We start from the raw sequence: 61,690 nt of genomic DNA, 5'->3' as shown, positions 1-61,690 counted from the left end.
CATGCCGCCAGTTTAAGAGGGACAGGGTGTGTCAAACAGACCAGTTCAACCCAGGTAGTAAAACACAAAAGTGTTGGAGCAACTCAGCGGGTCAGGCAGCTTCTGGGGTGGGAATAGGCAGGCGATGTGTCAGGTCAGGACACTTCTTCAGACCGAGTCTGAAAAAAGGATCCCGATCCAAAGAAGGGTCTCGACCCGAAACGTCACCCATTCCTTCTCTCCCGAGATGCTGCCTGACCTGCTGAGTTGCTCCAGCATTTTGTGAATAAATCGATTTGTACCAGCATCTGCAGTTATTTTCTTATATCATTCTCTGTCCATTCCCTCCCCAGATGCTGCCTGAACACCCGAGTTCCTCCAGCACGTTTTTGTTTTGTTCAAGTTTCCAGAATTTGCTGTCTATCGACTAGACAGTAGATGGGCTTAATAAATATGGCATTCCTATTGGAATAAGTCATTTCCATTGCCTGAGACAGGGAGGCAGTCAAGTTGCTAGCTCTTAATGAAGAACTTGTATCATCTCTCTGGATGTGAACACCAACATCTGTTGAAGCTTGATTGATTACCGTAGATCAGGAATTTTCCAGATATTTTCCACGCTGGTTATAATTTTTTTCTTCTCCCACAACATCAAATCTAAATATTCTAAACTAGTCCCACATCAAACATTAGCGGATTGGGATGTGTTTGAAGTCCACAATTGCCTCTTTCTCATGTTTTCATATTACAACTGACTGCAAAGCCGATAACAGTACTGAGATAATACTCAAAACTCTTAGAATCAAATTATTTATTAAAAGGATATTGTAACCATCGTTTAGAAATGACAGACTGCAGATGCTGGTTAATACACAAAAGGACACCAAGGACTGGAGTACATCAGTAGGTCTGAAGCAGGAGTCTGTAGAAGGGTCTCGACCCGAAATGTCACCTATCCATTTTCTCCAGAGATGCTGCCTGACCCGCTGAGTTACTCCAGCACTGTGTCCTTTTGTATCCATTGTCTAATTGTTTGTTGATTTGAAAAGGATTGAAAGGCATAAAACCCATGCAGCAAAATTAATATAAGTATGGTCCTGATTCTAGTCCCAAGTTCCTACATTTCTTATTAGTTCAATCTATTCAATGGGGAAATGGATATGGTCACAAATATAGGCACTTCTTTATTTTGCTAACTCTAGCCAAAAAAAAAGAGAACATTTCCTTTTAAAGCACGAGGAGTATACCACTTCACACGGCATTTTGGAAATTAAAGACGGGAGATTCATCGCAACCAACTGGTCCACAGAATGAGCTTTATCACCTGTTTTTTTTTTAAAAAAGCTTTCCATTTAATGGCACGAATTGAAGACACAAGTCATTTTTAAATGAAGTTACATTCATTTAGTGAAATCCCTAGTTCAATGTCATTTGGTTACAAATAAGTATATCAGTAAATGTCCAAGTTTATTAGCATCCTTACAGATTTCCTTACCTCTTATCTTCCAAGTTACAAAACTTGAGTTCTGCAGGAATATAAAAGACACTGCATTGAAACAGGTCACATATTTTCACATCTATACTTAAATAAATTGGCCGCAGTATTTAATTCAGGACAATAATGGTGATGTCAAGTGGAAAGATGCAATCTATTTACATTTCATTGGGTGCAAATGTCAATTTTAACAATGTTTATGCATAAATAACATGGGAATTTACATTCAACATATAAATATATATTCCAAAATACAATCCTCTCCATCCAGAGGATAGAATCTTGGACATCATGGAACAACCACAATTTTTTTCAGTCGAGAAACATACATTCAAGGTTGGGCACTGATATTGATGGATCTTAGGACTTCAGTCAGATGAAAGGTGACATAAATCCTGAGTTAGTGTAGATAGCAAGATCCTCCGCAACCTCCAATAATTTAGAGATCCAAGTCAACTTCTTACACGAAATTCTAAGACCTAATCCTTAGTTTATAATAAATGTGCAACTCACAACTGAATTAGAAATAATGATTTATTGCCAAATTCACCTTAAATAAAAAATTGCATTGTTAAAAAAATCAAGCAATTTATCAGATAATTCAAATTGTCTAGATCCACACTTAAAATTTTAAGTATTGCAGGAAAATTGGCTCATATCTACTCATTAGCAACTATCAATTACAAAGAATAATTTATTTTAATTTCCAATGATATATTTTTTAACTACCGTCTAAATATCACAACATTTAGTTACTGATTAAATCCAGATAGTTTGAAGCAAAATATTCATTTGTATCTAATTAGGGAGCTCTTCTAATGCTCCAGCCGAAATTTGCCCCAAGCTAAAATCAGATGCTGTCTCTTTTGTTCATTTGCTTAAAGTGAAACTATAAGTGCAATGTGTATGTATACACATACATACATTAGATTTCACAAATAATTCACTGATTGTGAAGCTTTTTTGGCCCATCTCCGGGAGAAAGTAAAATCCCTTATATTTACACCTTCTATTTAAATTCATGTTGAAATTGCAATGTATTCTTTCCACAAGAGGGAGATAAGGAGTAGTTCCCCCACCAAGTTTAATTTCATAAAATTGTTCCATCAAGCCAATTTGTATTTTTGACGATAACATTACAAAAATTTACTGTCAAACCTAACCCGCTGGCTCTGAAGGCTTTAGGACAAGAAATATGTCATAAATTTGTTCTTTTCTGATTCATTTGGCTCTGCAGTGCAAAGATTTTCTTTTTGAAAAATCAATTTACCAGATGATTTTTTTCATGCAATCGGCATTTCAAGCAAGAAAAGATAGATCTGATGAAGGGAGTTATGCAGATTGCAAGGAAAATTGCATGGATGGCAGCTGAAACTGAGAAAACAGCATCATCTAAGTAGCCAGAACACAATGTGCAGAACTGAGGCAATGCACTTTAAATTCAAGGTAAATCAGAATACAGGTCCACCACCAATTTTCCAGCACTGGTGGTCCCTCACCTCCTTTAATCCGGACAAAATTATGAGAGCACGCTCGATATCCCCCCTGGAGGCGGCCAATCTCGACCTCATCAGGACTTTCATGGCCGATTGGCGGGTTGAATTTGCCCCCCCCCCCGCGTCGGGATTATGGAGCTCTGGCCTAACAAGAGCTGGCAGATCCTTTCTCATAGCCGACTTCCGAGGCTGACTGTGCGGGCTGGCCGGTATCTCGACCCCCCTGGTAGCCTAGGCGAACTGTTCCAACTGTTTGACTCCTCTTAAGAGGCAGTGACCTCTGTTTGTCCAACGGATCTGGCGAAGCTCTGAAAATCAGTGGTGGGCCTGTATTTTCTTAATAGCACACCTAAGGAGTTGGGAGGATTGAAGAAATTCTAGTTATCACTGAAAGTACTGAAGTAATTTTTTGGAAATGTATTTACTAGTACTTGTATCCCATGGAGTGGATACTTTTTACAATGCTTTCGAACACTCCATATACAAATTACTATATAAATATACTATGAACATTGTCCCCGAGAAAAATAAAGTAGCGTGCCTTAATGACCACCTGACTTTCTCCATCATGAAATGCTTCGAGAGGCTGGTCATAGCACGCATCAACTCCAGCCTCTCAGACAGCCTTGATCCAATGCAATTCACCTACCTTTGCAACAAGTTCACCATCTCCATGCCCTACACGCATCTCAGGAACATCAGGATTACAAGGACACCTATGTCCAACTCAATATAATTCTGCCTTCAAAGCCATAATCCCAACCATCTTATCTCCAAACTCCTGGACCTAAGACTCAGCACCCTCCTCTGCAATTGGATCCTTGACTTCCTGACCCACAGGCCACAATCAGCAAGGATAGGTGACAAAACATCCTCCACAATAATTCTCAATGTCTTGTAAGGGTGTGTCTTCAGCCCCCTACTGTATTCCCTAAAAACTCTCAAATGTGCGGCCAAAATCTGCTCTAACTCCACTGATTACTTTGCAACACTGACTTAGTGAATCGGACCTCGAACAACGATAAGACGGTGCTGGAAGGAGATAGGGAGCTTAGCAGCATGGTGTTAGGACACCAAACTCTCCCTTAATATTAGTAAAAGGTAGCTAGTCATCAACTTCAGGAAACAGATTGAAGCTCACACCCAGTCTGCATCAATGGTCTGGAAGTGGAGATTGTCGAGAACACACGTCTACAGGTCAGGCATGTGAGTGAGGTAAAAAATACAAAAGAGGTAAAGAACTGAGCGCTTGCGCGAGGCGTACAGTGGGGGTAAAAAAAACGGAATTTTAAAGAAAATTTACCAGTTTCAAGTCTCTTTTAGTGCATTTCAAAGTAAAAACGGACATTACAAAATAATGTGAATGTCATTGTATACTAAAAACACTTAGAAGTAAATTCGCACATTAATTGATAATCAGCCCAAAAAAGGTGGTAATTGGCTTTCCTGCTGTGTTTTATATTTTAACCCGGTCTTATTTAATTTAGTTATATAATCTTGCACTTAAATTTAATATTCACTCATTACATTTCCACTACTGATTTTCTGGCAGCTTTGCTGGTTTATCCAGCCAGCCAAGGAAGTCGGCTATGGGGATAGATTTGCTGGATCCAGCTGGGCTGGAGTTCCAGAGCCCCGGCCACAGGTTGCAAATTCAATCCACCGATCAGCCGTGGAAGTCCCAATGAGGTAGAGATTGGCTGCCTTGCCCAGTCTAGGTGCCACTGTTTCGGGGAGACTTCCAGGGCGGGGGGGGATTTCTCGCAGAACCCCAAGTGACCTCTGGCGGAACCCCAGTGTTCATTACAAATTTATACATCGTTTATTTTTTTCCGATCCAATTTCTCCATTGGTAAACGCGATGTTGGCAAAGTGAAAGATGCGGAAATCACGCAAAAAGCGCGGAAAATTGATTTTAAAAACGCGGAAATCCGCGGAAAATTCACATGCCTGACAGGTAAATAACACCAACAATTTGACCCGTTCCAACCACACTGACATTGCAGCCAAGAAAGCACACTAACGCTTCTACTTCCTCATAAAATTAAGGAAATTCGGCATGCCTCCAAAGACTCTTAACAAATTACGAAGATGCACCATAGAAAGCATCCTCTCCAGGTGCATCACAACTTGGTATGGCAACCTTTCTGTACAAGATACAAAAGTGTGAAAACAGGCTTCAAGCTTCAAGAACTGCTTCTTCCCCACTGCAATGGGATTTTTGAACGTAACTTATATGCTTAAGGTGCATTGCCGTTCTTCCTTGTTGCAGCCCGTGCACCTTTTTCTAATATGCACTTTCTCTGTAGCTGTAACATTATATTCTGCACTGTTTCCTTTCACTTTTTGCACTACTCATGTATAGTACGATTGCAGTTACTGGATATTCCTGGATAGCACAAAGTTTTCACTGTATCTGGATACACATGACAGTAATAATCCAATACTAGTGAACAATTTCATAATCTACAGGGGACACAAAGGTGCAGAATAATGAGGTTCTTCTCACCCAAGGTATCACAAAATGCTGGAGTAACTCAGCGGGTCAGGCAGCATCTCAGGAGTGAAGGAATGGCTGTCGTTTTGGGTCGAGACCCTTCTTCGGACTGATGTCAGGGGAGCTGGACAAAGGATATAGGTGGAGACAGGAAGACAGTGGGAGAACTGGGAAGGGGAGGGGAAGAGAGGGACAGAGGAACTATCTAAAGTTGGAGAAGTCAATGTTCATACCACTGGGCTGTAAGCTGCCCAAGCGAAATACGAGGTGCTGTTCCTCCAATTTGCGGTGGGCCTCACTATGACACTGGAGGAGGCCCATGACAGAAAGGTCAGACTGGGAGTGGGAATTGAAGTGCTCAGCCACCGGGAGATCAGGTTGGTTAAGGCAGACTGAGTGAAGGTGTTGAGCGAAACGATCGCTGAGCCTGCGTTTGGTCTCGATGTAGAGAAGTTGGCATCTTCTGTTGGCAAAAAAGCACAACCCAACTATAGAGCTGGTGCTAATTTAATATTTAATATTTAGCAGCACTTACTACTCATCACCTCCTCCAGTCTGTTTCTCTTCCTAGCTATCTGTGCTCCATCAATATTGACCTCTTGAACTTCTGAATTGTAATCACCCCCATCTTTGGCAGTCGTGCTTTCACACACCATGGCAACAAGGTATGAAAGTCTCTTCATAAACCTCTCATCTATTCCTTTTGCAAAATGTTCCAATAAAATCTGCTCTTTAACTAAGCATTTAGTCATCTGCTGTAACTACTTTGTGGCTCAGATGCAGTATTTGTTTAGTTTAGAGATACAGCATGGAAAAAGGCCCTTCAGCCCACTGAGTCCACGCTGACCATCGATCACCCATATGCTAGTTCTATTTTATCCCAGTTTTGCATTCACTACCTACACACGATTAAGATTTACAGAAGCCATTAACCTACAAACCTGCACGTCTTTGGAACGCGAGAGGAAACCGGAGGAAACCCACACGGTCACTGGGAGAACATACAAACTCCACACAGCACCTGTATTCAGGATCGAACCTGAGTCTCCGGCACTGTGAGGCAGCAGCTCTACCGGCTGTGCTGCCCTTAATGTTTGATAATATTCCCATGAAGAGCCATTTTGCAAAATTGCATTGATGTATAAATGGAAGTATAATGTTATTAAATGACTAAATGACTAAAAGCAACCAAGGCCACAGCCAGCTTCTCACCTTCCTTCTCCTATATTCCCATCCTCACCAAGATAATCCAACAGAATCAAATAAAATGTTCTATTAAACTGAAATTCCAGTTTCCATGTTGGCTTGTGATTTCCTCAAATGCTTAAATTCATAAACATTTTTTGAAACTTCCTCCCTTTCTCTATTTTTCCATATCAGTTGTCATTTTTCAAACCTATCCCTTGGAACACTTAAATCAGCATTTCCCCCTATCCTCAATGGGCTTGCTTTCATTTATTCTTCCTTCGTTTTCGCACACCTTTCACACAGTTAAATGCAGTCACATAGGCAATACAAGTTTTGTTAAAACCACAAAAGACAAGTAATTCCATTATTTTCTTGTTTACGTATTAGGTTTATAACCACTGGGATCCAATGATTCCACACAACTGAGATCTTGCAATGAAGATGTACAATGAAGTAGTACTGGCACCCATGCATATGACAATTAATTTAAATCTTTCCCTCAGTAATCCATCAACCGGGTTTCATCAACATATCACAATGACAACCTAACCTCGCCTGTCACACAATATTGCCCGGACCATCTCTTCCCCAATCGCTTTGCAATTTATTATTAACTTGTTTTCTCATCCGCCTGTTCTGACAAAGCGTATTCAACCTAAAATGATAACTGCATCTCTTTGTTGAGCTTCTCCATCATCTTCTGGTTTTATTTCAGACATACATTACTGGTAGACTTTTGACTTACAATTTAAATCTTAAATGATTCCAGCTGATGATATGGCCATTGAAATAAAACAAGATCCCTCATGATCTTGTATACTTCAATAAGGGGCGGCACGGTAGCGCAGCGGTAGAGTTGCTGCTTTACAGCGAATGCAGCGCCGGAGACTCAGGTTCGATCCTGACTACGGGTGCTGCACTGTAAGGAGTTTGTACGTTCTCCCCGTGACCTGCGTGGGTTTTCTCCGAGATCTTCGGTTTCCTCCCACACTCCAAAGACGTACAGGTATGTAGGTTAATTGGCTGGGTAAATGTAAATATTGTCCCTAGTGGGTGTAGGATAGTGTTAATGTACGGGGATCGCTGGGCGGCACGGACTTGGTGGGCCGAAAAGGCCTGTTTCCGGCTGTATATATATGATGAATAAGTTCACCCTCAGCCTCCTTGCGCTTCAAAGAAAAATTCCCAGCTTATCCAACCTCTCCCTATAACAAGCCCACAAGCCTAGGTATCATCCGGGTGAATCTCTTCCTCAGCCTTTCCAATTTAATTACATCCTTCCTATAGCTGGGCAACCAGAACCTTATACAGTACTCATGTATGGTCTCGACATCGACTTGTGCAGCTGCATCATGATGTCCGAACCTTTGTACTCTATACCCTTCCCAATGAAGGCAAGCACGCCAAATGCCTTCTTTTAGGCTTTACTCTAGACTTGAGATACAGCGCGGAAACAGGCCCTCCAGCCCACGCCAACCAACAATCACCCTGTACACTAGCACTATCCTCTACACTAGGGACAATTTACAATTTTACCAAAGCCAATTAACCTATAAACCTGCACGTCTTTGGAGTGTGGGCGGAAACCGGAGCACCCAGAGAAAACCCAAGCGGTCACAGGGAGAACGTACAAGCTTCGTACAGACAGGCGAAGTCAGGATCAAACGCAGGACATTGGTGCTGTGAGGTAACTCCACCGCTGTGCCATCCCTTCTTCATGACACTATTGCCATTTTCAAGGAACTACGCACCTTTACTCCCACATCTGTTCCACAGTACAGTCCAGGCCTCTAGCCTGATCCAATTGGCCAGCCACAATTCTCTAATTTCATTCATTTAGGTTATATACAAAATTGGAAATCAGTGTTTAGTCTTTTTGCCAAACCAAGAGAATGTTTCTTTTAAAATAAATATAACTGATCACAAAGGGGACATCATCAGTCGTACAACAATTGATCTCAACACTTTTGGGCTTAAAGGAGGGGATAGAACAGTGGGAAGAGTGAATAAGGGAGGATTCCCACTTAACTCTACCAGCATAAAATAGTCTGCTGATGCACATGTTCAGCCAGTTCATTGGCTATATTTAAGAGGGAGTTAGATGTGGCCCTTGTGGCTAAAGGGATCAGGGGGTATGGAGAGAAGGCAGGTACGGGATACTGAGTTGGATGATCAGCCATGATCATATTGAATGGCGGTGCAGGCTCGAAGGGCCGAATGGCCTACTCCTGCACCTATTTTCTATGTTTCTATGATATAGCTTTATATGCAATGTACTAAAGGAGGCCCGAGACCTGTTGAACCATAAGCACAGAGAACACAATTTCAATCAATCAGTACATCTGCTGTTGTGCTTGCAATAAAGCAATGGCCTTTGAAATGCTGTAGGGTTTTCTCACTGGACAGTGCTAAATTAGTCAGTCCCAGCAGCTCAGATGGAGGGGGAGTGGGAAGGTACGAATGCTCATTGGGCCAGTGTGATTTCCATGCTGGAAATTTAGCGGGTGCAGAGATTGGTAAAGAACAGGATGCTGGCCCTTCCTATCCAATGCAGTCAACCTGGCTACAGATACTCACACTGAATGGCTGGAAAGTTGCCAAAGGGCTGTTGGTACCTATGGATCCAAACCCCAAGAATAAACACCTTAAGCACCATCTGTAAAGAAGGGAGAGAACAGGGAAAATAGTACACACTCAGCATAAGCATTGCAAATAGAAATCCACAAATTTAATTTGTTGTTATTATTTTTTTACATTTCCTAGATCTACAGCAAAGGAAATAGACCTTTTAATCTATTTTTCTAATTCACCCAAATAAGCCTACTATTCTCAAATTTCTCAAAGCTCTTAGTAAGTGCGTGCGTTGCCTCGGTGACAAGAAACAACGCCAGCCTTCCATTGCTTTCTTCTTTCTCTTTTGGTTTCCAAGCTGAATGAATTCAGAGATTTAATTAACATTGGCAAACAGTTAACCACCAGATACACAAGGAGCAACGCATTGTTAGTCCACTATTTCTGAGCAAGACTTCATTAAAAAATATTTTATTCTGTTCAAAGGGAAACATAAAATCAGGACATTCTGCATACCTGTTTTAGTACACCAAAAAGCATACAACTACAATCAGAATCACTTCACTGATTTTACACCTAAATTGTTATTTAGTAGCCATACAACCAGCAGCCTGACATTCTAGACATCGTACAATGCAGTGCTCTCTGTTTGAGCTGGCAGCTGCGGAAATATCCAAGTTATTTAGCCACACCAGTGTTACTAATGTAGTGGTGATGTCAGTGAAGTGTCCTCATGAAGAACAAAATGAAGCTCATTATGATTAGCAGGTCAGAATCTAATCCTGCAAAGCCTGCTAATCCCAATGCACACTGCGCAGTCCTTAAAATAAATTATAATTCCACCTCAGAATTCTGCATTTACACAGTAGAAGCCACAAAACATCAGTGGCTCTAATTCAGATGTGTGCCGAGTCATTCAGGGTTGCAGTAAGGCACTAAAATTGAACTCAACATCCTGGGTTAAGGAGGGAACTTGGATCAAGAGGGGGGGGAAAAGAGTCCAAATATTGGGCTGATGTGTACACCACGCAAGAGCAGTATTGAGTAAGCTGCCATATCCACTGCATTTAATGAGAATACTCACACTGACTAACTGGGCTCCAATTATGAGCCATTTCAACAAGGTACTTTCCAGTAAAGGAAATAAAACACATAATCCAATTGCATTGAGCAGCAGTAGTCAGGGAGGGGAGAAAGAAGATTACAATACCAAATGGGAAAAGATTGTAAAATAACGGTTATAAAAAATACATTCAAATTAGTGACAGTTTAAATATTGCACTGCAGAACTATCAAATCAGCAAAATACAATTTTCAGTTCCAAATGCTTGCAATTTTATCGTAGTCCAACAATCTAACAATTAAGGACCAAAAATGGACAAAAAGATTGGATCTCAACTACAATTTATCCCATTCAATGAAGGTGCTCATGAGAACAAAAAATCTACCGCAACATATACATCACCAGACCCTCATCAGAAAAAAAATAGCATTAAAAAAATATACACTAAATTTCAAGATCAATGTACACTAACTTTGAAATTTAATGGATCTCACCCACTCACTTTAATTAAGATGAATCACATTGAAACAGTTGTTAGTTCACTAGTAATTTCAACAGCGGCAGTTTATTACCATATTTTGTAAATAACAGACAGTTATTTTTATACATGGAGAAAGGAGATGCAGAAATACTGAAGAGTTCATTTTGGATGCCTTTTGAACATCTGCCTCACTGATGACAATTTCAAAACTGTAAATAATAGATGTAAATAAATTTCTATTGCAATTGAGAAACCATTTACAATAACTGAATTCGGATCACGGAGCAAAATAGTCTTGCTTCTGAAGAAAACCCGCACATAAATAAAAATGAAAAATGGGGCAGAGTTCTGCATCAATTTGAAGAACCCGGCACTACCAATTCAAATCGTCCAACCTGTCCTTCCTGTGCAAGCTGACTCATAATATCATCTACACGCACTTTTCTGCTTACAACCAAATAGCGCTCCCTTCCTTTCCCGTAGGACTTACTCTTGAGACCATATTTGGCAGCCATTTGATGGATTTGCATACGCTCATCATTGGTCAGCTCTTTGGAAAAGGTCAGCTCCTCCTGCTTCTCTGAACGGGCATAATTTTTGATAAGATCTTCTATATCTCGTTTGTTTAATTTAGAACCACTCTTGTTCATATCTAAACCCAAGCCCTCCCTCTTAAACTGTTCTTTTACAGTGATTGGCTCTGAAATACCCTCCCCCTCTTTTCCCAAACCACCCCCTTTCCAACCCATTTTTCGTAAAAGCTGATTGCCAATGTTGTCTTCTGTGATCTTTTGTTTAAGAGCTTCTTCGGCGGAACGTCCAAGAATTGCATTTCGAGAGATGGCAGTGCCAGTGTTTCCCGGCTTGCTTGATTTTACAATCGGCTGAGTTTCCCTCAGTATATTCAAAGCCTTCTCTGCCGCCGTATGCTTCACCAACTTTTTGGTTCCATAGGCCTCGGCGATAAAATGGTCTTCTATAAAAACGCGGCATTGCCAGACTTGACTGGGGGTCAGCTGAAACTTGTAATCCACGGTCATTCGATTGAATTGAGCTGAATTGTTCAGAATGCACACGGCATTTTTTGCAGTCTCCAGAATGACAAATTCCATCCAGTTCTTCTTTTTGTGATCCTTTGAATTCCGAATGCTCTGTTTGCTTGTTTCGTTGCTTTTATTGGCTGTATCTTTGCTTGGGATTTTCTCATCTGGCTTTTTGAGGGCAGGAGGAATGTCATTCCGAGGTGTGTTTTTTTCACACAATATTAGGTCATCGATGCAACTGGTTTTACATTTGCGCTTTACCACGTCGACTACAACATCTTTCAGGAACAACTTTAAGGCTTGTTCAGACGCCCTATCTCGAGCTCCAATTTTGCTGCCAGCATAACCAGTAGATAAGTAAACACCCTGACACCTCAGTTCACAAGCATAGCCATCTGACAAGACTTTCTTGTTTTTTGGTACATCAGCTGGAGGGATCTCCTTCAGCGACACATAGAAATACTGAGGGTTAGTTTTACACGTCTGAATGCAGCTGCTTAGCACGTCGCTATGGTTTAACTGGTTATTGAAACCTCCGATTGAACTAAGTTTCCTCGACACAGATATCTGGAGCATATTAAAAAAATTCTGTCGGCTCTTTACCGCAGACGGAGAAAAGCCGCCAGACGGAGACTTGCTTGATAAAGGTTGCAGAGGTTCGGGAAGTACAGATTTGCTGGCATTTTTCTTGGAAGATTTTCTACCTTTTGACCGTTTGGTCTGAGTAAAACCCAGACCCTTATATCCTTGTTTGTTGCCAACCGGTATCTTAGAAAAGTCCGGCCCTTTCATCGTTGGATAAAGATTTGACGCGGGAATGGAATGATAAGCCTCATATTTTGCTGAATAGTTCTGATGTATTTTTGACATGTATGTGCTTAAGACAGTTATCCCGTTAATGCAGTTTCCACTTTTGTTTTCATTTGTATCTGTGAAGATACTTTTGTACAAAGTGTCATAATCAAATGTTGAATTCTCAGAGGAGGCGGGGGGCATTGGCCCATTTGAACTTTTGCTAGATTTATTTGATTTTTCATCAGTGGGAGAAGAATCTGCTTTCACAGAGTTCTCCGCAGGTTTAGTCAGAGGATTTGATGGGAGACCATCTTCATCTAAATCTGCCCACCTTCGAGGCTTGTCTAATTGATTTAACCTTTTCTTTGAATCATCATCATTCTTAGTGCTGCTACTAACAAATGCTACCGGCTCAAAACGAAATTTGGGACGAATCGAAGGAGGTTTCCGCTTTGCTGTTGGATTTTCACCTGAAATCACAGATGAAAGAAGTTAGGTAACATTTTCAAATACAGCTTATATGCATGAACATATAATTGACTTTATTTTTAAATAATCAAATCTGAAAACTTCCATTCACGAGACCCAAAGTTTATCTAATGGCATTAATTTGCTTATATTTCACTTAATCATAAGTTCATACGTTCTCGGAGCAGAATAAGGCCATTCGGCCCATCAAGTCTACTCCACCATTCAATCATGGCTGATCTTTCTTTCCCCCACAACCCCATTCTCCTGACTTCGCCACGTAACCTCTGACACAAATTTAACCTCATGATAGATCAAATCTCCATAACTTAAAAAATGATTTGTACATCAGCAGAGAGACCTGCCAAGGTACTTTCAAAACTTGTGTCTTGTAGTCAAGTTGTAAGGGCCTGCTTCAATACCACTTTTACAATTAATTTCCCAATAGACCTGGTGTATTCAATGCATTAAAATGCAACAAGATTCTTCTACAAGCTGCAGAATTTAATATTTAACTATAACACATGGTAGTTCTGCATAACAGTTTCAGTTAATTTTTCCCTCGCCAAAATCATAGTTTAGACAAAAATTAAATTCCAGCAAAATTAGTTGTTGCTTCCCAGCTGTTCTCAGGCAACTGAACCATCCTCTCACCAGCTAGAGAATGGCTCTGACCTCCCATTTACCACATTGGAGACCATTAACTATCTTTAATCAGACATTATATTGATTAAACACTATACTCTTTATCCTGTATCTGTACACTGTGTATGGCTTGATTGTAAGCATGTATAGTCTTTTTGCTGACTGGATAGCACACAAAAAAAGCTTTTCACTGTACCTCAGTACACGTGACAATAATAAACTAAACATATTTAATTCTGTCAACTACTACTAAATACAACGATCTAAATCTAGGCAGTTAGATTTTAACTCCTACAGAGGGCCCTTCTAATATTCTAAGGAAATTCTAAGAAATTTAGGATATTATGGAAAGTACTGGAAAATGATGTTACAAAGTGTGTGCATCAAGAAAAATACAGCGTAATATTGTAAAATAAATTTATTCTCATTTGCTTAATTTGAACAAAGAGAATAAAGAAATGAATAACAATTAAGATTAAAGAATACACACACAGCATACATTGGAGATTTACACCTTTGATCTATTTCCCCATCCATACTCCAACAGATTCTTCCATTCCTTTCCACCCATATTCACCTTAAATGCACAACCGTTGAAATAAGATTCAATATTTTACATTTTAGAATGTAATAATCCTATCATTACAGTTTTGGAGGAGGTCACAAAGGTGTTCGAAGAGGCAGTGGATATTCTCTACATGAATTTTAGTAAATTGATATATATTTGATAAAAGATATGCTGATCCAGAGAATTAAGATGCACGGGATTAACAAAAACGTGGTCATATGGATTCGGTAAGACAGAGTGTTGTGGAGGGAGACCAATATTCAGGCTGGAGGTCTGTGACCAGTGGAATTCTGCTGGGCCCATTGCCGTTTGTATATATAATATGGTATGCTTGCCTTCATAGGTGGGTCTATTGAGTATAAGGTCACAATGGCATGATGCAGCTTTAAAGGACTTCGGTTCGGCCAAATTCTGGAATATTTTGAGCAATTCTGGTCACCACATTACAGGAAGGATGTGGAGGCTTTGGAAAGGGTGCAGCGGAGTTTTACCAGAATGTTAGACACAAAATGCTGGACTAACTCAGTGGGTCATGCAGCATCCCTGGAGAACGCTGATAGGCGATGTTTCGGACCCTTCTTCCGACATTCATTCTGACCTATTCAATCCGAAGAAAGGCTCCGACCCAAAACGTCACCTATCCATGTTCTCCCGGGATATTGCCTGACCTACCGAGTTACTCTAGCATTTTGTGACTATCTTTTATATAAAACAGCATCAGCAGTTCCTTGTTATTACATTGTTACCAGAATGTTACCTGGATTAGGGGGTATTAGCTACAATGAGAGGTTGGACAGACTAGGATAATTTTCCCTAGAATGGCAGAGATTGCAGGGGGACCTGATAAAAGTATATAAAATTATGAGAGGCATTGATAGGATAGACAGTCAGAACCGTTGTCCCCAGGATGGAAACATCGAATACTAGAGGGCATACTAAGGTGAGAGGGACAAAGTTTAAAGAAGATATGTAGTGTAACTTTTTTTAACACAAGGGTTACTTGAAGTTAGAGAAATCAATATTCATGCCTGGAACACGTTGCTGGGGTCGGTGGTGGGGGCAGATAAATAGTGGCATTTGGAGAGGCATATGGATATACAGGGAATGGAAGGAAATGGATTATGTGCAGGTAGATAAGAGATGATCTTAGCATCATGCTTCGAGAGGCTGGTTATGGTACACATTAAATCCAGCCTACCAAGCAGCCTAGATCCACTGTAGTTCGCCTACCGCCACAACAGGTCCACGGCTGATGCCATCTCTCTGGCCCTACACTCATCCCTGGAACACCTGGATAAGAAGGACACCTACATCAGACTCCTATTAATCGACTACAGCTCAACTTTCAATACAATTATCCCAACCAAGCTCTTCTCCAAACCCGTGGAACTTGGAATCAGCATTCCCCTCTGCGACTGGATTCTCGACTTCCTGACCAACAGACCATAATCAGTCAGGATTGGTGACAAATCATCCTCTATGAAGATTCTCAACACTGGTGCCCCGCAAGATGCGTTGTCAGTCCTCTCCTATACTCCTTATATACTCATGACTGTGCAGCCAAATACTAATCTAACTCAATTTAAAAGTTCACAGTTAACACCTCTTTAGTGGGCCAGATACCAAATAGTGACAAGATTAAATACAGAAAGCAGACTGAGAACCTTGAAACCTGGTGCCAAGACAACAATCTCTCCCTCAATGTCAACAAGACAAAGGAAATTGAGATTGTGATTGACTTCAGGAAACAATGAGACTGATGGCGCCAAAGTAGAGATGGTCGAATACTTCAAGATCCTAGCAATAAATATCAACAGCAATTTGTCATGGACCGGCCACTGGGAAGCTGGCCAAGAAAGCACACCAATGCCTCTACTTCCTTAGATGGCTTGAGAAGATTGACAGGTCTGCCAACAACCATCAGCAACTTCTACAGATGCGCCATAGAAAGCATTTTATCGGGATGCATCACAGAATGGTTTGGGAACAGCTCCATCCATTGCAGAGTTGTGGGCATAGCCCAAATCACGCAAACCAATCTCCATTGACTACACTTCACGCAGCCTCGGCAAGGGCACCAGCATAATCAAGGACTAGTCTCACCCCAATCACTCCCTCTTCTCCCCTCTCCCATCAGGCAAAAGGTAGACGTTTGAACACGCATACCTCCAGATTGAGGGACAGTTCCTTCCCCACTGTTATCAGGGTCCTCTCACCAGCTAGAATGCAGTCCTGATCTTCCTGATCTCCCATCTACCTCAAAGGAGACCTTTTAACTATCTTTAATCGGACTTTATCTTGCACTAAATGTTGTACCCTGTATCTGTGCACGGTGGACTGACTGATAGTCTTGGATAGCACTGGTCAGCATGCGCACATTGGTCGGCCTGGGCAAATTGGGCCGATGTGCCTGTTTCCATGCTATATGACTATGACGAATGAAGTATAATAAAAGGATACTGGACAAGCACATTGGATTCGAGTATACTGTTCAACATGTGGAAATCATTGAACCTCAGCAATATTCATGCTGCAGGGTTGTAAGGTGTCCAAGCAAATATAAGGTGTTATTCCTTCCATTTACATGTAGTTTCACTCTGTCCTGGAGGCCCAGGACAGAAAGGTCAGGATGGGAGTGGGAAGGGAAGTTAAAATGGTAGGTAACTGGGAGATCGCATTGGCCAAGGCTGACCTAGCGGCATGAATATTGATTTCTCTAACTTCAAGTAACCCTTGCATTCCCACTCTCTTCGTCCCTCCCCATCCTAGTCCTCTTGCTAATTTCACCGTTTGTATTCCTTCGTAATTATCTCGTTCCCCAGCCAACAATAGACCATGGTGGGCTCCGCCTTTCCCGAGTCATCGATGCAAGCTCTGCTCTCTGTACCTTCCCATACCTCTAGTTTCCCTTTCTCTGACTCTCAATCGACCAGAATCATCACCTATTCCTTTTCTCCCGATAAACTAAACAATGTTCAGTTCAGATTGTGGGGTGAAGGACCAGTTCTTGTGCTGTACTATTCTATGTTCTGTGTTCAGTTCAGCTCCCAGAGGGACTGAGTCCTGGAAACACAAACTGCCCATAATTCAGCACAAATTGCCAAATTCAATCAAGACCATACTGATTGTGGTGATTTGGAAAATTTACCACAGATTTAATGGAATTTGATTTGAGGTAGGTTTTGCAGATCAAATGCAGATTTACTTTGCAATTTTGTTCTCTATTCAACCGATGAGAATTCATGAAATTATATAACCCCCAGCAAAATCTAGCATCCAACAGAAATAAAATATGCTAAACATTTGAACAGAAATTACGTGAAAATGATTTTTTTAAACAAAAAGGCTGCAAGATTGTGGAATGTGCTAACACAATTTCTTTAAACGAAAGAAATATTGCGTCAATATTGAAGAATAGCTTGGAAAGATGGGTACATGGATAGGAAAGGTTTAAAGGACACGAGCCAAATGCGGGCAGATGGGACATCTTGGGCCTTTACACTTTAGAGATACAGCATGGAAACAGGCTCCTTCGGCCCACCGAGTCCACGTCAATCAGTGGTTTCCGTACACTAGCACTATCCTCCACACCAAAGATAATTTTTTACCAAAGCCAATTAACCTACAAATCTGTCCGTCTTTGGAGCACCGGAGAAAACCCACGCAGTCACAGGGAGAACACACAAATTCTGTACAGACAGCACCCGTAGTCAAGATTGAACCTGGGTCTCTGGCACTGAGAGGCAGCAACTCTACCGCTGCGCACCTGGTCGGTATGCGCACATTGGTCGGCCTGGGCACATTGGGCCCGTTTCCGTGCTATATGACTATGACGATTGAAGTATAATAAAAGGATACTGGAAAAGGACATTGGATTAGAGTATACTGTTCAAGATGTGGATATAAACAGGCAGATTGGGTGGGCTGTCTGTTTCTACATTACAATACAACACACACAAGGACAAGGGTTCTTTACTTACCACTGTCAGAATTGGATCTTTTGTTGGTTGTGCTCGCTGGAACTAACTCAGATGATCCTGTGTCATCAATATCAATACCTTCTGCCATTTGAAAGACCTTTTCCAAAAGATCAGGGCTGTATCTATTAGCAAAGATAAATAAATGTGAGCAATGCTTCTTTAACAAATGATTCCGTAATAATTTTATGCTGTTACGCTATTAATATAATTAATAATAGACCGAAAATACACACAAGATAATGGTCAACTACACTTCCTCATGAAAATAAATTCTATCCAGACTAATTTATTTCCCTAAACTCTGCATCTCAGCTTTCAAAAAATGCTGGAGTAACTCAGCGGGGCAGGCAGCATCTCTGGAGAGAAGGAATGGGCGATGTTTCGGGTTGAGATCCTTCTTTGGACTGATTCAGTCTGAAGAAGGGTCTTGACCCAAAACATCACCCATTCCTTCTCTCCAGAGATGCTGCCTGTCCCGCTGAGTTACTCCAGCATTTTGTGTCTATCTTCGATTTAAACAGGCATCTGCAGTTCTTTCCCACACATCTCAGCTTTCACCACTGAATGAGATGTCAGCAAAAGATGAGGGAATGGCACTCTCTTCAACCCCAGGAGGGAATTATATACAATCCTGTGGTGTTTCAGAGTGGGATATTGCAGGTGCCTTTGGGTATTGCGAAGCTCAATTCACACCACTTCCTTTCTGGCTACAGGTGATATGGACTGGAAGACTACTAATATAATAAAAATATGAAAAGGGATGGACCATGTAATTACAAGCCAATCAATCCAATATGAGAGAATAGAATAGATCGAGGAACTGCAGATGCTGGTTTACACATTAGGACATTAGTAACTCAGCGGGTCAAGCATCACCTGCATGAACTTTTTTTTGCACTTTATCTTGTTCCCCTTTTTTTTCCTTCCACCCCCCTGTTATTTTCATTTTCGCCGTGATTTATTTATATATTTGATAACATCGATATGGAAGCGACATTCAAAAATCTCATTGTACTTGTACAATGACAATAAAAGATATTGTATTGTAGGTTGGGACCCTTCTTCAGACTCATTGTGGGTTGGGGGAATAAAACTGGAAGAGAGGAAAGGCAGGACAAAGCATGGAAGGTAACATGTGGACACAAGTGAGAGGAGGTTTTGATAGGTAATGGTTGGAAATCACAGAGGGGAGCAGAGTCAGAACATCAATTGTGGCCATATAATCGGAAATAATTCTGACAGATGCTCTAGAGCATAACTAATCAAAGACTAAAGTATTGTTTCTTTATGGGAAGGCTGTGTTAAATCTATAAAATTTTGAGAATATCATCAGGTTCTGTGTTAATGTGAATTTTTAAATCAGGCATTAGACACAGTCCAACATTACAAATTGATCAATAAATAAGCTCCTGAGACCCAAGGGGAATAGGCAAGTTGAATCAAAAAATGATCAAGTGGCAGAATCAAAGAAAACAGGTGAACAAGTACAATATTAACTGGAAGGCTATTCATGGTGCAGGGCTCAGGGTCAAGTCTCTTGCTTTCTATGGTATATAACAAATTTTCCTTAAACAGAGGAACTTTGAGGTTTGCAGTCAGTATAAAAATTGGCCTCATAGTTAACAATGAGAAAGTAAGTTGCGGAGTGCAGAAAATATCAATGAACTGAGCACACAGGAACAAAAGTTGAAAAGCATTAGATTATGAATTTAGAGAAGAGAAAGGAGCAGGGAAGTCCATGAAAGTAGCAAGACATACAGGATCATTTTTAAATGATTTTAAAAGCAATTGCAATGATTTAGCAAAGGAGATTGGGGAAGTCTTCTTGCTTTAGAAGGCGTTGAGGGGAGATTTAATTAGTACTATGCAGTTATTTTAAGAGCCTAAAATCAGACAATAAGGACAGGAATTGTAGCACTATTCATTTCACAATTTCATTTACCACCAGGCAGAACCTTACATGGTAAATGGTAGGGACCCAGAGAGGGTTGTAGAACAGAGAGAACTAGGGTAGAGATACCTAGATCACTGAATGTGATAACACAGATGGACAGACTGGTGACAAGGGCATTTGGCATGCTCAATGCCCGGACCAATGAATGCAAGCATGCCAAATGTCTTCTTCAACACCCTACCTACCTGTGCCATCTCTTTCAGTGATATAGATATCTCTACCCTTGTGTCTCTCCGTTGGGATATCATTGGTGAGATCACATTTTAAGTACTGCCTGCAGCTCTGGTCATCCAGCTACAGGAAGGAAGTCATTAAGCTGGAAAGGGTTCAGAAAAGATTTGCGAGGCAGTTTCCAGGACTGGAGGCTTTGAATTATAAGGAGAATCTAGACAGGCTGGAATTCCCCCCCCTAAAATGTAGGAAGTTGAGGGAGACCAGAGGGGTTTATAAAATAACGAGGAGCATAGACCAGTTGAATGTCCAGTCTTTTTCCAGGGTAGGGAAGTCCAAAAGTGGATGGCATTTATTTAACGCAAGAATTAAAAGGGATCTTGAGAGGCAACTTCTTCACAAAGGGTGATAGTGATATGGAACAAACTGCCAGACCATGGTAAGAATATGAAACAAGCTGCCAAAGGAAGCTGTGAAGGTGAGTATAATTACATGTTAAAAAGCATTTAGACAGGTACATGCATAGTAAAGGTTTAAAGGGTTGTCGGCTCAACAAAGCTAAATGGGACCAGGTCAGGTAAATATCTTGGTTGGCATGCACCTGCTGACCAATGGATTATTTTTGAACTTTAGTCACAGAGATAATTACTGCTGCCAATTTTTGAACATCAAAGTCTCAAACTGAAAACTAACAAGAGGCTAGATAACATATTTCAAGTTCAGCGGGAAAAGCTGAAAAGCAGTGAAACTCAGTTTCATATGCATGATGGCGTTTTGACAAGGATTTGAACGGTACATGGGGTGCCAGGACATCTACTCTTCGAACCAGTGCTATTGCACTCGTGTACAGCACCGCTGAGTACGCCGCCCCAGCATGGTGCCGCAGCGCTCATACCAGCAAGCTAGACGCCACCCTCAACGACACTATGCGGATCATCACTGGCTGCCTACGCCCTACTCCGACGGATCTCCTGCCGGTGCTCGCAGGTATCGCACCCGCCAAGCTTCGCAGAGAGTTCTTCACTCAGAGGCTGGTGTGCAAGGCCCCATCGGACGCCAAACATCCTTTGCACCACCTCGCCCAGGATTCACAGCAATTGGGACCTCAACGCCTGTCATCTCGTCACCCTTTCTCCCGTCATGCAGCGACCCTCTGTGGCTCCGGTTTCAACATACTAGGAGCATGGAGAACCAGCTGGGAACAGACATCGCGACCTCCTCAATTCACTGTCACACCGAACACCACAGCCCCACCCGGCTCGGACATGCCCCGCAAAGAGTGTGTCGCCCTGAACCGGCTCCGCACAGGAGTCGGCCGGTTCAACGCCAACATGCATCGTTGGGGGTTGCGTTCATCAGCAGCCTGCGTGTGTGGAGCAGACCAGCAAACAGCGCAGCGCGTCATTTTCGACTGCACTGTCCTCCGTCCCCCTGGTGGAGGGGTAGATAGACCTCACGGCCCTCGACAACCGCACGTTGCACTGGCTACAGCGCCTGGAGGGCGTTACATAATTTCTGCTGCCTCAAACGCAAGAAGAAGACAAGGATTTCTGGTCTTGGATTAACACCCACTCCAGAGGAAAGCTCCAACAATATTCGGTTCATGTATGTATCGATCTAGATAATTAAAGTCCATTGTGTCCAAGAACAATATTCTTTAATAGTTTTTATTTATTAGTGAGTTCATTAGCAAAATAAATTGAACACTTTAGTTTAAAATATACAAATGGATCTGCTCTGGTGTTTTAGTTAGAGGAGACCCCAATCCCAAAGTGTTTCTATTTTACAGGCAACATTTACATGTAGCTTCAAACACATTTTGTGAATTTTAATTTCTAAATGTACAGAACAAGATTTGATTATTGTATGTGTGATTTAAAAATGAAAGATTATGACAAATTCACATCCCTCCGATTGATCTTTATGCTATCCAAAATTTACTTTAAATACCACTCAACTGACAAGAGATCCCCACTAACTCAGACTGAACACTGCGGCAATGAACTCTGACTTCTATTCCAGCATTGCAAAGTGCTTCTCCTCCAGTATTGCAAAGTGCCCGGTCGTTGTTCTACACTTATGCACTAGAAATTCATAACTTGAACAACAGTACATGAATTAAAGCAGATCCTCCCTCTCTGGGCTCCAACAACGTTCCATATCTAAAAATAATCAGAAAATGTAAGAAGCCTCTTGAATGTGACTTTAAGAAAGGTTGAAAATCAAAATGCGTGGATTAACAATCCCTTATGTCCTAGCTTCATATCAATCTTCATGATTCATACTTAGGACTTATTTTTTCAGTTATAACTTAATAACTGTTCAGTTTTTCACTATTCACTCTTTATAATACCTACAAAATTATTACCAATACATTTTATAAATTCAACCATGTAATTTCTTTTATGAAACTATCCGATGAACAAATCACTTTTGTATACATCTTGGAGAATTACTCACCACTGATATGACGTTACCTAACATGGAAAATAGTGAAAACAATGCTACAGATGATTGTGCATGTACTTTCATTCTAGGTTTGGTTGCAATTTGCCAGACACTAAAAGATGAAGATTTTTGCAAATTGAAAATATCTTATTTTGCAACAATAATACCCCATAACACCAAGAAACAGAGCAAAAATATACGAATAATTCAGGCCCCATTCATAATTAAGCATAAAGCCTGTTCAATTCTCCTCAAAAATCAATATTTCACTCAAGCAGCAAATCCACATCTGGGTAAACATAAGGATGTCACCTTCCAATTGCATTGAATATTACTTTCAGTCAATAATTATACAAAATAAATTACTTAACAGCTAAAGTGTGTTATCAATGACTAAAGGGTTTTCTGGACCAAGACTAACATCAGTGAAAATTAGTGCTTCAAATTATCCCTGGGCTCACCTGTGTGAATGTGTCACATTCAATAGGTTTTGGCAATAATCTTTCAGCAATGAGGTCAGAATTGACATCGTAAAGATAGAACATACACTGAACCTATTTAGAAGGAGAGGAGCTTCAAATAAATCTAGATCACAATTTGATTTCAGATGGAATTGGATGGTTTTCTCTGGAACGCCAGAGGTTGCAGGGAGACATGCTTTTTACTTAGGGCGACATTGTGGCACAGGGGTAGAGCTGCTGCCTTACAGCGCCAAGACCCGGGCTTGATCCTGACTAGGGGCGCTGTCTGGATGGAGTTTATACATTCTCCTAGTGACAGCATGGGTTCTCTCCGGGTGTTCCAGTTTCCTCCCACATTCCAGACATACAGGTTTGTAGGTTAATTGGCTTCGTTAAAATTGTACGTTTTCCATAGTGTGTATGATAGTGTTCGTGTTTGGGGGTCGTGCTGGTTGGCGCGGACTAGGTGGGCCAAAGAGCCTCTACACGTGCTGTATCTACACATGCTAATAAGGGGCGTGGCTGCGCCTTGCGGCTGCGGCTCACCGGCAGTCTCTTTGTCTTTTTTTGTCTTTGTCTATTGTTACTGTTTAAATGTATGTTTTGATTTATTTTTAGCTCTGTATATGTGGGGGGTGGTGGGGGAAACCTTTTTTTCTAATCTCCTCCTCAACGGAGATGCGACCTTTTTCCGTGTCGTATCTCTGTTCGCGCTACGGCCTAACACTGTGGAGTTGGCGGCCTCCAGCTGGGATCGACCTTGAAGACTCCGGTCGCAGGGCCTGGACTTACCATCTCGGAGGCTTCGGCCGTGGGCCCTGCAGACCGCAACATCGGGAGCTCGCAGGTCCCTGGCTGGCGACCGGCTTTCGGGAGCTCCAGCCGTAGCAGCTTCGATCGCCCGAATCGCGAGGTTCGATCGACCCGCTCGCAGGACCTTCATCGCCCTGCGTGGCTCGGGGACTTTCCATCGCCTGGCGGGGGTTTCAAAAGTCGGGAGCCTCGATCGCCTCGAGGCAGCAGTTTGACTGCCTGACCGCGGGAGAAGAATGAGGAGGTGATAAGACTTTTCTTTGCCTTCCATCACAGTGAGGGTGTGCCTGTAGCAATCACTGTGATGGTTGTTTGTGTTAAATTGTAATTGTGTGTCTTGTGTTCTTTATTGTTTACTGTCGGACCCTGATGTGGGAGGACGCTGGCGCTGTTTGTTCGCCGCTTCTCCGTCTGGACAAATCTCTTGTTTGTTTGTTTTTATGTCTTGTTTGCTCTGTAAAGCGTCTTTGAGTTTCCTGAAAAGCGCTATATAAATTAAATGTATTATTATTATCTCTAAAGGAAACTAAAGTATACAAAATTATGAGGCATAGATGGGGTAGACAGTCAGAACTCCTTTCCAAGGATGGAAAATTAAATACTGGAGGGCATGTGTGGCTTTAAGGTAAGAGGGACAAAGTTTAAATGAGATGCACGGGGCAAAAACCTATCCAAAGGGGGTCGTGGGTGCCTGGAACACACTGCCAAGGTTGGTGGTAGAGGCAAATACCATGGTGACATTTGAGAGGCTTTTAGAGAGGCATATGGATATTGATGGTCTTGGCAGCATGTTCAGCACAGACATTGTGGGCCAAAGGGACCATTCTTGTGCTGGACTGTTCTATGTTCTAAAATGAAAACAATAATTGTTTTGAAGGAACAGCACCTCATATTTTGCTTGTGCAGCTTGTATCCCAGTGGTATGAATATTGACTTCTCTAACTTCAAGTAACCCTTGCTTTCCCTCTCTCTCTCCATCCCACCTCTTCCCAGTTCTCCGACCAGTCTGATTATCCCCGAGTACATTATCTGTTTGCTTTGTTGTCATCTTCTTCTTGCTAACAATTATCTATTCTACATTTTCGTTGAGCTGCATCTTTTTGATGTCTCATTTCCACACTTTACCCTTCCTTATCTCTGTGTCTCCCTCTCCCGCTCCCCTGGCTCTCAGTCTGAAGGGTCACAACCCAAAACGTCACCCATTCCTTCGCTCCAGAGATGCTGCCTGTCCCGCTGAATTACTCCAGCATTTTGTGTCTATCTTCGGTATAAACCAGCATCTGCAGTTTCTTCCTACACAATTGTTTTGAAGAATAGCATAAGGACCTGGCAGTTCACCTTGATGTTGCTCATCTGAAGCTGGTGAATAAAATAATTTGAGGCACAAGGCTGCCTGATCTTTTGGAAGCTGAAGCTATGCTTTCTTAACAAAAGGGGAAGAGAGTCTTATTGAAGAACATTGACAATGCTAATGATTTGTCTGGTTGTTCGAATTTCCTTGAGGATTTTTTGAGGCAAGTTACCTTCTGTGATCATAAAAAATTAAAAGGTTCCAGAAAAACTATTAAAGGTGGACTATCTCCTTGAACATCTGGCATCCAACAATCCCGTGTGACAGGGCTCCCGGATTTTAACGCAGAGGCCAAAGGAATGGTGAGACATGTCCAAATCAAGCCAGTATCTGACACGGAGGCATCCTTAAGGTTTTGGTATTTCCATTTATTATCCTTCCCTTCCAGCATTAAGTGTCAAAAAGGAGGAAACAGTGCTGCAATATCTTGAACCAGCTGTGGCAACTATGAACTTCTATGGACTATCTTTGGTCACTCTTCAGATTAGGTTTTATTTTTGCACTAATATCATGGTTATTAAATTATTGATATTTTTTATTTATTATATATTATCTGTGTGTATTCAGTTTGCAGGTTAGCTATGCTGCAGCACACTAGAATTTTATTGTTCCATTGTCAATATGTATGATAATTAAACAACCTTGACTTGACTCTTGGATGCTTAAGGTCAAAGATTAGGAGTAAGAACAAACATTGTGCTGGAATCTGATGTGCAATCTCTCCCTTGAAACATCAGCTGCTGTAAGGAGAGCTACTTGACATATTCACTCAATAGCCAGTATATTGCCGACCTTACAATAAACTATGTCAATAGAACACATGGCTTATGATTAATTGACAGCAAATTTTACTAAATACTAGTGCAGCGTGAATCCGTTGGGTCCAAAGCTCTCCTGCGGGCCAGGTAACCCTCCCCCAACTGACGACCTGTGGACCCGTTGCCGGCCGGGAGTCTCCCCCAGGACCGGGTGAGAGGAAAGGGAAAAGGGAGCCACTCACTCCAGCCCCGGGCGGCCAGCAGTAGGAGAGCAGCCGCAAGGCGCTGTGGCACGTTCGTCCTGCCGGCGGCCATCTTCTTTGACCCTCTGTGCTGCACCACGGGAGGAAGGTCAGGCGCGGGTCACGCGGGACGGGTACTGGTCCTCCCGGCGCTGCTGTGCGGGGGGGGGGGAGCGCATTTATTAAAGTTTATTAAGTTAATAACTTTTAAAATATAATGAAACTTGAGAAATGCACGCCGCAGGTGAACGGTGAGTAAGGTGGGCCTTAAATTGTTGTGCTATCCTGTACCGTTTTGGCTGTATTTAGGGAACAAACAAACATACATACAAACAAATATACAAGATGAGAGTTTTAGAAATATATACTATATATATATATAGATTTCAAAATTTTATGTGGTGATATGTGAATTTTGCGAGAGCAAATACCTGTTACCCGATGGGCCATGGCATGCCTATATTTCTATTTGGCCATGAAAAGTCAAGCATTGACACTCCGAGTACAGAAATTCTAGCAAACTGACTTATCAACTCTGAATTAATTGAAATATTTAGTTTTAATTTGATAAGTTCTGCTGTAATGTACTAATCAGACAATATCCAACCTGTGTGTTAGATTGGTAAGTAGTCACAAATCAATAGAAACTACATCTAAATTTCTTTGTGGCTTGTAAGGAACTCTCAAAGACAGAAAGAATGTGTTAATCAAACATTCCAGCACAAAATAAAGTTTTAAAAAATAATTCCTCTTTTGCTTCTGGAGTACATCCATTGCATGCAAAACGTAAAGCACTAATCAAAATTCATTACACTTATGGTTTTTAATCCATAAATGCAGTGATACTCCCACAGTACTTTCAAATAGGTATCTCAGCAAACCCCATGCTCTATAGCCACCTATGACACATTTCCACAATATTCTGAATTTATAAAATGCTTTTTGCAAACTATCCCAAGGCACTTCACTGGAATACTATCATACTAAACAAGACACAGGACTTGCTAAAGCTTTCTTCGAGGGGAAAAACAGAATCAAGAGGTGGAAAGAGGATTGGGGAAAAGCTTAAAGCCAAAGAGCCGAAGACATCACTGCCAAAGTGGAACAATCAAATCAAGAAGCTAAAATAGGAGCTGCAATGGGAGGATTTCAGGTATTTTACGAGAGTATAGGGCTGAAGAAGAAAACAGAGATTGGGAAAGGTAAAGCAAAGGGCAAAGAATGGCTCGGGGGAAAAAAAGTAAAGGCGTTGCTCATTTCAAAACCAGGCGAATGGAGACTGGGGTGAGTTGGAACAGTCAAGAGTTCGATATGACCACTATATAGCGAAAGAGGTCAGTCACAACTCCACGGGAATTGTGCTGAAAGGTAAGAGAAGCATAGCTGAGGGTTTTAAAAACAGGGGTGTTAATTGGGCTGCATTATGATAAAGGGAAACATCATTACAGTGATGCAGATAAGTGATTCCAAGCTAATTTCGGCATCAATATATCAACACAGTTTGAAACAAAACCAAAAATGCTGGAAACACTTGGAAAGTCAGACGGCATCAGTAAAAAGAGAGTTAAAGCCTCAGTCAAAGTCCATTTTGTCTGGGTTCTCTTTCTGATTGTTGAGAGATATGGGGGACGACATTTGTTGTGACCCAACTTGGTCAGCGGGGATAAGTTGAGCCAAAGGGCCTGTTTCCTTGCAGTAAAGCTCTAAGATTCTAAACTAAGGATCAAAACAGCTCCGATCTTCCCATTATCTGGTTGAAGTAAATTACTTTTCCCCCCTCCCAATGGTGGATAGTTGACAAGACAAGTGGCGCCAAGATAGAATTCGATGTGCTGTATTTTTGGATAGTGTTATCAAATTACTGTAGATAAGAAAATGGAAGAGACATCAGGGGTAACTATGCATGAAGAGAAGCCATAGCAAGTCATCCTCTGGTAACAACAGCATGGACGAGGATGATTTGGGAACCCTATCAAAGCCTGCAGACAGATTAAGACAGGGATAAATTATATTTGTCACAATCACTCTGAAATTAAAATGCAACTTGCAAGAGAAGAAAGGCATGAATCGCAGGAACCAACACTTGCAGTAACTTGGAGCGGTCAAGGAGGTTGGAACTGGCAGTTTTAGGGTGCCAGTGGAGAATGCTTTGTCAAGGAGACATGTTATGATAGCAGATTTGAAGAAGGAGATTAAGATTCAACCTTTAAGGAAAGAAAGTCTTTATTAATAGCAGCTAGCACAAGAGCCAGAAAGGAAAGTTGGATGTGTGTAAAAAAACTGCAGATGCTGGTTTAAATCGAAGGTAGACACAAAATGCTGGAGTAACTCAGCGGGTCAGGCAGCATCTCAGGAGAGAAGGAATGGGTGATGTTTCGGGTCGAGACCCTTTTTCAGACTGAAAGTTGGTTGATCAATAGTTCAGTGGGAATTACAATGGGAGCAAGTGGGTGAGTGTTGGCATGATGGCTTTGAAGGGTGAAATGGGCAATGGAGGGGAATGGGGAGGGGGGCGGTGGGGTAAAGTACAAAAATAATAACTCAAGACTACTCTAAAAAATTCAGTCCAGTGGGCGAACAAATAAAGAGGTAGCTGATCCAAAGCCTCAATCTTTGGGATGTCAGTCCATGAGCTCTTGTGAAGGAAGCCAGGGTTGGGATTTAAGAAGAAAGCTTCTGGTAGAAAAAGCCAATATTCATGTTTAATATTCCAAGAGCACGTGGAAGGAAACACTTCTGGCAGAAGCCGCGTCCAGAAAGCAACTCCCTGGTTCTGCATCGTACCAACACCAACAAGTCAATCGTGGAAAAAGATTAACGCATGACAAACCTTGGATGGACCAACATTTCTGTCAACGGGCACCTGCAAATCTCATCCTCCAAGTTTAATACTGGCACTCTGTTGTCACACCATCTTCTGGGAAAGTTATACTCCATCGATCAATAACATAAAGAGGAAACGGCTACCAGAAAACTATAAATTGTGGAAGATTTAGGGGGGGGGGGGGGGGGGGGAGGATTACAGCCCCTGCTTGCCAAGACAGGAGGGAGCCACTACTGTCAGTTGTCCACCATCCCGCAGGAGCTGATCCACTGTTCGGGGCTGAGGCCTGCCGCCGCCGCCGCCGCCGCCGCGAGTGCTGGGTTATGTAACAGAAGCCGAGGCCCGGGGCCTAGGCGCCGCTCGCTCACTCACCTACAGCCCAGGAAGACGTGGTTGGTCCAGACCATGGAGAGGGCGAGCAGCTGCTCCATCCTGCCGCCCGGGTAGTCGTGCATGTGGCTGCTGATGAACTGGCGGCGGACGTGCCAGTGGCCGTCGCTCTCGGAGTGCCCGCGGTAGTGCTCCACCGCCTCGATCAATTGCCTCTTGGGCCTGGCCAGCGAGTCCACGCCGGTCGCCATCTTAGAGGCCGGGCCCGGAGCCCCGCGCCGTGAGGGGGGGACGGGGAGAGGGGGGGACGCGGGCCCGGTGCGGGGAATCGCCCGGCTTCTCACTGGCCGCGACCGCACGCCGATCCCTGGCTTTGCAGCGCACGCTGCCGGCGACAGCAAACTCAAGGCCCGCAACGCAACGCCGCGCCTCCTCCTCCGCCGCAGCCGCCTGCTTGCCTTCCGCTCCGACTGCCGACCGCCAGCCTACAGCGCCCCCCGCCTTGGCAGACTGCTGACTGCAGGCGCCGCTCAGCACAGCACAGCCTAGCACCACAATGTATCCGTTCTGCTGTCACAAACGCTACATCCCACGCCGCCCTGACACCAGCACTGCCCCGGGCACAATTCAACACCGAGATATATCTGGGTTTTTTTAAGGAGAGGAGGAGAGAGAAAGCGTCTGCCCCCCCCTTTGTAAAAAATAAATGTACTCACAGAGGTTAAGGCGCAAGGAACTGCAGGTCTTGAGCAAAACACAAAGTGATGTTGTAACGCTGCGGGTCCTGAACTGACCCAGCTTCTCTTGAGGACATGGATAGGTGACCTTTCGGGTCAGATCCCTTCTTCTGAATAAGAGTCCCGACCAAAACTCGCCCGTCTATCCCCCACGCTCTCCAGTGGATGCTACCTGGCCCGCTGTTTTACCCAAAATGTCGGTGAACTGGCAGCATCCGTGGAGGGAAATGGACAGGAGGTATTTCGGGACCGGACCCGTCTTCAGACTCAGATGTGTCGGAGACACAAAGAACTGCAGATGCTGGACCTTGAGCAGAACACAAGGTGCTGGAGTAACTTAACAGGCCAGGCAGCATCTGTGGAGGGAATGGACAGACGACGTTTCGGGTCGGGACCTGCAGAGTGCGTTCACTGATTTCAGGCGAGTTCCGAGAAGAGCGTTAACATGGGAAGATATCATTCGGTCCAACTTGTTCATGCCGACCAAGATGCCATTCATGCAGGTATCAACATTTACCCCCCAACCCATCTCCCCTAACCCCACTCCTCCTTACAACCCCCTAACTCCACTCCCCTCCTCCTTACAACCCCCTACCCCCACTCCTACCCTCCTCCCCATACTGCCTTACCTCTCCCCCAACCCCCACATCACCCACCCCTGACCACTCCCCTACCACCATCACTCCACCCCTATCCTCCCTTCCCCCCAAATCCCCCTTCCACCCCAACACCCCTTACCTCCGCTCATCCCACCTCTCCTCAACCCCCTCCCTCTCCCGTACCCTCACCCTCCCACTTCCCCTCCACCCACCCTATCCCCTCCTCCCCACCCTATCCCCTCCTCTCAACCCTCCATCCCCTCACCCCATCATCTCCCCCCACACCTCCCCCTCCTCTCAACCCTCCCTCCACCCCCTCCCCTCACCCCTCCACCCCCTCCCCTCACCCCTCCACCTATACTCCCCCCACTCCTCCCCTGCTCTGACCCCCCCAAACTGCTCCCCATCCTCTCAACCCCCCCCCCTCCCCAACTCCTCTTCCATCCCCCCATCTGCTCCCCCCCCCCCCCCCATCCACGACACAGTCACATTTCACCGCTCACAGTTGCCACCCCGGGTGGGACCTTCCACGTGGAGTCGAAAATTCGGCGAGCGCCGCTCTCTTACCACTGTTGGCCCTGGCCGTTTGGATTGCGCCTCTTTGTGTTCCTTCTCCCGTTTGAAGGGGTGGGCTCCGGCCCCGCGTTGTTCTCGACGCCACACCACTGGAAATAGATGACCCGACCCCTGTCGCACTGCCGTGTGGGACTGAGAGAGTTTACTGTGCGCCAATTGACTGTTGCGTTTCCTACACTTTAAAAAGTCGTTTCATTGACGTTTGAGACCTACGGAAAGGACGCAGGTATATCCCTGGAACCTTTGCAAAGACATTTGTAGTCAACCACAATTCCTTTTGAAGAGCTCTAATCTCGGACTTCTCTGAACAAGTTTGATGTGTGGAATTGTTACTGAAATTTAGAAAATATACAAATGCAAATTCACGATTGTTTTGTCATCAATTGTGATGTTGCCGTTTTCAACTGTCAGGGGAGTAAGCTCCTGGAAAGAGCAATGAGAAGATGGTTCTTTTAGCAATTGGGATTTGATTAGTTGTCAAATACCACCACAACACCAATGATGTCAGGACAACAACCTCTCCCTCAATGTCGGCAAGATGAAGGAGCTAATAATGGGCTTCAGGAAACATGTCGTAGTACATGCCCCAACCAGTATCAATGGTGCCAAAGTGGAAATGGTTCCTTGGCGGTAATATTGCCAATGATCTACCACGGACCAACCAAGAAGGCACACCAATGCCTCTGCTTCCTCAGGAGATCGAGAAAATTGGTATGTCTTCAATTATTCTTACAATCTTCTACAGATGCACCATAAAAAAAAGCATACTGTGCATGAAGGAACTGCAGATGCTGGATTAAACGAAAGATAGACACAAAAAACGGAATTAACTCAGCGGGACAGGCAGCATGACACAAAATGCTGCCTGTCCCTATAAAAAAAACATACTGTCTGGTTGCATCATAGCTTGCAAGGTTTGGGAACAGCTCTACCCAAGACTGCAAGAAATTGCAGAAAGTTGTAGATGTAGCCCAGTCGATCACACGGACCAGACGCTCTAGCAATTAACTCCATCTACCTCAGCAAAGCAGCCAACAGAATCATAGACCTTTCCTACCCTGCTTATTCCTCCTTCTCCCTGCTCCTGTCAGGCAGAAGATGCAGAAGCTTGAATGTGTGCACCATCAGACTAAGGAACAGCTTCTTCCCCTCTGTTATCAGGCTTCTGAATGGTCCTTCCACAAACTAGGGTACAGTCTGATTCTCCTCGACCTAATTGACGACAATGCCACAATGCTGACCACGATATTCTGCACCTTCCCCTATTGTACTTGAGTTGGGCTTGATTGAATTTCTGTGTAATATCTGATTTGATTGGATAGCATGCAAAACAAAGCTTTTCACTAAATCTTGCTTGGTACACAAGACAATAATAAACCTAAGCCTAAACATGAGCAATAATTCTTGACCAAGCCAGCTTAGGCAGCACAATGGCATAGATGAATAAAGCTACTACTTCACACCTCCCACAACCTAGATTCAGTCCTCACCTCCTGTGCTGTCTGAGCAGTGTATGCAAGTTCTCTCTGTGACTGCATGGATGTTCTCCAATTTCCGCCTATCTCTTTAAAACATGCGGATTGGTAGGCGATTTGACCATTGTTAATTATCCCAAATGTGTAGGTGAGTGGAGTGGAATGGTATGTGGTAAGAATAAAACTGGAATTGGTGTAAATGGGTCTTCGATGCTTGGTTTAGAATCAGTGGGCCGAAGGGCCAATTTCCATGCAGTGTGACTCTACAACTCCAACTCCCAAACTCTTCATTGAAGTTGTGTCAATAAATCATTTATGGCTGCTTAAGTCAGCAGGTTTGGCGGCACAGTGGTAGAGTTGTTGCCTTACAGTGCCAGAGACTGGGGTTCGATCCTGATCACGGGTGTTGTCTCTACAGAGTTTGTACGTTCTCCCTGTGATCGCATGAGTTTTCTCCGGGTGTTCTGGTTTCCTCCCACATTCCAATGGTGCAGAGGTTTGTAGGTTAATTGGCTTTGGTAACATTGTAAAATTGTTCCTACTGTGTAGGATAGTGTTAGTGTGCGAGGATCGCTGGTTGGCGTCGTCTCAGTGGACCAAAGGGGCCTGTTTCCACCTGTATCTCTAAACTAAACTAAATGTGACATCCCACCAAAGGCTACAGATTCAACAAAAGAACACCCCAGCAAAAAGAGAGTATTCCTCAATTTGCAATTGATATGCCCAAGAGCTAGTTGTGGATCCTCTGCTCTTTGATTTGGATAGGGGGAATAAAGCTTCCAAATTTGCTAATAGCCCAAAAGTAGCCAATAAGCCAAACAGGGTTCAGGAGGATTATAACTTAACCAGAATCGTACAGCATTGGAGACAGGACCTTCAGCCCAAGAGATAGTCATAAGTCAGTTGGCAAAACATGTGGAGATCACAATTCAGAGTCGAATAATATATTTTGATATAAACAAGAAGAAATAAGTAAATTCTACTCTTTGGAAAGATACTAAATCAGTAGGGAAATTTACCACTCAGATAAAGAATGTGGAATTAACGCAGGCAAGCAGGAATAGCATAGATAAGCATGATAGATAAGCATGATAGATGGCAAACATGTAAAAGTCCAAAGGGCCTGTTTCTATGCTGTATGGCTGTATGACTCTATAATTGAATATGTTAAAGTGATTAATGGAATATTTTAGTTTTATAAATACTGGTATTAAACACAAATAAGAAATATAATTTTCCAGAATGTTGATTTTGGGATGGCAGCATGATATGGATTTCTGGAATGATGCATAGGAACTTTAGTAACAAGGAGGTCATTGTTCCTCTGGGATTTTTGCTACTGAAAGACAGAAGGCCATGAGGAGAATTCGTGAACATTTTTAATCTGGGGTTTTGATGGAGTGAATACTTTTTCCAAATGGTAGATAGTGATATGAGAGAATGGTCGATCATTTGAATCCCCTTCGTCCTCACCTTACACCCTATCAGCCAGCATATCCAACAAATCATCCTCCAACATTTCCGTCACCTCCAACTGGCCACATCTTCCCACCCCCTCCCCTTTCTGCGTTCTGCAGAGAATGTTCCCTCCGTAACTCCCTGGTCCACTCGTCCATTCCTACCCAAACCACACCCTCCCCGGGCACTTTCCCCTGCAACCGCAGGAGATGCAACACCTGTTCCTTTACCTCCCCCCTCAACTCCATCCAAGGACCCAAACAGTCTTTCCAGGTGAGACAGAGGTTCACCTGCACCTCCTCCAACCTCATCTATTGTATCCGCTGCTCTAGATGTCAACTTCTCTACATTGGCAAAACCAAACGAAGGCTTGGCGATCATTTCGCTCAACACCTTCGCTCAGTCCGCCTTAACCAACCTTGATCTCCCGGTGGCTGAGCACTTCAACTCCTCCTCCCACTCCCAGTCTGACCTTTCTGTCATGGGCCTTCTCCAGTGCCATAGTGAAGCCCACCGGAAGTTGGAGGAACAGCACCTCATATTTCGCTTGGGCAGCTTGCAACCCAGTGGTATGAACATTGACTTCTCCAACTTTAGATAGTTCCTCTGTCCCTCTCTTCCCCTCCCCCTTCCCAGTTCTCCCTCTGTCTTCCTGTCTCCACCTATATCCTTTCTTTGTCCCGCCCCCTGACATCAGTCTGAAGAAGGGTCTCGACCCGAAACGTCACCCATTCCTTCTCTCTTGAGATGCTGCCTGACCTGCTGAGTTACTCCAGCATTTTGTGATACCATCAATCATTTGATGTCCAAATGAATATATAATTTTGTTTGATTTCTTGAATGCGTTCCACCATTCAATTAGATTATACAGTAATTGATCTGACTGCAACTCTGTACTTCCACGTTGTAGTAAACTTTCACCCCTTTTCTTAGCAAGAATCTGTGTGAATCTGCCTTAAAAATATTTGTGAAAACACTTTCCCAGACCTTGGTAGAAGAAAGTTCAAACAACTTGCTTTACCATCAGAGGATAAATTCACTTTATCTCTGTCCTTATTTTTTAAACAGTGACCCTAGTTCTAGGTTCTCCAAGAAAAATGTGATTGTTCTTTGACTCATATCCAGATTTGAGCCAAATCTCATTCATGATATACTTCTGTGTTCAGAATCAAAAACAGCATCAATTCCAGAAATGCCAGATTTTTAAATTGTTATCCTTGTTTACAGATGACTTATTGGCCAAACCTCCAACTATTTCCTCTCCAAGATCTCTGGCCTTCTCCAATTCCAGCTCTCACCATATCTCCAATTTTCTTTGCTCCACCACCAGTGATGGTTCCTTTACCTACCAAGGTGCTATGCTCAGAAATTCTTTCCCTAAACCGTTGCATTTTTTCTTTCCTTTATCTTTTAAAATACTTCTTAAACACCATCTATTTAACCAAATGTGGTGAGGCCACACTCGGAGTACTGTGTGAAGTTCTGGTCACCCAGCTAATAGGAAGGATGTCATTAAGTTGCATGGGGTTGCTGAAGCAATTGCCGAAGCTGAAGGTTGCTGAAGCAAGCAGATTTGGGCTTACTGGCAGGAGTTATAGGGAGAGCTTGGATAGTCTGGGCATTTGTTTCTTTGGAGCATCGGTGGCCATTTGAGATGTACAAGATCACAAGGGGCATGGATGAAGTGAACGCCTACAGTCTTTTTCCAAGGAGTCTAGAACTGGAGGACATAGGCTTAAGGTGAGAGAGGAGAGATTTAATAGAGGCCTCAAGGGAAACCTTTTCACTAAGAGGGTAGTTCCATAGCTGGAATGAGCTGCCAGAAGAAGCTATAGAATTGGATACAATTATGACTTTTAAAAGAATTAAGATAATTTTTGTGCTGTGCAAACTTCTTATGAGCAGAGTTAGGCCATTTGGCCCATCGTATCTACTCCACCATTTAATAAGGCTGATCTATCTTTCCCTCTCAATAACATTCTTCTACCTTGTTCCCTTAACCTTTGACACCCTTACAAAACAAAAACTTGTCAAAATCTCTGCTTAAAAAATATCCACTGAATTCCACATATTCACCATTAATGTCTCTCAAATAATATCACTTAAAAAAAATATTTGGACAAATCTAGGACTTTATGTTTGTTTTGAAAGGTTTGGAGATGGATCAAATCGAGACAAATGGGACTAGCCCTGTATGCCAATTTGGTTAGCATGGACACGCAGGGCTGAAGGGCCTGTACACGACTACAGCTCAAAAACCAAGCATTTGGTCATCTTCCCCAATATCACGATGTGTCTAATTAAAAGGCTGCAAAATGCTTTGAGACATTTAACCACATGAAAGCTTGCAATCAAGGTACAACATAAGGTCATAAGTGCTAGTAGAATTAAGCCATTCGGCCCATCAAGTCTACTTCGCCATTCAATCATGGCTGATCTTAAGAAAGTAAAGAGCAAGTTTAACAGTTTGTTAGAGGATTATTAAAGCATTCAAGTTTTTGTTCTCAGGAAGCTTTAGTTCCAATTGCAATTTGTAAAATGTATTTGATGTATCTTGTATATGTTATATATATGCACATGTTTGAAGCAGGGCAATAGAGAGGATTAGAGCAGAACTGTGCGATTCATTGTACATCGCTCCAGCAGAAAATGTTGAAGTAATTTACCGGGGGTAGTGAACAGGTGTTGGAATGGCAGAGAGAAGCTTTAGTCATGAAATGAGTCACGATTTTCTATAATGTATATGGAGAACACCAGTGTGACATTATTTTCTCTGCAATATTTTTTAATGATTTAAACCCAGGGTAACATAAATGACAATATTACCTAACAGCAATGATGTAGCATTAAGACGGAATTGCAGTAACACAAAATATCAAAACTAAAACCAGTGGAGTCCTTGAGTGATTGTTAACAATTAAAAGCAGTGGGACTATAGAAATAGAATTGCCTGTAGTTTGGATCAGTGCCTAAGTGGTTCCCTTATCTTGGACAACACAAAAATCATATTAATTATTTTCTTTGTTTCTATTGAAAGTTTGCTACAATTACTGCAGTGAGATTTTGTTTTATCCGACAGGTTTTGACTGTTCACCAACACGTTTTAACTAGTATTCACTCTCGTATAGGTTGAAGTATGAATGTTGCCCAGGATGTATCTCTTGACCTTCTGAGATAGAGACAAGGATGTTATCACAGAGTCAAGGCTGTTGTACTTCGTGGTCCGGTACCTGTTGTACCTTTAGTGACTCTGAACGGACCACAAGTACACGTGTATAAAAGGTTACAATGCTGGAGCTCAACTCCAGGCTGTTTATTCCGTGGTCATCTGGATCCAGAGTGACCGCCTAATCACCCCAATCACTTATATACACAGGCATACAAAGTAGTCCTTGGATACACAAAGTAGTCCCAGCAATATCACAACATCCCCCTTGTCTTATATATTACAACATCCCCCTTGTCTTATATAAAATTGTTTTCTTTACCATTCGAGGGCTAAAATATATTTAACAAACAAAACCAAAACACCATTGCTTTTTGCAAACAAAACCAATAACACAACTAAACACAATTGCTTTTCTCCGCCATCATGGTGGTCACTCCTCTGCGGAATTTCACTCATCGCCGGGTGGTCACTCATCTCCATGTGGTCACTCATCTCCGGGCGGTCACTCACTCCATGTGGTCACTCATCTCCGGGTGGTCACTCATCTCTGTGTGGTCACTCCACAGATATATACATTTATACAAAAACATCAAATATAATACATTAAGCTTTCATTACACAGATCACTACACAGGTCATTAAACACAAAATATTCATTTTGTTCCATATCTTCCCCTCAAGAAGACGTGCTGTGTAGATCAAACGTAGTGTAGGCTCCAGATGCTCCACCACCATGATTTGCCCGCCACTGCTGGGCTCCCACTGCTGGGCTCCCACTGCTGGGCTCCCACTGCTGGGCTCCCACTGCTGGGTTGGCACTGCTGGGCTGGCACTGCTGGGCTCCCACTGCTGGGCTCCCACTGCTGGGCTCCCACTGCTGGGTTGGCACTGCTGGGCTCCCACTGCTGGGCTGGCACTGCTGGGCTCCCACTACTGGGTTGGCACTGCTGGGCTCCCACTGCTGGGCCCCACTGCTGGGCTCCCACTGCTGGGCTCCCACTGCTGGGCTGGCACTGCTGGGCTCCCACTGCTGGGCTGGCACTGCTGGGCTCCCACTGCTGGGCTGGCACTGCTGGGCTCCTACTGCTGGGCTGGCACTGCTGGGCTCCCACTGCTGGGCTGGCACTGCTGGGCTCCTACTGCTGGGCTGGCACTGCTGGGCTCCCACTGCTGGGCTGGCACTGCTGTAAATCGCGGTGCGCTGGCCCCGCCCACAAGTGCTCCCCGGCAGCTGCCGTTCAACTTTTCGAACGCGCTGCCGCTGCCTCGGGCCCAGGGCCGTCCCGACTCTACGGTCGACGCGCCTGGGTAAGTACGCAGTGCCTCGGCCTTACCGGCCGCTGCACCTCCGCGGGTGGTCGGTCCCTCCGGTCGCCGACCCCCTCCGGTCGCCGCACACCTCCGTAGGTGTCGGTCTCCTTCGGGGCTCTCCCGGTTGCCGCACACCTCCGTGGGTGTCGGTCTCCTCCAGGGATCTCCCGGTCGCCGCACACCTCCGTGGGTGTCGGTCTCCTCCAGGGCTCTCCCGGTCGCCGCACACCTCCGTGGGTGTCGGTCTTACCGGTCGCCGCACACCTCCGTGGGTGTCGGTCTTCCCCGGTCACCGCACACCTCCGTGGGTGTCGGGTCTCCCAGTCTTTCCGGTCACCGCACACCTCCGTGGGTGTCGGGTCTCCCGGTCTCCTCCGGTTGCCGCACACCTCCATGGGTGTCGGTCTTCCCCGGTCACCGCACATCTCCGTGTGTGTCGGGTCTCCCGGTCTTCCCCTGTTGCCGCACACCTCCATGGGTGTCGGTCTTCCCCGGTCACCGCACATCTCCGTGTGTGTCGGGTCTCCCGGTCTTCCCCGGTCACCGCACATCTCCGTGTGTGTCGGCTCTCCCGGTCTCTCCCCCGCGAAGCAGTCACAGGCTTCTAATCTCGGGCCTACACAGGTGCTGGGGCGCGACGTGGGCCTACACGCACCGCCCCCAGCAGCTTGCAGCGTCACGTCGGCAACTCGGCGCCGACTACTGAGCAGGTAACTATACCAACTCACACTGGCCCTGTCGGGATGCACTCCAAACGTCCCGTACCGAGCTGGAAACTTTTCTTTTGTTTTGTTTCCCTTCAGGTCTTTTTTTTCTTCTTTTTAACCTTTTCTGCTCGGGCATGCTTCATTCCCTCCCTAGGCGAGACACCAAGCCGCTGCCACCATGTTGTACTTCGTGGTCCGGTACTTGTTGTACCTTTGTTGTGACTCTGGAAGGACCACGAGTACACATGTTTAAGATGTTATCATGGTGGAGCTTAACTCCAGGCTGTTTATTCCAAGGCCGCCTGGATCCAGAGTGACCGCCTAATCACCCCAATCACTTATATACACAGGCATACAAAGTAGTCCTTGGATACACAAAGTAGTCCCAGCAATATCACAACATCCCCCTTGTCTTATATATTACAACAAAGGCCTCAGTGAAAAACAATTAACAGTATTTACATAAATGCGGGGAGCAAGTGCTGTAAAATAATCTCATTGAATTAACCCCTATAAAGAGAGGATCCAAAATCATTTCTTGCCCCACTTTCACCGGGTTTTAGTTTGAATTGTTGAACACACTCCAGCACTTTGTGCCTTTTTTGGTAAACCAGCATTTGCAGTTCCTTGTGTCCATCTCCATCACCGTTTCCTGCTGATGTCTCTGGATATTTTTCATGGTGATAAGATGGAAGTTGGCAATTTTTTGTGGTGGGGTTTTCCCTGTAAGTTGGCACATGGGCATTCGGACTTGAATTATCTCAGAATTTGAGCAGGAAACCTAAAAATATTTTGTGAAATGCTCGAGATTTTAAAAGGGGGGGGGGGGGGGGGGAATTAATTTTATATTTGAGCCAGTGATTTAAACCAGCATCTGCAGTTCTTTCCTACACGTTCATACTGCTGGGTTGTAAGCTGCCCAAGCAAAACAATGCCTGCCTCGTGTTTCTACTGTGTTCCAAACAGCATCATATTGGACCACACATCCTGTGATTGGCGTGTGTGGCATCATCTTTACATCATCCATGTACATGCGTACATTACTGCACAGGCGACATTTCATGCACACCAGGTATCAAGTTAACAGCCAAACATATGAGCTCACATTCTGAGTCACTGTTCACAACAGACTGAAATTAATCGTAGTCACTCTCTAATGCCCTGTATGTTCAAAGTGTTCCTTTTAAAAGAATAACATGGACTTCACTGGTGAAAACAATGTTATAGGTGAAAATGGTTTCTAATTAAAACAGCCTCCAATAGTGTGCAGTATTTTTCAACTGCCTCTAGATTATTCAGAGCAGCAGATTGTGTGTGTGTGTGAGTAAGTGTAAGGTGTGGCATGGTTAGGAACATATTATTCCCCTGAGTCAGAACATTAACTCGGAATTGTGCACAAATATTTATACGTTCTGCACCCTGGGAGCTGCTGTTCAAAGGATAAACTGCTCTCTCGTATTGATGTAAAGGATCCCATGCAATATTTCATTGAGACAGCACGGTGGCGCAGCGGTAGAGTTGCTGCCTTACAGAGCCAGAGACCCGAGTTCGATCCTGACTACGGGTGCTGTCTGTACAGAGTTTGTACGTTCTCCCTGTGACTGCATAGGTTTTCTCCGGGTGCTCCGGTTTCTTCCCACACCCCAAAGACGTTTGTAGGTTAATTGGCTTCGGTAAAATTGTACATTATCCCTAGTGTGTAGGATAGTGCTAGTGTATGGAGTGATCGTGGTCAGTGTGGACTCGGTGGGCTGAAGGGCCTGTTACCGTGCTGAATAACCTGGTTATCCCAATAGACCCAAAATGCTGGAGTAACTCAGCGGGACAGGCAGCTCTCTGGAGAGAAGGAATGGGTGACGTTTCGGGTCGAGACCTTTGTTCAGACTGATGCCAGGGGAGTGGGCGGGACAGATAGAATGTAGTCGGAGACAGTTAGACTGGTGGGAGAACTGGGAAGGGGGAAGTGATGGAGAGAGAGGGAAAGCAAGGGCTATTTGAAGTTAGAGAGGCCGCGGGATTTTCTCTGCCCGGCGGGGGCTTCAACGTCGGGAGCCAAGACCGCCCCGACGTGCAGCGGAAGTGGCGGCGTCTTCGCCCGCCCCGAGTCGCAGGGCTTGGTTCGACCCGCTGAGGACCTTTCACCATCCAGCGCGGCCTGGAACATGGCAAATTCAACAGCCTGACCGCGGGAGAAGACGGCAGGGGAAGAGAAAAGACATTCTGGCCTTCCAAAACAGTGAGGAGGTGACTGGAGGAGACTCACTGTGATGGATGTTTCTTTTTGTTTGATTGTGTGTGTTATTGCTTATTTTTATTGCTCTTATTGTTGGACTGTGGGTAATCTTTCATTTCACTGCACATTTATGTGTATGTGACAAATAAACTTGACTTGACTTGTTCATACTGCTGGGGTGCAAACTGCCCAAGCGAAATATGATGTGCCGTTCCTCCAATTTGCGCTGTGCCTCACTCTGACAATGGAAGAGGCCCAGGACAGAAAGGTCAGATTGGGAATGGAAGGGGGATTTTAAAGTGCTGAGCCACCGGGAGATCAGGTAGGTTAAGGCGGACTTAGTGGAGGTATTCCGCAAAACGATCGCCGAGCCTGTGCTTGGTGACGCCGATGTACAGAAGTTGACACCTGGAAAAGCGGATACAGTAGATGACATTGGAGGAGGTGCAAGTGAACCTCTTCCTCACCTGAAAATACTGTTGGGGTCCATGGATGGAGTCGAGGGGGGAGGTAAAGGGACAGGTGTTGCATCTCCTGCAGTTGCAGGGGAAAGTACCTGGGAAGGGGGTGGTTTGGGTGGGAAGGCACGAGTTGACCAGGGAGTTGCGGAGGGAACGGTCTCTGCGGAAAGCAGAAAGGGGTGGAGATGGGAAGATGTGGCCAGTAGTGGGATCCTGTTGGAGGTGGCAAAAGTGTTGGAGGATTATATGCTGTATGCGACGGCTGATGGGGTGGAAGGTGAGGACAAGGGGGATTCTGTCCTTGTTGCGAATGGGGGGGAGGGGGTGAAAGAGCGGAGCTGCGGGATATCGAGGAGACCCTAGTGAGAGCCTCATCTATAATGGAAGAAGGGACATCTCTGATGATCTAGTATGGAAAACCTCATCCCGGGTGCAGATGCGGCGTAGACGGAGGAATTGGGAGTAGGGGATAGTGTCTTGACTAAATGCTGGGTGGGAGGAAGTGTAGTCTAGATAGCTATGGGAGTCAGTAGGTTTGTGGTTATCCCAGTCCTGGTCAATATTAATCTCACAATCAACATGATGAAGATGGATTCTTTGCTCTTTGGCGTTTTGTTATCTGTGGGACCCTGCTATGTGAAAATTGGTTGCTCAATTTTCCATGTTCCAGCAGCTACTATACCTCAGACGTTCTAACCAGCAAACACCCCCGTACACTAGCACTGATACAAAAGTGGGTGGTTTTCTAGATAGTGAAGAATGTTTTGAAAAATTGCAACAGGATTTTGATCAATTGGCCAAGTGGGCTGAGGAATGATTGTGGAATTTAATGCAGAGAAATGTGAGGTGTTGCATTTTGGGAAGTCTAACATGGGCAGGACCTACACAGTGAATGGTAGGGCTCTGGGTAGTGTTGTAGAGCAGAGGGATCTAGGCGTGCAGGTGCATAGTTCCTTGAAGGTAGAGTCGCAGGTTGATCGGGTGGTCAAAAAGGCTTTTGGCACATTGGCCTTCATCAGCCCATTGAGTACAGAAGTTGGGTCATGTTGCAGTTGTAAAGACGTTGGTGAGGCTGCATTTAGAGTATTGTGTTCAGTTCTGGGCACTGAGCTATAGGAAAGATGTCAAGCTGGAAAGGGTGCAGAAAAGATTTACCAGGATGCTGCCAGGATTAGAGGTTCTGAGATATAGGGAGAGGTTGAGTAGGCATCTATTCCTTGGAGCGCAGGAGGGCAAGGGGTGATCCAATAGAGGTGTATAAGATCATGAGAGGAATAGATCGGATAGATGCACAGAGTCTCTTGCCCAGAGTAGGTGAATCGAGGACCAGAGGACATAGGTTTGCGGTGAAGGGGAAAAGATTTAATAGGAATCTGAGGGGTAACTTTTTCATACAAAGGGTGGTGGGTGTATGGAACAAGCTATCAGAGGAGGTAGTTGAGGCAAGGACTATCCTAACATTTAAGAAACAGTTAGACAAGTACATGGACAGGACAGGTTTGGAGGGATATGGACCAAATGCAGGCAGGTGGGACTAGTGCAGCTGGGACATGTTGGCCGGTGTGGGCAAGGTGGGCCGAAGAGTCTGTTTCCACACTGTACCTATACACTATATCCACACTGTATAGATATGACTCTATCTTACACACTAGGGCCAATTTATAATTGTTAACCCACAAACCTGTATGTCTTTGGTGTAAGAAAGCAAGTTCATTTCCATCAATGAAAAGCTTTTTTTTGTTGCGTGCTTTTTGCTGACTGGATAACACACAACAAAAATGTTTTTCACTGCACCTCGATACCCATGACAATAATAAACTAAACTAAATCAATACATTGAACTGGGCGATCACATCGTTCAATGGTGTGCCACTTGGGAATTCTCCAGCTTCTGCTGTTACTGGGTCACTTTACAACTATGGCAATAGCTCATCGCCCTTTCCACACATCCCAGCTACTCCCTCCCAATTGTCTTTACCAGGGACAACTTACAGTGGCCAATTAACCTGCCAAGCCACACACTTTTGGAATCTGCCCAAGATGAAAGTCTCAGCCACACCAGCTGGTTGACCTGCTGCCTCACAGCACCGGAGACTCGGATTCAAACCTGACCTTGTGTGGAGTTTGCACATTCTCCCTGCGCCCATGTAGGTTTCCTCCAGGTGCTCTGGTTTCTTCCCACAACCCAAAGACATGCGGGTTTGTAGGTTATAACAGAACTAGCGTGAACAGGTGATCGATGATCGGCGTGGGCGCTGACAGAAAGGGAAAACTCCATCACTGGTTATTAATTGCACAGCCTCCTCACCCCCACGCTGTTCCTCAGCCCCCGTCTCAGGTGTAGCAGACAGTTCAGAACCTCTGCAAGTATTTGACCCTGTGCAGAGCTGATGTCACAAGTGTCAGCTGTCCCCACTTCTGAAGCATCTGGGGCATTGAGTACAAGAGTCAGGAAAGTCATGCAGCAGCTTCGTAGGGCTTTGGTCTGGCTGCTTTTAGAGTATAGTGTGCTGTTCTGGTCACACCATTACTGCAAGGATGTGGCGACTTTGAAGAGGGTACAGAAGAGGTTTACCAGAAAGTTGCCTGGATTAGAGGGTATTAGCTATAAGGTGAGGTTGGACAGACTTGTTTTCTCTGGAGCATCAGAGGCTGAGGGGAGACCTGATAGAAGTATATAAAATTATGAGAGGCGTAGATAGGATAGACAGTCAGAACCTTTTTCCCAAGGCAGCAAGTGCCAAAGGCTAGAAGGCATAACTTTAAGGAGAGAGAGGCAAATGTAATGGAGATGTACCGTGCATATTTTATCTTTACACACGGAGAGTGGTGTTTGCCTGAAACGTATTGCATGGGATGATGGTGGAGGCCGATACGATAGTGGCATTTAAGATGTTTTTGGATAGGCACAAGGACATGCAGAGAATGGAGGGATATGGACCATGTTTAGTTTAGTTTAGTTCAGAGGTACAGCATGGAAACAGGCCCTTCGGCCCACCAAGTTCACGCCGACCATCGATCACCCTTATACTAGTTCTGTGTTATCGCTGTTTTGAATCCTACACACTGGGGACAGTTTACAGAAGCCAATTAACCTGCAAAGATGCACATCTTTGAAATGTGGGAGGAAAATCACAGTCGCAGGGAGAACATGCAAACTCCACACCGACAGCCCCCGTAGTCAGGATCAAACATGGCCTCTGCCGCTATGAGGCTGCAACTCTACCGCTGCGCCACCCTGCGGACAGAGAAGATTAGTTTACTTTGGCATCATGATCAGCAAAGACATTGTAGACTGAAGGGCCTGTTGCGTGAGGTAGGGATGCTAGAAAATAAAACATAGAATACTGAGGTTTTTTGTTCCATGTTTTATTTTCTATCACCCTTGCCTCACACAGCCTTTGCTGTGTCTCAATCGTTCTCCGGCTCAGTCTTCCATCCCCACTCTTGGACACATTCAAAACTCTGCTGCCATTATCCCAACTAACTATAGTACCACTCACTCGTTACCCATGAACTCAATGATCAAGCTTTGCTTTTGTTCCACCTGCGCCTCAGTTTTAAGAATACTTGCATTTAATTCCCCCTTCCATGGTTCTGTCGATTCCAACAGCCGCCCATTCCTAAAACAAAAGTCTGATATTTCTGCATTCATCTAACTCTGCCTTCTTATATTGTTTTAGTTTAGAGATACTAAACTAAAACAATATAAGAAGGCAGAGTTAGATGAAATTCCTTTGACCCTTGCTTTATGTTCTAAATTTCTCTTCCTAAACCTCTCTTTTGCAGTGATATGTTCTATTTCCTATCATGTATTTTCAGTTTGTAGGTTAATTCAGGCCCAAGTAGTGTTCTTTAAATGTTCTCTTGTTGGTCACATTTTCAATTAGCTGTGCAAAAATACGAGTATCATTGCACCTTAATTGGTACACGTGACAATAAAAGACCTTTGAAACCTTTAAAATCCTCAGTTTTTGCAATTTTCAATGTTTTGGCACAGAGTAAACTTCGGTGAAGCAATATTTATCTGTATTTATCTGCATTAAGGAAGCTACAGAAATGACATAGATCTCCCTCGTATTGCAGTTCATCCCTCAGTGGCCTCTAGGTGGCAGCCTCGACCAGGGAATCTCACAACTGTCTCACTATCCCACCTGCAGGAAAGCACCGGTACTGCAAGCTTGTTACATCAAGTCGGTTCTATGTAAACATTTACAAGTAATTGTATTATAATTATGCTTTAACAGCCTGTTAAAACAAATACGAGAAAGGCAACGTATTATTATAGTGTTGATCACATTGAATGGCGGTGCTGGCTCAAAGGTCCTCCAGTCTGAAGAAGGGTCTCGACCCAAAACGTCACCCATTCCTTCTCTCCTGAGATGCTGCCTGACCTGCTGAGTTACTCCAGCATTTTGTGAAATAAATACCTTCGATTTGTACCAGCATGTGCAGTTATTTTCTTACATTATAGTGTTGAGGCTCATCCCTGAACGTCAAATGAGCATTTAATGCAATTTTCGTGTAAATTGCTGTGTTGTGTATGTTGCTTTCATTTCACTGCACATCGTGTATGTGTATGTGACAAATAAACTTGACTTGAACAGAATGAAATGTTATGTTCGATACATAAGACAATTTGCCTCGGTGCACCCCACGTAGCTACAGCGGTGGTGGGCATTTTGTTGGGGGGTTTTGGATGGCCGAGAACAAAGAGGGGGGGGGGGGGGTAACAGGGAAAAAAGAGGGAGAATTGAGGAAAACATTAAACATTTGTAACTTTATCAATAGACAATAGACAATAGGTGCAAGAGTAGGCCAGCACCGCCATTCAATTTAATCATGTCTGATCATTCACAATCAGTACCCCGTTCCTGCCTTCTCCCCATACCCCCTGACTCTGCTATCTTTAAGAGCTCTATCTAGCTCTCTCTTGAAAGCATCCAGAGAATTGGCCTCCACTGCCTTCTGAGACAAGGAATTCCACAGATTTACAACTCTCTGACTGAAAACGTTTTTCCTCATCTCCGTTCTAAATGGCCTACCCCTTATTCTTAAACTGTGGCCCCTGGTTCTGGACTCCCCCAACATTGGGAACATGTTTCCTGCCTCTAATGTGTCCAATCCCTTAATAATCTTATATGTTTCAATAAGATCCCCTCTCATCCTTCTAAATTCCAGTGTATACAAGCCTAGTCACTCCAGCCTTTCAAAATACGACAGTCCCGCCATTCCGGGAATTAAACTAGTGAACCTACGCTGCACGCCATCACTAGCAAGAATATCCTTCCTCAAATTTGGAGACCAAAACTGCACACAGTACAAGTTCGGTCTCACTAGGGCCCTGTACAACTGCAGAAGGACCTCTTTGCTCCTATACTCAACTCCTCATATCATATCATATCATATATATACAGCCGGAAACAGGCCTTTTCGGCCCTCCAAGTCCATGCCGCCCAGCGATCCCCATACATTAACACTATCCTACACAATTTAGGGACATTTTTTACATTTACCCAGCCAATTAACCTACATACCTGTACGTCTTTGGAGTGTGGGAGGAAACCGAAGATCTCGGAGAAAACCCACGCAGGTCACGGGGAGAACGTACAAACTCCTTACAGTGCAGCACCCGTAGTCAGGATCGAACCTGAGTCTCCGGCGCTGCATTCGCTCTAAAGCAGCAACTCTACCGCTGCGCTACCGTCCTCTTGTCATAAAGGCCAACATTCCATTAGCTTTCTTCACTGCCTGCTGTGCCTGCATGCTAACTTTAAGTGACTGATGAACAAGGACACCCAGATCTCTTTGTACTTCCCCATTTCCTAACTTGACACCATTCAGATAATAATCTGCCTTCCTGTTCATTCCACCAAAGTCATAACCTCACATTTATCCACATTAAACTGCATCTGCCCAGCATTTGCCCACTCACACAACCTGTCCAACTCACCCTGCATCCTCAAAGCATCCTCCTCACAGTTCACACTGCCACCCAGTTTTGTGTCATCCGCAAATTTGCTAATGTTACTTTTAATCACTTCATCTAAGTCATTAATGTGTATTGTAAATAGCTGCGGTCCCAGCACTGAGCCTTGTGGTACCCCACTAGTCACTTTCTGCCATTTTGAAAGGGACCCGTTAATCCCTACTCTTTGTTTCCTGCCTGCCAACCAATTTTCTATCCATGTCAGCACCCTACCCCCAATACCATGTGCTCTAATCTTGCCCACTAATCTCCTATGTGGGACCTTATCAAAGGCTTTCTGAAAGTCCAGGTACACTACATCCACTGGCTCTCCCTTGTCCATTTTCCTAGTTATATCCTCAAAAGATTCCAAAAGATTAGTCAAGCATGATTTCCCCTTCGTTAATCCATGCTGACTCAGAACGATCCTGTTACTGCTATCCAAATGTTCCGCAATTTCTTCTTTTATAATTAACTCCAGCATCTTCCCCACCACTGATGTCAGACTAACTGGTCTATAATTTCCCATTTTCTCTCTCCTTCCTTTCTTAAAAAGTGGGATAACATTAGCTACCCTCCAATCCACAGGAACTGACCCTGAATCTATAGAACATTGGAAAATGATCACCAATGCTTCCATGACTTCTAGAGCCACCTCCTTAAGTACCCTGGGATGCAGACCATCAGGCCCTGGGGATTATCAGCCTTCAGTCCCATCAGTCTACCCAACACCATTTCCTGCCTAATGTGAATTTCCTTCAGTGCCTCTGTCACCCTAGGACCTCTGTCCACTAGTACATCTGGGAGATTGTTGGTGTCTTCCTTAGTGAAGACAGATCCAAAGTACCTGTTCAACTCGTCTGCCATTTCCTTGTTCCCCATAATAAATTCACCTGCTTGTCTTCAAGGGACCCACAGTTGTCTTAACTATTTTTTTCCTCTTCATGTATCTAAAAAAGCTTTTACTGTCCTCCTTTATATTCTTGGCTAGCTTACCCTCATACCTCATCTTTTCTCCCCGTATTGCCTTTTTAGTTATCTTCTGTTGCTCTTTAAATGAATCCCAATCATCTGGCTTCCCGCTCATCTTTGCTATGTTATATTTCTTCTCCTTTATTTTTATACTGTCCTTGACTTCCCTTGTCAGCTACGGCTGCCTCTTACTCCCCTTAGAATCTTTCTTCCTCTTTGGAATGAACTGATCCTGCAACTTCTGTATTATTCCCAGAAATACCTGCCATTGTTGTTCCACCGTCTTCCCTGCTAGGGTACTTTCCAGTCAACTTTGGCCAGCTCCTCTCTCATGCCTCCATAGTCCCCCTTGCTCAACTGCAATACTGACATTTCCGATTTTCCCTTCTCCCTCTCAAATTGTAGATTAAAATTGATCATAGCCCTACACGTGAAATATACTCTGTGCATGGTGTGTAAAGTAAACATATACATGTTGCCATTTGTGGATGTTACCACTAGAGGATGTTTCCACTAGTGGGAGAGTCTAGGACTAGAGGTCATAGACTCAGAATTAAAGGACGTTCTTTTAGGAAGGAGACAAGGAGAAATTTATTTTGTCAGTGGGCGGTGAATCTGTGGAATTCTTTGCCACAGAAGGCAGTGGAGGTCAAGTCAGTTGATATTTTTAAGGCAGAGATAGATTCTTGATTAGTACAGGCAGGTGTCAGAGGTTATGGGGAGAAGGCAGGAGAATGGGGTTTGGAGGGAGAGATAAATCAGCCATGATTGAATGGCAGAGTAGACTTGATGGGCCGAATGGTCTAATTCTACTCCTATCCCATATGACCTTATGACATATGACAATAAAGTATCAATCAGTCATTTGTTCTACTGTGCACTGTGAATGTCCACCATTCACTTTACAACGTCTCTAATACATGGCTGTCTGTTGAAAGGGTTGGGCTCCCTGGATTATGAACAGGACAATATAATTGCGCCTTAGAAGGAGAGGGAAATCTTGGCAGTGGGAAGGCAGTGTAAACTGGAGTAAATAAAGCATGAAATCATTTGAAGAAATCTAACTTTCCGACCTTTGCTCAGGGCTAATTAAAGTATTGATCTTATTAAATTGGCTTTAGGGTGGCAAGAACTCATAGACTCAAGAACTCCACCAAGCAAAAACAAAACCTAAAGTGCTGGAAGATCTCAGAGGGTCAGGAAGCATCTGTGGAGGGAATGAACAGATGACGTTTTGGTTTGAGATCTTTCTTCAGGCTCTACCACAAAGCTGTCGAAGGTTATGGGGATATCAGGTGGTTGCTATGTGAAATTAATGTTAAACTGGATTCTGCCCGCCTCCCCCTTTTTTTTCCATCCATCCATATCCCTCCCTCTCGCTTCACAATTCACTCGTCTTCTCTCCTTATCTGAAGAGGATGTTACCTGGACTGGAAGGCCCGAGAGAACTCATTGAAACTTACCAAATAGGGAAAGGGCTGGACAGAGTGGATATGTTTCCAGTAGTGGGAGAGTCCAGGACCAGAGGCCATAGCCTCAGAATAAAATGATGTACCTTTAGAAAGGACTAGACCATATGGACCCGTTGGGCCCGCACCTCTCCTACATTGGTGCAGCACCCTCTCCTCCCCCTACCCTCTCTCCCCCCTCCCCCCTCCCATCTCTCCCCTCCCTCCCCCCTCCCCACCTCCCCTCTCTCCCCCCCTCCGCTCCCCTCCCCACTCCATCACCCTCAACCCCCTTTATCCTCCCTCCTCCCCCCTCACCTCCCCCTCCCCTCCCCACTCCATCCCCCTCAACCCCCTCTATCCTCCCCCCCACCCTCCCTAGGAGATAGATTTTAACTTTAAAATGTGAATAACTTTAAAATATAACACCAATTTCAATGAAACTTCTTCCATTAGCACCAAAGGGACGACGGTGAGTAAGGTGGGCCTAAAATTGTGGCACAATCGTGTACCGTTTTGGCTGTAGTTCAGGAACAAACAAACGAGAGTTTTAGTATATAGATATGAGGAGGAATATGAAGCCGGCAAATGGCCTCCTCCTGCACCTATTTTCTATGAGTTTCTTTAGCCGGTGGGGTGGGGTGTGTGAATCTGTGGAATTCATTGGGTATTTTTAAAGCAGAGATTGACAGTTGCTTCAATTAGTAAGGGTGTCAAAGGTTGCAGGGAAGAAGGCAGGAGAATGAGGTTGCGAGGGAGGGATAGATCAGTTATGATTTGACTGACAAAATAGACAAGATGGGCTGAATGGCCTAATTCTGCTCAGACTACAGGGGGAGGTTGAGCAGGTTAGAACTTTATTCCTTGGAGCACAGGAGGATGAGGGGTGATCTTATAGAAGTGTGTAAGATCATGAGGGGAATAGATAGGATGAATGCACAGAGTCATTTACCCAGAATAGGGAACTCAAGAACCAGAGGACATAGGTTTAAGGTGAGAGGGGAATGATTTACTAGGAACCTGTGGGGCAACTTTGCCACACAAAGGGTGATGGGTATATGGAACAAGCTACCATATGGGATAGGTGAGGCAGGGACTATCACAACATTTAAAAGGCAGTGGGACAGATACATGGATAGGAAAGGTTCAGAAGGATTTATTCACAAAAAGCTGGAGTAACTCAGCAGGATATGGGCCAAATGCAGGCAGGTGGGACAAATGGAGACGGGGCATCTTGGTCAGCATGGGCACATTGGGCCGAAGGGCCTGTTTCCCTGCTGTATGACCATATGACTATGACACCCGGTTGTCTCCTTTCCACCTCCTGCCAATTGACAGTTGCTCCTCGCCTTTATTTACCTATCACTTGCCAGGCTTTGCCCTGCACCTACCATCCCTCCCACATCTCTCTTCCAGATTACTCCCTCCTCACCTACAATCAGTCTGAAGAAGAGTCCTGACCCCAAAGCCACGTCCGACCATTCCCTCCACAGACGCTGCCTGACCCGCTGAGTTCCTCCAGCACTTTGTTGTGTTTTGCTCAAGATTCCAGCACCAGCAGTTCACCGCCTCTTGTAGACTCTGCTCCAGTCCTGTGCAATTGCATCGTCGGAAAAGCCAGCGTTTGAGAGTGAGTGGCCGTTTCAATGGTGGAGATAGACACAAAATGCTGGAGTAACTCAGCGGGTCAGGCAGCATCTCTGGAGGGAAGGAATGGTTGACGTTTCGGGTCGAAACCCTCCTTCAATGGCGGATCGTGTAATTGAATGGTTACACTGAAAGTCATGAAGTCTTTTAACGCGTTACATCATCAGGGGTTGATGGCTTCCAGCCAAAGTTCACACAAATAACAATTACAAGCTTGTTTAAAAAAAAACGGAATTTGGAACCAGTCCAAATGTATAACTACTGTGAGGTTACTCAAGAGGTTAATTTGTGCAGAACGGGGGGGGGGGGGGGGGGGGGAATAGCCGCAGAAGATCCTCTCGGCCTCAAACATTTGTTAAATTTGCCTTTGGAAATAAAAGTAGCGATTATCTGCAAATAAACAACCAGGAAACACAATCAAGATCAGAAGGACGTGCAATCCAACACCTTCAGCCCTGTTATCATTTCACTAGCAACCCTGTCCATTTAGTCTTTGATATTTGCTTCCAGCATATAATAAATTATTACCATTAATCGACAAATTCAAATTATTTGGTTGGAGGGGGGCATTAATGCACGGCCCGCAATCCTCAATTGCATTAATATGATCTAATGGATTCATCTGATCTAATATTAGATTTATATTATATTATGTGTGTAAATGATTGTGTGACAGCCGCGCGTTGATGATCTGTGTCCGCCTTACCTTCTCTCCATGACGACGGTGCTTGTTAGAGGTTCATGGGTGTTCGCGACGCTGAGCTTTCGTGCTGTTTTCATTTTTTATTCGTGGGCTTCTGAATGAAAGGGTGCGTTCCCCCCACCGCGGCCTTTGTGTCTGCGTGTTTGTGTCTATGTGTGTTTGTGTCTATGTGTGTTTGTGTCTATGTGTGTATGTGTGTGTTTGTGTGTATGTGTCTTTGTATGTGTTAACGTGTGTCTTTATGTGTATGTGTGTTTGTGTGTATGTGTGTATGTGTGTGTATGTGTGTATGTGTCAATGTGTGTTTGTGTGTATGTGTGTGTGTATGTGTGTGTTTGTGTGTATGTGTCTTTGTATGTGTTAACGTGTGTCTTTATGTGTATGTGTGTATGTGTGTTTGTGTGTATGTGTGTTTGTTTGTGTGTATGTGTGTTTGTGTGTATATGTGTTTGTGTATATGTGTGTTTGTGTGTATGTGTCAATGTGTGTATGTGTGTGTGCGTGCGTGTGTGTGTGTATGTGGGTGTGTATGTGTGTGTGCGCCGGTACTGTGTAGTGTTTGCCTTGACCCAGCGCTGCTCCTCGCCTCACCTCACCTCGCCTCCTCTCTCTGCCGCGTATCTCCCGCATCTCGGTGTGATTCACATATTCATCGCGGTTGCAGGAAGCTTACATATTCCATGTGCCATACTTCCGCCAGCACGATACAAAAAAAAGGACGAGGCACAATACTGGCAGGGAGAAGCGGTGCGAAGGGGCCGGACTCGGCTGGCCATTCCCGCCGGTGAACATTCGTGTTTATCTGGTACCTTCAAAGGTGAACACTCACTGACAGGGTCAAGAAACGGAGCAATGACATTCTGACTTGCAGCGGCACAACGGAATGTGTGTAAACATAGTACTCTGTAAACACCATAGTAAACAAAAAAGTTCACACCAGGAGACACAAGGAACTGCAGGTGGCGGAATCTTGAACAAAACACAAAGTACTGGAAGAACTCAGCGTCTATGGAGAGGAATGTACTGCCGGTAGCTCGGGTCTATTCTGAATGCATTCAAGAGAGAGCTAGATAGAGCTCTTAATGATAGCGGAGTCAGGGGGTATGGGGAGAAGGCAGGAATGGGGTACTGATTGAGAATGATCAGCCATGATCACATTGAATGGCGGTGCTGGCTCGAAGGGCCGAATGGCCTCCTCCTGCACCTATTGTCTGTTGTCTATTGGGTCGGGACCCTTCTTTAGACCAATTTCCCACCATCACCTCAGGTGCAGAACAGGAAATTTGCTGGAATCCCAAATGATTAGACTGGGGCATCTGTTCTTGGGGGGTGTGTGTGTCAGGTGAGGCGTCGCCACATCCACAAGCCCATTTATCTAAATATTTATCTGCAGTATGTGTTGTTTCCACCGTGCATAATTAACATGACACAAGTGATAAATTAGGGAACACTTTGCATTACTCGGGTTGAATTGAGTTTAAAGCAATTTCAATTCTGAAAAATTACTTCGAAAAATTGACAAGCAGAAAAAAAACTGTCTTGGAGAAAACAACAGTTTCCATGTAACCTCCCGGCAGTAATCAGATATCATTGTCTCTTAAGAACACACAGCTGGAGGCCACAGAGCTGACATTGTCATTGTCTCTGTTCACACCTGTGAGACGATAAGTGAGACGATAAGAAATTGCAGATCTCCTTAAGCCAAGATCAGACTTCTCAGGGACTTGGAAGTTGCAAGGTGGCAACTCTTCGCGTGAGAATCTACGTGCGATTGTTTCCCTCTTTTACTTGTGTATGATTGCACTCGGGTAGAGTCTGATTTGACTGGCCAGCCCACAGAACGGGTTTCCACTGTATCTCGGTACACGTGACAATAATAAACTGAACTAAAACAAGTACACTTGTTGCTCTTGAGAAACACTTTATTGTTGAAAATTCTGCAACAAAAATAAAACATTAGTATTCCAAGTCTGAAACTCTGTAGCCCCTAACTCCCTTCTTCCCATCCAACAGAGACGTGGACAGATTATGAAGGATGCAAAGGCAACAGAGGTTAGTAGTAAGTGACTTTAACTTCCCCAATATTGTGTTTTTTTACAATGAAAGTGGTGGATGCCTGGAAGGCAGTGGAGGCCAATTCTCTGAATGCATTCAAGAGAGAGCTAGATAGAGCTCTTAAGGATAGCGGAGTCAGGGGGTATGGGGAGAAGGCAGGAACGGGGTACTGATTGAGAATGATCAGCCATGATCACATTGAATGGCGGTGCTGGCTCGAAGGGCCGAATGGCCGACTCCTGCACCTATTGTCTATAACATGGTGCCTGGAAATGATAACAGCATTGAAGAGGCTTTTAGATGGGCACAAGGAAATGTAGGGTGGAGGTGTTTGGATCATGTGCGGGCAGAGATTAGCTTAACTTGCCATCGTGTTCAGCACGGACATTGTGGGCTGAAAGGGCCACTTCTCTGCCGTACAGTTCTATGTTCTACGACAGGGGTGGCCAAACCGCGGCTCGCGAACTACATGCGGCTCTTTGACCTTTAATATGCGGCTCGTGGAAATATGTTGGCTGAGCTCCTTTTTTCATCACAGTTAATATAAAAGGTAAATAAGAAAAAATTTCAAGCTTTATAATTATTTACTGGGTATGAATTGAGACCCCATTGGAATAAAACGTAAGTTTAATGTTCATGGTTAGTAAAAATATTTAAGTTCATGTCTTGCGGCTCTTTTGTTCATGTCTTGCGGCTCTCAAACATCTGAACTTTATCGTATGTGGCTCTTACATTAAGTAAGTTTGGCCACCCCTGTTCTATGACAAAAATGTTTTGTAACCCGACTGTCTATGAAATATTTCTTAGGGACATAATTATCACAAGAGTTATACAGTGTGGTAACATCCCCCTTCGACCCAACTTGCCCACACCAACCAACTGCCCCATCTACCCCATTCCCACCTGCCTGCACTCCACCCATATAAGGTCATAAGTGATAGGAGTAGAATTAGGCCATTCAATCAAGGCTGATCCACACCGATCAGCCAAAACATTATGACCACTGACAGGTGAAGTGAATAACATTGATTATCTTGTTACAATGGCACCTGTCCAGGGGTGGGATATATTAGGCAGCAAGTGAACAGTCAGTTCTTGAAGTTGAATGTGTTGGATGCAGGAGAAATGGGCAGGACTAAAGACCTGAGCCACTTTGACAAGGGCCAAATTGATATGGCCAGACGACTGGGTCAGAGCATCTCTGAAACAGCAAGGCTTGTGGGGTGCTCCCGGTCAGCAGTGGTGAGTACCTACTGACAGTGGTCCAAGGAGGGACAAACCACAAACCGGCAACAGGGTGTTGGGCGCCCAAGGCTCATCGATGCGCGAGGGCAATGAAGGCTATCCCGTGTGGTCCAAACCGACGGAGGGAAGACAACTGTGGGAAGACTGTGGGAGGGAGTGTGATGCTCTGGATAATGTTCTGCTGGGAAACCCTGGGTCCGGCCATTCATGTGGACGTCAATTTGACACGTGTCACCCACCTAAACATCGTTGCAGACCAGGTACACCCCTTCATGGCAATGGTATTCCCTGATGGCAGTGGCCTCTTTCAGCAGGATAATGCGCCCTGCCACACTGCACACATTGTTCGGGAATGGTTTGAGGAACACGATGAAGTGTTCACGGTGTTGCCCTGGCCTCCAAATTCTCTAGATCTCAATCCGATCGAGCATCTGTGGGATGTGCTGGATCGACAAGTCTGATCCATGGTGGCTCCACCTCGCAACTTACAGGACTTGAAGGATCTGCTGCTAATGTTTTGGTGCCAGATACCACAGGACACCTTCAGGGATCTTGTAGAGTGTCCGTGCCTTGGCAGGTCAGCAATGTTTTGGCAGCACACGAGGACCACAGCATATTAGGCAGGTGGTCAATGTTTTGGCTGATCGGTGTATCTCTTCTCCTAACCCCATTCTCCTGCTTTCTCCCCATAACCTCTGACACTGGTATTAATCCAGAATCTATCTTATCTCTCCTTAAAAATATCCACTGACTTGGCCTCCAGTCTTCTGTGGCAAAGAATTCGCAGATTTACCATCCTCTGACTGAAGAAATTTCTCCTCATCTCCTTCCTGAAAGAACGTCCTTTAATTCTGAGGCTATGATCAGGACTTTCCCACTAACATAGAAAATAGGTGCAGGAAGAGGCCCTTCGAGCCAGCACCGCCATTCATTGTGATCATGGCTGATCATCCACAATCAGTAACCTGTGCCCAACTTCTCCCCATAACCCTTGATTCCACTAGCCCCCAGAGCTCTATCTAACTCTCCCTTAAATTCGTCCAGTGATTTGGCCTCCACTGCCCTCTGTGGCAGAGAATTCCACAAATTCACAACTCTCTGGGTGAAAAAGTTCCTTCTCACCTCAGTTTTAAATGGTCTTCCCTTTATTCTAAGACTGTGGCCCCTGGTTCTGGACTTCCCCCAACATTGGGAACATTTTTCCTGCATCTAGCTTATATGTCTCTATAAGATCCCCTCTCATCCTTCTAAACTCCAGTGAATACAAGCCTAGTATTTCCAATCTTTCCTGATGACAGTCCCGCCATCCCAGGGATCAATCTCGTGAACCTACGCTGCACCGCCTCAATTACAAGGATGTCCTTCCTCAAATTAGGAGACCAAAACTGTACACAATACTCCAGATGTGGTCTTACTGCAGAACCTCTTTACTCCTATACTGAAATCCTCTCGTTATGAAGGCCAACATGCTTTCTTCACAGCCTGCTGTACCTGCTCGCCAACTTTCAGTGACTGGTGTACAAGGACACCCAGGTCTCAACACCTCCCCAGCTCGCGTGTTTTCTCTCCCCTCCCTCCCCAATTACCTACCAACCTGCTCAGCGATGGGAGGGTCTACAGGAGATTGGGATTGGCGGGGGGCAGAGAGAAACGTTGAGACAGAGGCTTGTAAGTGATGGGTGGAAATTCACAGAAAATAAATAGGCTGCTGCAGCCCAGTGGGAGACTAGAGGCTGAAGCTGTTCGGTGTAGGTGGAACTGGGCAAGGAAGGGACGGACGGAGAGATGCAACGCAGTGAGGGAAGGGATAGAAAAAGTGAGGAGGAGGGGAGAGAAAGGGGAACAAAGGGAGAGGCCTTGGGTGGGCTGGTGGGAGTGTGGAAGGAACACAGGGTGAATGGGTTACCCGAAAATGGGGCATTTAATGTCCGTGCCACTGCAGTGTCGGCAACCCAAGTGGAATATGACACGTTGTTTGTCTACTTTGCATCTGACTTCACCATGACAGATAGTATAAGAAAATAACTGCAGATGCTGGTACAAATCGAAGGTATTTATTCACAAAATGCTGGAGTAACTTAGCAGGTCAGGCACCATGACAGATGGCTGGAGGAACAGGGAGGGGATTTGCATTGGCAGGCAACCAACATTTCAGCACAATGATCCTTCATCTGAATTCACCTTGTGGCATTAACACCGCGCCATGGGACGTTTAGTGAACTGTTAACATATTCTGTGGAGGAACACCCTCCAGGCCTGGACGGAGGCAGCTTTTGTCTTCACTTTGTGTAGGAAGCAACTGCGAGATGATGGTCACACCGAAGATAGGCACAAAAAGCTGGAGTAGCTCAGCTGGTGTGGGCAAGCTGGGCCAAAGGGCCTGTTTCCATGCTGTATCACTCGATGACTCTGACCAGAAGGATGGCCATTGCAAAGAGCACAATTTAGTTGAGTATAGTTTAGTCACGTGCACCGAGGTACAGTGAAAAGCTTTTGTTGTCAGCAGGAAGACAATACATGATTACAATCGAGCCATCCACAGTGTGCAGATACATGATAAAGGGAATAACATAAATAACGTTTAGTGCAAGATAAAGTCCGATCAAAGATAGTCCGACGGTCTCCAAATAGATAGATCGTAGCTCAGGACTGCTCTCTACTTGTTGGTAAGATTGTTCTGTTGCCTGATGACCGTTGGGAAGAATCTGGAGTTGTGTGTTTTCACACTTCTGCACCTTTGGTCCGATGGGAAAGGGGTGAGGAGGAGTGGCTGGGGTGTGACTCGTCCTTGATTACAGGTGCTCTGCTAAATGGCCAGTCTGTGCCTAGTTGCACCGTTGTGGCCTCCTGCATCACCAGCACAAGTCCTCTGACCTGCCCTTCTGTCTCCCCATCCCTTTATCTGCATCCATCAGCCTACTCTTATATTTCTACCCATCATCTACCAACCCTTGTCTCAACAATCCCCATCTCCGCTCCAGGCTCCTTCTGCCCCCCCCCCCCACCCCCACCCACCCACCCCCCCACCCCCACCCCCCCCCCCACCCCCCACCCCCCCCCCACCCACCCACCCCCACCCACCCACCCACCCCCACCCACCCACCACCCACCCACCCCCACCCACCCAACCACCCACCCACACACCCACCCACCCACCAGCCTCTGGCACACAGCCTGGCCATCTTCCCTCGATGCTCAGCCTCGCTCGATCCAGGGTCTCAACCCGAAATGTCAGCTCTCCCTTTGTCTCCACAGATGCTGCTTGACCCGCTGAGTTTGTCCTGCGGTTAATTTTTTTTAAATGCTGTACCGACTGTGCTTCTGCAAATGTCGGGAAACAGCCTCAGGTTGCCTTCATTTAAAAAGGGATTGGTACAAGAATGGAGTTAACAATCCGAGAATCTTACAAAACATTTGTTTTTTAGAGGTCTTGCGTTGCTTTGTTGAGCTTACCAGTTGCCACAAGTGTTTAACTCCACGAAGGTGACTTCGACAACACCTCATTGGCACTGGTGTTTCCTCCAGTGATCCAAGGTGTGAAAAGTGAAATGGAGACCAGCGGCTAACTAGTGTCTTCCTGTGGTTGCTAGTCTAAAGCCACTTTTGCCCCCTCTTTCTCACCCATATACTCCTTCATCCTCCTCGAGGGCTGGATTTGTAGAGACACTTTTGTTTAGTTCAGCTTGTGTTGTGTAGTGAGTGAGTAAATCAGTGAGTGAGTGAGTAAATCAGTAATTGAGTTCCTGAGTATTGGAGTAGTCCACTGAGCTGGGTGAGAGATTGTATCAGTAATTGAGTGAGTGAGTGAGTGAAAGGCTCTGTGAGTGAGTGTTTGAGTGGCTCAGTGAGTTAGTCAGTTTACGTACCAGCTACCATGCAAGTTTTGAGTTATTTATAACCATAGCAAGAAATACAAGAAGAGGTTTTCTCCCCCACACTTTTATTGGAAAGTTACAGCAATGGGTAGCAAAGTCCAAAGGAAAATCTTTTTTTTTTCTGATGGGTCAAACAGCAAGACCTCAGAACAAAACAAAAAATGAGGGCGCACAACCCCAGTAACTCAGTGATGATGGAGAAGTAGAGGAGAAAGAAACAGTACAAAGCAAGAGGAAGATCGGAAAGGTGCAATACTTCCACACGACGAGCAAGACAGACAAGGGTTAATAGGCAATGATTTCAGCAACAATAACATATAGCCCCTGTGACGTGCCTGCCTGCCTTCATCTCGTGACCTTGAACCTCAGTATGGCTGCAATTACCGGCCAAAGCAACGTGCTTATCAAAAGGACCACTACAATGGATATTTAACTGCCAAATATAATCCAAAGTCTTCCAGTAAGATCTGTCCCACATCCATAACCATTTTTGCTATTTTATTGGAATGTTTGAGGAACCTCATATTAGACCAGGGTTACAAATAGATTGAAGGATCCCATCATTCCACAACTGAGCTCCTAGAAAAACCGAGGAACACACACACAAACGTGTAAACAGAGAACATTGCCTAATCCTATCGCCTCTTTCACATGCACTTTGAAGCCCCCTCTCTCTCTCTCTCGCCCATACCTTATCATTAAGGGTCTCAAGAACGATCCTCTCCCATCAAGCTAGAAGCTACACTTCCCTTCTCCACCCATTCCCTTCTCCCACCAATACCCAAACTAACACCACAAACAAGGAATGTAGAAGCAAGGAACTACAGATGCCGGTTTAAAAAGACACAGAGTTGCAGGGGTCGCTCAGCGGGTCAGGCAGCTCCTCAGGTGAACATAGATAGGCGACGTTTCAGGTCAGGACCCTTCTTCAGTCTGAGGAAGAGACCTGACCTGAAACGTCACCCAGCCATGTTCTCCCGAGATGCTGCCTGACTGCTGAGTTACTCCACCCTCTGTGTCTTCTCCACCGCAAACAAGGAACTGAATAAGGTGCCTTCTCCACCGCAAACAAGGAACTGAATAAGGTGCCTTCTGGAACAATATGGGGGAGTATCACATCATATGCTACACTTATTTACAGCACTGTTAGTGTGGACTTCCCCCCACCGCCTTTGCACCTGTTTAGTACAAAAGTTTAGACTTTTCCCAATTTATGATCATATTTTCCTGACTAAGGCCGCAAGACCATTGGCATTACCCATCCCTTCTGAGCCATGCTTCAGGGTGGTGGCATATCTAGAAGCTACTGACCATAACCGATTAGCTCACCCTGACCCACACCAGACCCTTGCCCACCCACCCACCCACATGTGGAAGATCTCTCAGGTTTTTTTTTTTAATTTTAAAAAGGAAGAGAGCCCCAAACGAGA

General features: G+C 44.6%; 2 protein-coding genes across 5 annotated transcripts in view; both read right to left on the bottom strand.

Annotated features, from left to right (window-relative positions):
* Window positions 1-1,343: 1,343 nt before the first annotated feature.
* nkrf (NFKB repressing factor) lies at window positions 1,344-53,664 on the bottom strand. Of its 4 annotated transcripts, XR_013548146.1 has the most exons (4): window positions 29,664-30,086; window positions 18,270-18,391; window positions 9,233-13,078; window positions 1,344-1,505 (listed from the first exon to the last, which is right to left on the bottom strand). XR_013548146.1 is itself a non-coding variant. In XM_078412163.1 (3 exons), exons 1-3 carry the CDS (start codon window positions 53,160-53,162, stop codon window positions 11,124-11,126), a joined length of 2,151 nt encoding a protein of 716 aa, XP_078268289.1. In that variant the 5' UTR covers window positions 53,163-53,664; the 3' UTR covers window positions 7,599-11,123. The 4 variants fall into 4 exon arrangements, 3 of the variants coding, with proteins under 3 accessions (XP_078268289.1, XP_078268288.1, XP_078268290.1); XM_078412163.1 differs by lacking the exons at window positions 1,344-1,505; window positions 29,664-30,086 and adding an exon at window positions 53,089-53,664 and having other exon boundaries at window positions 7,599-13,078; XM_078412162.1 differs by lacking the exon at window positions 1,344-1,505 and having other exon boundaries at window positions 7,599-13,078.
* A 6,653-nt stretch (window positions 53,665-60,317) lies between these two features.
* LOC144600509 (septin-6) overlaps window positions 60,318-61,690 on the bottom strand; it is a 79,105-nt gene continuing 77,732 nt past the window's right edge. The window contains exon 10 of the mRNA XM_078412166.1: window positions 60,318-61,690. This exon is cut by the window's right edge and continues 397 nt beyond it. The gene's annotated coding sequence lies outside the window, so the exon portion shown is untranslated.

This window comes from Rhinoraja longicauda, chromosome 15 (genome assembly GCF_053455715.1).
Source record: "Rhinoraja longicauda isolate Sanriku21f chromosome 15, sRhiLon1.1, whole genome shotgun sequence".
Lineage (NCBI taxonomy): Eukaryota > Metazoa > Chordata > Chondrichthyes > Rajiformes > Arhynchobatidae > Rhinoraja > Rhinoraja longicauda.
This window is presented reverse-complemented; position numbering and strand designations above follow the sequence as displayed.

Excerpts from the sequence above, each read along its gene's own strand:
- nkrf (XM_078412162.1), bottom strand. The coding sequence starts at position 29,872 with ATGGCGACCGGCGTGGACTCGCTGGCCAGGCCCAAGAGGCAATTGATC. Across the intron at positions 18,392-29,663 it reads CACGTCTTCCTGGGCTGTAG|ATACAGCCCTGATCTTTTGG; the intron begins GTGAGTGAGCGA and ends CTTTGCTAATAG. Across the intron at positions 13,079-18,269 it reads AAGATCCAATTCTGACAGTG|GTGAAAATCCAACAGCAAAG; the intron begins GTAAGTAAAGAA and ends CTGTGATTTCAG.